Below are 61,623 nucleotides of genomic sequence, written 5' to 3'. Positions count from 1 at the left end.
CATGGTAAGAACCTCCAAGATGAGGCTGCTGGTAATCCATATCCTCTATGTTAATGTTACTGTCACTGGAATCACTCCAGGTAATGTCATCCATGTGAGTAACTGCCTCTTGTTCTGCTGCAGCTGCAAAATATTACAATGTGGTAAGCATGTAAAACTTCTAACCTGTTGTGATATTCAAAAGTACATACATATACTAATGGCTTTTTCCCCCTTACAAGGGAGGTAGCCAAAAAAAAAACAGGCATAAAACTACTCCCACCCATTCCATCCCTATCACACTCCACCCTCTTATCATGGCACCTCCTGGATGATGGGTCATCCCTGCATCTTGTCCACTGCCCTTGGTCAAAAGCAGTGTTGCAAGAAACAGCACATCCACAGCAAGGCCGCTCCATTAAATTGGTGACCCCCTCTCTCCGTCCCCTCATGCAGAAAAGAAGAAGACAGGGAGAAATCCCTTAGGGCTGCATCAAATTTTTCTCACACATACTACCTCACTCCCCATCCCCCCCACCCATTCCACCTCATGCATCACAACATCATCCATATACAACCATTTTCCATTCATCCCTGTCTTCTGTCCTCTCCCGTCCTTCCTCAACAGATATTCCCCTCTTACCCAAAGCCCCTTTCACCCCATCCATCCATTTCATCCTAGGTTGCCCCCTCATGTTCACTCCCCCCACATCTGCCTTCCATACCTCTTTTACTAGTCTTTCTTCACTCATTCTTTCCATGTGTCCAAACCATCCCAATACTCTTTCATCCACCCTATCCCCCAACTCCCTAACCACCCCCGTTCTCCTCCTCACCTCCTCATTTCTCACTCTATCTAGCCTAGTAACCCCCATCATACTTCTCAGACACTTCATCTCAAACACATTCAAACTCTTCTCTTCCTCTCTTATGTTCCATGTTTCTGCCCCATACAGTGCTGTTGGCACAATCACTCCTTCATACAATCTCCTCTTAGCATCCATTCCCAGATGTCTATTTCTCATTACACTTTTTAATCCACCAAGGCATTTACTCGCTTCTCTCAATCTACATTCTACCTCCACCACCACTCATCCCTTTCCTGCCACATTCACACCAAAGTATCTAAAACTATCCACTTCCTCCAGTCTCTCTCCCTTAATGCTCACTTCCAGCCTGCTGACACTCTCCCCTTGTACATCTCATCACCTTACTTTTACCCATATTTATCTTCAACTTTCTTCTTTCACACACTCTCCCAAACTCTGTCACCAACTTCCTCAATCCCTCCTCTGATCCTGCTACAAGCGCAGTGTCATCCACAAACAACAGCTGGCTCACCTCCCACTTTTCTTCATTTTCTTTAACCATCTCCAATCCCTGACCCACTTTCTTCTTGCCTCTGTAGCTGCCTCTCAGTCCAGCCTACTTGTTGCTGTGATCTTGTCTCAAAGATCTTGTCATGACCCAATATATGACATTTCCTCTCAGTCCTCTGGTCCTGGTAGAACCTGATGTCCTGATCTTTCTTCTCCCTGGATAAGTCTGTTGCTCTCTATACCCTGGACAGCATTTGGAACTCCTATGTCAAACAGGCTGTCCAATTCCAAGACAAATGTACTCCTCTTTCCTCCAGGGTCACTTGCTCTTCATCAGTGCTCTGTGTTTGTCATGAAGTTTCTTGAAGAGCTTCATACAGTCCTGTCTGGTCATTGTCTTGATCTGCTAGAACAGAATGATAGCTTCAACCTTTTCATAGGCGAGGCCTTGAACCATAAGTTTCCCTATATTTTCTGGTAAACTTTGGAGATAAAGGAAGTACTGGAATGATTGTCTGTTGGTGGGAAGCTGGGAACCACTGAAGGGTATCCAACCAGGAAGGTTTCAGTGAGAGATCTGGTGGACAGCCAACTTGATGCTTGCTTGTGGACTGCAGGATTTTCAACAACTTCGTATCTTTTAAATTCATGTGGAAAATTCATCAATTCTAATGGTTGCTATATGTACAGTAGATTCTGTTTTTTCATTTGGTACCTAAATTTGTTGTTCTATCTTGGATAGATGACAAATTATACAACAATGTATGTTTAGACGTACCTCAAAATTGGCCCTTTTGGTAAGATAAATAGCAGAAAACTTCAGCCTCCATGCAGCAATGCTTCCATACATCCTAGATAAAAATAGACGAGATTTTCAGCTTTTTCAGTAACATATGAAAATTGAAAAACTTCTTTTTTGAACAGGTCTAGTCCCACGATGATACAACACAGACTACTGTACAAAAAAATTTCAACATCCATCTTTGAGGACTTACCTTGATGTGGATCTACTGCATCTTGCTGCATTGCTTCTGAACCAGGAGACAGGGATGACCCTCCATCCACAAGGCGCCAAGAATGAGAGGGAAGAGAAGGTGGTGGTTGGGAGTGCAATGGGTGGGAATGGGTATATGCATTTTGACTTTGCTACCTCGCTTATAAAGGGGGAAAAACCCTAGGTATATACAGACCTTTGGGGACCATCATTTGCAGGTCCTTGTCACTGGTCCAAGCATCTTGTTAAAGGATATGAAACCATGCACAAAGGTACAATTTTTATAGATTTTATTATTACATGGAATAACCTCTCGTGATCTGACGTACAGGGTTGGATGACAATGGAGATGATGGTAGGACAACTGATGTATGAGTCAGCTTGCCCAAGTGTATGAAAAAAAAAAAAAATGAATTCAAGTACTTTTTTTTTCTTTACATGCTTTGGACAGGGATTCACTGGAATCCCTTGCTAACGTGTAATGAGGGTTCAGTATCTCAACTTTATAATGAATACTATGAATTATGTACAATAGTAATCATAGCTATTTTGTCACTTTATTCTAATCCTCCAAAAAACAAGACTAATCGCGGGTGGCTTCAGTATGTAACCCATGGTGTGGATGCCTTATATAATGACCACTTCCTTACCATTACACAAGATATAACAACAATTCTTTATATTGGTATAACTTTAATCACGTATCTATTCACTTGTAATTACTATTTTACACTTTTGACTTTATTTTCAAAAAAGAGAAAATAGAATACATTATGCAGTGAAATGAAAGATTCCCCTAATAAAAATGGTATAGGTCATACTGAAAATCTGGCAAAGCTTTTTACAGTATTAATTGATTGGTTGTCAATCACATTGCTCAACCTTAAGGCAAGTGTGTCCCTAAGAACACTTAATCTCTTTGGGAACACCTTCTCATCCTAATGATCAACTAACATCCTTATGGACGCAATGTGTCCCCTAAGAACAGTCTGTGTTCACATGAAAACTTTGTCTTCACTAACACCTGGTACTTTCATGAACAATGAATGTTCTCTGGGAACAAATATGGCCCTCCAGAACACTGTGTCCTGATGAACACCTTGTCCAGCACCAACATTTGACAAGGATCTCTATACCTTATGAAGAGGGAAGGTGAATGCATGCAGTCAGTCATGATGAGCCAACACACAGGGGCTAAAGTCTATGTCACCAAAAAAAGGGAGAGCAAAGGTAAAATGGTTGAAGTGGGGAGCAAAGATAGAGTTTGAAATGGAAAAAGCAAGAATGAGGTCAGAAAAGAAGTTTGGCAGTAGAGACAATGAAAGAATAAAATAAGTGAAATAAAAGAAATGAAAGAATAAAATAAGTGAAACAAAAGAAACTAGTACTGAAATGATAAACAGCAGTGTCAACAATTGTCAGAACAGGAGATGACGGAACAACAGAGGATACATGGTCAACTGAGAGGGTGGTACAGAGGTGAGGGAGGAGGAAGGTTACATACAAAGAATTTATCAGAATGCCAGGGTACAAGGAAGATGAAGAAAGGAAAAGAAGAGAGAAAAAAGAACAAAAGAGAAGTAGACAGGAAAAGAAGAAACCATGTGATAAGAATAGGAGAGGAAGTGTTAGTACATGGGGAAGAAAATAAAGAGGGGAAAGGGAAAAGGGATCAGTTGGTGGGGTCATATTGGAGGGCATGGCATACCAAACTTGTCATGATGTGGTTACTGATCATGGGGATTCACTTCATGACAAAATGCAGCTGACTATACACAACTGTTTCACTAAAAATCCCTGCTCTTCCTTTATCTGCCCAGCATATGAACTAAGATCACACACTACTTATGTCATACAAAATACAATATTTTTAACTATAAAACATACGGCAAGGCAAATATTTAATAGAAAGTCATGTAGACAGATAAAGATTCTACAATTTAGTACATATTTGCAACTTTCACCCTCATACACAACAACTATCATGCATTCATTTTCTCTCGGACAGACATGGGATTTGTGACATAAATTATGTAGACTAAGTACCTCAACTTGAGTCTTGAAGTCTGCCTTTGCAGCCACATTAACTTTCCTAGAAACACAGTGCTGTGTTCGCTTGGAAATTGAGAATGGTAAGTCATGCACATTTAGTTCCTGAATTATCATTTACATTCATATCACACTGTTGCTCGAAAAGTATTTTACACCTCTAAGAGAGAAAATTTACATTAGTAAATACTGTAGACCTAACAAACTACAACTCAAAAACACAATAAAATAAACATAAAAAATTATATTTTCTGAGCTAAAGTATATGCATGATTGATTAGTGATGCAACTTCACATGAAAGAAACATGAATATCAATATCCTCTATCAATGTGTTCTCGCTGACTCAACCCTCTATTCCAAAGTCTTCCGTGAATTTGCGTAATTTCTCAAGGTCTTCATCATTTACGCTTGGTTTTGAATCGGCCAGAGACCTCAGCATGTCATTCTGGGGGAAAGAGAAAATTCATAAGTTAAAATTCACATACTGTGTCAGTGCTGTGCATATCTACATTATATTACATCAAACTTTCATGATGCTCTTCTTTTCTACATTATAAATGCCTTAAACTATACATACATACATATACCAAGGCTCCTTCCCCCTTACAAGGCGGGTAGCGAAAAAGAAAAAGGCATAAAATCACTCCCACCCATTCCATCCCTGAATACACTCCACACCCCTCCACCCTCCCTCAAATCTTAGCACCTCCTGAATGACGGGTCATCCCTGCACCTTGTCCACTGCCCTGGGTCAGAAGCAGTGTCGCAAGACACAGCACATCCACAGCAAGGCCGCTTCATTAAATCGGCGACCCCTCCTCTCCGTCCCCCCATTGCATAAAATGAGAGGACGGGGAGAAATTTCGGGCTGCGTCAAATTTTGCTCACACATACTACCTCACCCACCATCCACCTGCCCATTCCACCTCATGCAATCACAACATCATCCATATACAACCATTCTCCATTCACCCCTGTCTTCTGTCCTCTCCCATCCTTCCTCAACAGACATTCCCCTCTTCCCCAAAGCCCCCTTCACCCCATCCATCCACCTCATCCTAGGACGTCCCCTCATGTTCACTCCCTCCACATCTGCCTTCCACACCTCTTACTAGTCTTTCTTCACTCCTTCTTTCCATGTGTCCAAACCATCCTAATATTCTTTCATCCACCCTATCTCCCAGCTCCTTTTCCACCCCTGTTCTCCTCCTCACCTCCTCATTTCTCACTCTATCTAGCCTAGTAACCCCCATCATACTTCTCAGACACCTCATCTCAAACACATTCAAACTCCTTCTCTCTTCTTCTCTTATGTTCCATGTTTCTGCCCCATACAGTGTTGTTGGCACAATCACTCCTTCGTACTGTCTCCTCTTAGCATCCATTCCCAAATGTCTATTCCTCATTACACTCTTTAATCCACCAAGGCATTTACTTGCTTCTCTCAATCTACATTCTACCTCCACTTTCACTCCACCTTTCCCTGCCACATTTGCACCAAAGTATCTAAAACTATCCACTTCCTCCAGTCACTCTCCCTTAATGCTCACTTCCAGTCTACTGCCACTTTCACCCCTTGTACATCTCATCACCTTACTCTAATGAAAAAATAAATAAATAAACAAGTGCAAAGTGAACGGATAGTGAGAAATGTGGAGGTGATGCAGAGTATGGGTGGTAAGAGAAATGGCAATTAGGGTTGATCACAAAGTCCTGGGAAGGTTTGAGTGTCTGCTTTACATGCATTTTTACATACAATGAGTGAGTAAAGACTGGCAAAAAAGTGTGGAATACAGAAAAGGATGGAGTAAACTTACAGGAAGACCAAGTATGATGTGGAAGGACAGTATGATGAGGGTATTGGATACAAAAGGAATGTGTCAAGCAGGGAAGAGAGGGCACAAAATTAGAGTAAATGAACAATGGTTTTACATGACATGGCCCAAACATATTTCTTCTTGTCTGCTCTGTATATTTCCAACTGGGTGAGGAGTGAATTTTAGTTTTTAATGGTATGCACTTCAATCCACATTTGCTTCCCATTAATTAGTTATCCTAGATGGTGCAGATGGAGAGATGATAATGGAAGAGAAGGCAGTGAGAGGAAGGTGGGCAGAGTATTTTAGGGAGTTGCTAAATGTGAAGGAGGATAGGGAGGGAAAGGTAGTTGCAGTGGGAAGCACTAAGAAAATGAGAGTGATGAATGAGGAAAATAGAGGAGAAATTGGGAAAGATGAAGTGATGGCAGCTGTTAAGATGATGAGAGCAGGTAAGGCACTGTTTGGATGGATGCCATGCAGAATGTCTGAAGAAAGAGGGTACAGTTTTGGTGGACTGGCTGGTGAGGTTATTTAATGTTTGTTTAAGAGAGGGTAGAGTGCCGGAGGACTGGAGGAGTGCCTGTATAGTTCCACTTTACAAGGGAAAGGGGGACAAATATGAGTGTAGTAGTTTCAGAGGGATCACCTTCTGAGTGTAGTTGGGAAGGCTTATGGGAGGGTCTTGATTGAGAGGATTAGGAGAGGAACAGAGGGAGTAATTGGTGAGGAACAGTGTGGTTTTAGGACAGGTAGGGGTTGTGTAGATCAGATTTTTGTGGTAAGACAGATGTGTGAGAAAGCTATAGGAAAAGATAAGGATTTTTTTGGCTTTTATGGATTTGGAAAAGGCTTATGACAGAAAGGCACTGTGGGAGGTATTGCAGATATATGGGATAGGAGGAAAGCTGTTAAGAGCAGTCAAGAGTTCTTACGAGAGTAGTAGAGCTTGTGTTAGGATTAGAAATGGAGAGTGTGAATGGTTTGAGGTAAAGGTGGGACTTTGTTAGGGATGTGTTATGTCACCCTGGCTGTTCAATCTATACATGGATGGGATGGTGCGAGAGGTGAATGCAAGGGTAGTGGGTCAGGGGTTGGAGATTGTTAAAAAAACAGAGAAAAGTGGGAAATAAGCCAGTTGTTGTTTGCTGACAACACTGTGCTTGTAGCAGGATCAGAGGAGGGATTGAGGAAGTTAGTGACAGAGTTTGAGAAGGTGTGTGAAAGAAGGAAGCTGAAGATAAATGTGGGCAAAAGTAAGGTGATGAGATGTACAAGGGGAGAGTGTGTCAGCAGGCTGGAAGTGAGCATTAACCTCTTCCCTCTGGGGCACATCGCACGTCTGGCAGCATTAGCTGCCCGACGTGCGATGTCTTGAAATAATAATCGCATTATTGTCCGTTCTCTTTCACCCGTGTATTTTGATAACCATAGAAAACTGATGAAGCCAGTTTAGAGAGAATGAAAATTACGTAGGTACAACTACAATAAATGTAATCAAGATGGCGACTTCGGCATCAGCAAGTACCTACTTGCTCCTCATGCCGCCTACGTAGGCGGCACCGTATGGAAGTGGTTAAGGGAGAGAGACTGGAGGAAGTGGATAGTTTTAGATATTTGGATGCAAATGTGACAGGAAAGGGATGAGTGGGGGTGGAGGTAGAATGTAGATTGAGAGAAGCGAGTAAATGTCTTGGTTTAAAAAAGTGTAATGAGAAATAGACATTTGGGAATGGATGCTAAGAGAAGATTATATGAAGAAGTGATGTGCTGACAGCACTGTACAGGACAGAAACATGGAACATAAGAGAGGAAGAGAGGAGTTTGAATGTGTTTGAGATAAAATGTCTGAGAAGTATGATAGGGGTTACTAGGCTGGATAGATTGAGAAATGAGGAGGTGAGGAGGAGAACAGGGTTGGAAAGGGAGTTGGGAGATAGGGTTGATGAAAGAGTATTAGGATGGTTTGGACACATGGAAAGAACGAGTGAAGAAAGATTAGTAAAAGAGGTGGAAGGCAGAGGTGGAAGGAGTGAATATGAGGAGGCACCCTACAATGAGATGGATGGATGGGGTAAAAGGGGCATTACAAAAAAGAGGAATTTCTGTTGAGGAAGGACAGGAGAGGATAGAAGACAGGGATGAATGGAGAAGGGTTGCGTATGGATGATGCTGTAATGCATGAGGGGGTGGGGGATGTGATGGGGGTGAGGGAGTATGTATGAGAAATAAATTGACGCAGCCTGAAGGGATTTCTCCCCGTCTTCTCCTTTTCTGCATGAGGGGACTGAGAGGAGGGGTCACTGAAATAATGAAGCGGCCTTGCTGTGGATGTGCTGTGTCTTGTGACATTGCTTCTGACCCAGGGCAGTGGACAGGATGCAGGGATGACCCATCATCCAGGAAGTGCCAAGATGTGCGGGATGGAAGAGAGTGGAGTGGAGGGGAGTGGAGTATGTAGGGGATAGAATGGGTGGGAGTGGTTTCTATGACTTTTTCTTTTTGGCTACCTCCCATGTAATGGGGAAAAAAAGCCTTTGGTATATGTATGTATCATTCTATAATATCAAGTATAATATCTACAAATACCCAAATTACATTAACTGTAGAAATAATAAAACATTTACTCAAAACTTTCATAAATACCATACCTAATACATATCTGAGGAATAGACATTTGGGAATGGATACTAAGAGGAGACTGTATGAAGGAGTGATTGTGCCAACAGCACTGTATGGGGCAGAAACATGGAACATAAGAGAGGAAGAGAGAAGGAGTTTGAATGTGTTTGAGATGAGGTGTCTGAGAAGTATGATGGGGGTTACTAGGCTAGAGTGAGAAATGAGGTGGTGAGGAGGAGAACAAGGGTGGAAAGGGAGTTGGGAGATAGGGTTGATGAAAGAGTATTAGGATGGTTTGGACACATGGAAAGAATGAGTGAAGAAAGACTAGTAAAAGAGGTATGGAAGGCAGATGTGGAGGGAGTGAACATTAGGGGACGTCCTAGAATGAGGTGGATGGATGGGGTGAAGGGGGCTTTGGGGAAGAGGGGAATGTCTGTTGAGGAAGGATGGGAGAGGACAGAAGACAGGGGTGAATGGAGAATGGTTGTATATGGATGATGTTGTGATGCATGAAGTGGAATGGGCAGGGGGGTGAGGGGGTGGGTGAGGTAGTATGTATGAGCAAAATTCGACACAACCCGAAGGGATTTCTCCCGTCTTCTCCTTTTATGCATGGGGGTCGCCGATTTAATGAAGCGGCCTTGCTGTGGATGTGCTGTGTCTTGCGACACTGCTTCTGACCCAGGGCAGTGGACAAGGTGCAGGGATGACCCGTCATCCAGGAGGTGCTAAGATAAGAGGGAGGGTGGAGGGGTGTGGAGTGTATTCAGGTATGGAATGGGTGGGAATTATTTTATGCATTTTCCTTTTTGGCTACCTCCCTTGTATGGGGGGAAAAAGCCTTGGTGTATGTAAAACATATTTGTAAAATAAAAACCTACTCATGCTCAACTTCATTGCATGACACCCAATAACAAAAGACAGCTTCTTACCATTGTGACAACAGGTTCATAAAGCTTGTCACCTTGAATTTTTTCCCAGGTCAATTCCATGGCTCCATACTCGCCCGGAGAACAAGGAGTAAGGAGATCTTCAATCCACACATTGGGGTTCTCCCTGGACGGCCCTCTAATGTACTTGAAGTGTGTTGCTGTCTGAACCTTTCTCACAGGTTGCATCAAGGCATCCCTTACAACAATACTGATGTCTGCACCAGAGTATCTGTTCAGAAAAAGATATATATATATATACATCAATATATTAGTTAATTTTGTCATACCATTAACCCATCCCACCAATTCAAAACTAACATGTATAGATATTTATATAAATATACGTACAAGGGTAGAGGATGGCAGTGAGTTGGAAGTAAATCTAAAAGGAGAGAGGCTGGAGAAAGTGGATAGCTTTAGGTATTTAGGGTCGCATGTGGCAGGAAAGGGAGGAGTGGAGGTGGAGGTAAATTGTAGATTGAGAGAAGCAAGTAAATTCTTTGGGGGATTAAAAAGTGTAATGAGAAATAGGCATCTGGGAATGGATGCAAAGAGGAGATTCTATGAAGGGGTGATTGTGCCAATGGCACTGTATAGGGAAGAGACTTGGAACTGTATAGGGCAGAGACTTGGAATTTAAGAGAGACAGAGAGAAAAAGTTTTAAATGTTTGAGCTGAAATGTCTGAGAAGTATGGTAGGGGTTACTAGGCTCGATCTTGAGAGGAATGAATACAAGATTTGGTGTTGGTTGGGATTCAAAGGTGGTGTTTGTGGATGGTTTGTAGGCCAATGACAGTGTTCTTGCTAGAGTTCCAACTACCTGAATTGGGGAGATGATTTGACCATTGATTTTGAGGATATGAAACTTGTTCATTTTCTTTTTTTCATATCTTGGAGACATGTTTGGGAAGTAACCGCCTTCTCTCAACCTATTTCATCCCAACTCACTCTTCATGTTCTTTCAAAGGATCTTCTTAACCATTTTCTTATTTCATTTCTCGCCTCCTCCCAAATTTCTCAGTCAAACACCTACCCCACTTTGCATCTGCTCTCTCATACCCTCCCTTATTTTGCTTCCATCCTTTCCCTCTCATACCTATCTATATACTAAGGGCTTTTTCCCCCTTATAAGGGAGGTAGCTAAGTCAAAAGGCATGTACCCACTACCATCCATTTCACTTTCATCCACCATCCTTTCCACCCCTTCCCATCTTAGCTCCTCATGGATAAAGGGGTCATCCCTGTCTCCCACCCACTGCCCTGGGTCAGAAGCAATGCAGCAAGACACAGTGCATCCACTGGAATGCAGAAAATAGAGAGGACAGAAATGAATCCCTTTGGAATGCATCAAAGTATCATCCATACACAGCCATTCTTCGCTCAACCCTACCCCCCTCTCTTCTGCCTTTCTTGTTCAGTAGTAATTCCCCCCCCCCTTTTGCTCAAAACCCCTTTCGCCCCATCTATCCATCTAATCCTTTCAATTAATTCCCCTTTGCAACTACTTTCTCACTCCACCATCCTTACTTCTTCACCCCACTTCTACTTTTGTTCCCTCCCATCCTCTTCTTCCCTGAAACATCCCTATTCTTCTTCTATTCATATTTCTCCTTTATCCTTCACTATACCCCATAACCATACATACATATACCAAAGGCTTTTTCCCCCTTACAAAGGAGGTAGCCCAAAAGAAAAAGGCATAAAAATCATTCCCACCCATTCCATCCCTAATACACTCCACCCTCCCTCTCATCTTGGCACCTCCTGGGTGATGGGTCATCCCTGCATCTTGTCCACTACCCCATAACCTGTATAATGATGTAATTCTACATTACCAAGAATCTTTTATATAAGGAAATGGTCAAAACAATCTTAAATTATCACATATTGTATGCTAAAGAAACACTGTAGTGATGTCAAAGAGCCCAACCTTCTACCAGTAACTTGCTTGTTTACAAACCATCCTGTAATATTTTGTGCTTATTCTGCCTATTACCAGGCAACTTTATTCAACTGAGGGAACCCCCTATAAACATCGAAATGTTAATACAGCTCACCCATCAGTACGATTGCCAAGGTCTCGGTAATCATTGTCATTCAAGCTGTTTGGTGTGTCTCCAATATTAAGCTGGAACAGGGCAGTTCTAGCATGGGCATCTGGCAGGGGAATATAAATTCTTTTCTCAAATCTCCTCCTGATAGCTGAGTCAAGGACCCACGGGATGTTGGTGGCTCCGAGTACCAAGATTCCATCATTGGTGTTACCAACACCTGTCAATTTGTAAGACAATTACAAACAATTTTACTTTTTAATTTGTGACACTATTTCATAAGCCAATAATCTTTATGTTGTAAATTTTGTTTCAAAAAGTGATATTGTAAAACCTTAATGCAAGAACATTCCTTGAACTCCCCCCTCACCTTGCATTTGTACTAAGAATTCTGTCTTGATTCGCCGGGCTGACTCAGATTCTTGCTCTGAGCGAGAGGCACATAGAGAATCCACTTCATCAATGAAGATGATGGAGGGTTTGTGTTCACGAGCCATCTCGAAGAGTGCTCGTACTTGCTGTTCAGATTCACCTAGCCATTTTGAAACCAAGTCGGATGATGAAACACTGAAGAAAGTTGAATTATTGGCTTCAGTTGCAACTGCTTTGGCTAGGTAGGTTTTACCTGTACCTGGGGGACCAAAGAGGAGAATGCCTTTCCATGCTTGTCTCTTGCCAGTAAACATGTGGGGGAACTTAATGGGCAGAATGACGGCTTCTTTAAGTGCTGCCTTGGCCCCCTCTAATCCCGCAACATCATCCCAGCTGACATTGGGCTTCTCTGCAACAATTGCACCCTCCATCTTCTGTGCCATCTTTTTGCGGGCTGGGTCGGGGTCATCATCACTGTCAGAGTCCTTGTTACCACCATTCTTTTTGCTACTAATAGAAAAAGGCAACTTAAATCTCACATAATTCTAGATCCTGACAACAAGAGATATATCTACACTATAAAAATGTAAACAAATGAATAAATGAAATGGGTATTATAGCTCTTAATTTTTCTGAAGAGTGTGCTCATCCAATGACTAATCTTATTTATCAAACTAAAACAAAGTCTACTGAAATATGACTTCCACATTATTACACTATTTAACTTTATTTTTTCATTCAAAAGTACTTTTACATACTAACATCAACATAAGAGCATGTACACATTTGGGTCTAGGTATGTTAGAAAATTAGAGAATAGGAGATAGGACCCAATGAGCATTGCTCCTTTCCTGTATACTACAATTAGGTAAATACATTATCAAACAATTTTGCAATGAGTGATCCCTTTATATATGAGGTGTCAATCTGTAGTACCAAGTTTCTCTTGAACAAGGCCTACAGCTCCAAAGAATCCAGCTATAGCCACCAGTTTGACCCACACGTCACTTACGGAAGAGACTTCAAAGTGTAGTACAGTAAGTCCTCGTTATACGGTACATATGCGCTCCTGAAAACCTTACCACAAATTTAAATTACCGTATACTGAACCCATTATAACATGTAATAATAGGATATGGCAGACGTACCTTCTCCCTGCTCTTTCCTCTTCAAAATATCTAGCGGATACTGTATCTGTGAATTTTTCTTACCGTAAATAGAATCGAGGGTAGTAATTACCAAATACCGTAACTGTGAATTTACCGGATAAAGAATTACCGTATAAGGAGGACTCACTGTATCTTCTGAGTGGTCAGTGCATCTGGGGCATACGGTGTCTGTTACTAGGATATTGTGGTAAAACAATACTTGTCTAGAAGATCTGGGGCTATGATTGATTGATTGATAATACTGGGTGATGATCTATGCTTGAGTGGGTGGTCTACTGTTATTCTGGTGTTATCCTGGGGGGTATTTGACTTGGCACTATATTAGAATTCATTTAATCCATAACAATTCACCAGCACTTTTTGCGCTACGGGATAATTTTGTGCTGATATTGAAGATCATAATAAGGAGTAAGATGATAAATACAAATTAATAGTGTAAGGTAAATACTGGAGAATGATATCTTTAATCTGCAGGAATATTGAGATGTTTTGTAGAGTGTGTGTAACATGAGGGAGAAAGGTTTGGAAAGGAGGCCTATCTCTGGCAGAAAAGTGTGAGGAGACAAAGATACTTGTGTTGACTATCCTAAAACAATATGTAATTGTTGTTTGAGGAGGATAGTGAAAGGAAGAGGTTGCTGCAAATAAAACGTGGGATACTGGGAAAGGAGCACCACAAGGGCAAGCCAAGAGGTTGTCTTTCAACACATGAAAACCACAGGTAAATCACGACATTTCACAAGCCAATTGTTTTTGTGGTGTAAATGAAGGGAAATGGGATGGAAGCCAATTACTATTTGAAGATAATAATGCACTTGTACCTGAACTGGAGGACAGACTGAAGCAGTTGATGGTAGAATTTTGTACGAGGAAGTTGAAAATAAATGTGTCAAAAGGTGATGAGATGTACAAGAAGCAAGGGTGGCAGCAAGTTGGAGGCGAGTTTAAAGAGAGAGGCAGAATATAGTTTCAGGTAATAAGGGCCACATTTAGCAGGAAATGGAGAAGTGGGGGTGGAGGTGAATTATAGAGAGAGGAAATGTCTGAGGGGAACCAAGTGTCATGAGAAACAGGAACCTGGGAATGAATACAAAGAAAAGGTTATAAGACACTTGCAGAGACTTGAAATTTGAAGGTGGAAGAGAGGAAAAGCCTAAGATAATTGAGATAAAGTGTCTAAAAAGACAGTGAAAGTAGAGGTGGGGAAGAGTGGAGATAGAAAGAACTGGCATACAGGGTTGATTAACGAATATTGTGATGGTCTGGAAATATGGAAAGAATGAGTGCAAAGACACTGGCAAAAAGAGTGTGGAAGGCTGAGGTGGATAGAGTGACCTTAAGAGGAAGATCACAAATGACATGGATGAATGGGGTGAAAGGGGCACTGGATGCTAGAGGAATATGTTTGAGCTGGAAAGGGAGAGAGTGAGAGATAGGTGTGAGTGAAGAGTGGTCGTGACAGGATAAGGCAATGAAACAGCCCAAGGGGATTTCTTCCTGTCTGATGAAGCTGTGGAACAAATCAGCTCTATTTCCCATGCTCTGCTGTAGAGAGCTGTGTCTTGTTGCATTGTCTCTGACCCAAACAGTGGACAGGGAACAGGGAACAAAGAACAGGGATAACCCTTCATCAATAAGGACCTAGGACAGAATGTAGATGTAGGTTACATGCAAGGTGGCTGCATGGATGCTTTGACTTGATAACCCCCTTATAAAAGGGAAATGGCCTTTTGTTATACATATGTACCCATTTACATGTCCACATGAATCCACTTTTTCTTACCTTGTTCTCTCCCCATCTTTGACGGGCTTCTTTTTGTCCTTATTCTTTTCAATATAATCCTTTAACTTCTCTGCTCGGTCCAAATATTGTTTGCATTTGGCTCTAATGCTATCTTTTGCTTTTTCATTAGGTACTTCATCTGCAATAAGCAAAATAAAATTGATTTTGAAGTTCCTAATGCATGATAAATCAAGATCACAAAAATAAAACAATTAAAAATGTCTTCATCTAGAAACTACTGAAATAATTACCTAAAGTTTGTCAAAAGGCAAAATATTTTCTCCTATATACTATAATCAAACTATTACAAAATAAAATCCAGTCTTTATACACTGTTATCTTGAGTATATATTTACAAAGAAGAAACACACTCACACTTCATAGCATGAAGAAAATACTCAACAGCTGATTCATACAGCCGCAAAGCTTCTTTGTAATTCTTGCTTTGATCTTCTTCTGTTGCTTTTGTTACTAGATCTATGGCTTTCTGGAAACAAAAAAGAAAAGCCTGTATTATGCTTACAAAAATATTTCTAGACTATTCTTTGATTTGAACTGATGACATATCCCCCTAATGAAATAGTATGGCATAATCTTACCTTCAACAATAGTTTGACAAATCTTGATTATAGCAGTTGATACCTTGCACACCAAAGTTTTACTTAACAAATTTTCATTGAATTCAGCAACCTATGAATAACCCAATTTGGATACAATTTTGATGATAATACTCTATACCATGCAAAAGCTACTGGTATGTGAATGTAATGAAACATTCATCATATTTCACTTTATCATCATGGATAATTTCACACTGATGAGACCAAGATTGGAGTACACTGTGACACTATGGATACCCAGCACAAAAAAAAAGGCACTAACACTTTCTAAATTGACATACGAACAAAGATTGTCCAAACTGGAACTACCAACCCTGGAATAAAGAAGAGAAAGAGAAGATCTATTGGCCATTTACAGAATTATGAAAGGTATAGAGGTGCTCGACAGAGAAGACTTATTAAAGTGGGATAAAAGAAAAACAAGAGGACATGTAAAGAAACTTAAAAAAGGATAGTTATAGAAGAGATCTGAAAAAGAATAGTTTCCTACACAGAGTGGTAGTTGTCTGGAACAAACTGGATGAGGCAACAGTGTGTGCAAAATCTATACAAGAATTTAAGAACAAACTAGATACTGAAAGATACAAAGTCGGGTCACTACGAGCATAACCCCTTCCTGTATAATACAACTACGTAAAATACACACACAGAAAGAGCAACTATGAAGATGGCCCCAACACTATCAAAAATGTCATATGAAGACAGATTATCAAAACTAGAACTACCAACTCTGGAACTACCATATAAGGGGGAGAAAAGCCTTGGTGTATATATATATATATATATATATATATATATATATATATATATATATATATATATATATATATATATATATATATATATATATGTATATGTACAAATAATAAAGTTTTTTTTTAGAAGTGCACACCTACACAACATAGCATTAGAAAACTAAATATTAATTTTATAAATTATAATACATCAATGTATCATACATTTTTTCCTGGCAGAAATCAATAACAGAAATAGTTACTAAAAGCAATACACTAAAGAATGGAGCCATGGCAACTACTTGAGATGCCATCTTTGTTTTGATAGATGTGGAGGTTGAAAAAGTGCACTTGACGATAACAACCCTGATGACCTCTAGAACTACAGGTTCCACATTATTGAATGCAGGTTAGGTTTGAATATATGAATTTATCATACTTTAATTTCTTCAACCTCCACATCTATCAAAAAGATGGCATCTCAAGCAATCACCGCAGATCTGTTTGTTAATGCATCACTTTTAACAACTTTTTCTGTTATTGATTTCTACCAAGAAAAATGTATACTATATTGATGTATTATGATTTACACAAAAAATATTTAATTTTCTAATGCTATACCACATAGATGTGCACTTCTAAGAAATTACCAGAATAAACATTCCTTAACAGGCTACCAAATTCTATATTCCTTCCAACTCCCCTAGAAATAAATACAACAGAAAAAAAATAAAGAAATGAATACAACAGAAAAAAATCATATCCTAGATTAACAAGAGTTTCACTGGTGCACTTGTGTACAGATCACCACCCAACACTAAAACAAAACTACCATGGCAACAGTTACCAACTGCCCCAGATGCAACCACCACACAAACGAGATAGCGCCTTATAATATACTGTCCTTCACTCACTCTCCCCAGACAGCAACACAAAATCTTTTCAATGAGTGATTTATGGGCTGAACCAGTGGCTGTGCCCCATTTTCTAGGGGCCACAGGTCTCATGCACGAGAGAACAAGGGCAACAGATTGATTGACCAGGCACAACAAACTTCAACCTGCAACACTTGCTTCAGTCCAATTTAATACTAAACTGCTCTACCAAGGTAAAGTTCACATGATGCTACATAAAGCCTCCTATGTAATGACAACAATATTCATATCTGCCACCCTTTTCCAGTTATAACTAAGTATGTGATCTCAAGTTACTGTTCAAGGTCACTCAAGGTCAAGGTCTCTGTGCCAAGTAAAAACATAAATACTTACATAATTGGAGTACAGATGCTCCTCAACTTACGTTTTAGTTACGTTCCGAACAGCCGAACGTAAGTTGAAAATGAACGTAAGTTGTTACTGTACCATACATCCATAAATTCTATTACCGTATCTTATAAAACACCCCTAAATAATTAATTATACACATAACATTGTAAAATGATAACATTAATTTCAAATAAATTCAAGCAACATAAATTGAGATGGTGGAGGAGGAGGAGGATGAGGATGAGGCAAGGCACGTTCAGTCTATCGTTTGTGCCATGTAAACAATGGACGCAGCATCATGCGTAAGTATCGTTTGAACTACGGAGAGTGCGCTAAACTAAAAAATTCACTCAAAATTTTTGTTTTTACAATTTTCTTTTTACAGTCAGTTCAAACATAAAATCGAAAAAACGTAAAACGAATGAACGTAAGTAGAGGAGCGTCTGTATACTGTATAGGGTAAGAGCCATGATCAAGGAGTCTCTACACCTCCACAGGTCAAATTTAACTTTAAATTTGTTTATGTTATTCAGCTAAACTATTTCTTCTATTATGTTGTTCCACAGATCAATACACTAATAGAAAGAAATGTATGTTCATAAGGGTGAAGTAATTTCTGCAACATATTCAAGGTTGAGGGGCTTTAAAAAAAACAATGCTAATAAAATTGTGGGACTCATAAGAAGGACTTTTATACATCTAGATCCAGACACATTTAAGATACTTTTTACATCTTTGGTGAGACTACATCTTGAGTATGCTAACCAGGTGTGGTGTCCACACCTGGTGAAGGATATTGAGGCAGTGGAGAATGTTCAGCGCAGAGCCACAAAGCTGGTGCCTCGCCTAAAAAGGATGTCTTATCAAGAAAGATTGAGAACACTAGACTTACCAACTCTGGCATATAGGAGATCCCGAGGTGACCTCATCGAAACGTATAAGATACTGAGTGGGAAATACGACAGCGAATGCACCGAGGGATTGTTCAAGATGAGGGAAGACACCATCACTCAAGGGAACTACAAAAAAATATTCAAAACCAGAGCTCGGATAAACACCAGGAAGTACTCTTTTTCCCAATGAGTGGTTGATGCTTGGAATGATCTGCCAGTCAGTTGTAAGTATTGGTTCAATAGCACATTTTGAATCCAGATTAGACAAATATTGGGAAAGTCAAGAGCTAAGATATAACTATCGAGCCCAAATAACCACCACACGCACTAACACTTTCTAAATTGACATGTGAACAAAGATTGTCCAAACTGGAACTACCAACCCTGGAATAAAGATGAGAAAGAGAAGATCTATTGGCCATTTACAGAATTATGACAGGGATGGAAGTCCTAGAGAGAGAATATATGAATTTATCATACTTAAATTTCTTCCACCTCCACATCTATCAAAAAGATGGCATCTCAAGCAATCACCGCAGATCTGTTTGTTAGTGTATCACTTTTAACAACTTTTTCTGTTATTGATTTCTACCAAGAAAAATGTATACTATGTTGATGTATTATGATTTACATGAATAATATTTAATTTTCTAATGCTACATCACATAGATGTGCCACAAGCCCATTAGGGCCTCTTCCAGAAATTCGCCCATGTAATGAAGTTCTACCCTTTTCAGTCACTCAGTGTACGTATCCACTCCTCACCCTTGTGATGTATAGGATTATAACCAAGTAGTAGTTTAATAATAATTTTGATCATGGTTTGACATAAGTCAATCTTTGAGGAAGTTACAGCCATTTTTTTTTTCACATTTTTGGTGACCTTGAGCTGATTATATTGATAATTCAATTGGATTGCAAAGGAAGTATTGCCCATCCTCCCTGAAAGTTATAAATGAACTGGTTGAGCTATTTTGCCATAATGTTATTAACAAATGTAACAAAAAAATAGTACCTTACCCCAAGTGAGGAGAGGAAATACTAAATACATAGTACATTAGTCAGAGTTTTATGCAATAGCCCTCAAACAAACCTCCCATCATATCACATCATCTACACAAATCCAACTATACATATTACATAAATGACCCCAGCAGTATTCTATATATTCATCTATGGTAACTGTCCCCATCATCCCCATAGTACATCCATACAAGAGTATGTACATTTAGCTAACAAAACAAACTCTCTGCTATAGACTGCCAAATTCTATGCTTCAGCAACTCCTTTATATATTAACCCAAAATATATACAGTATTTGACAAGCAAGAATTACACTGGTACACCCATATTCAAGTCCCCAACATATATTAAAACAGTATAGTACTGTACCAAAACAGAACCAGCCTGACATCAGACATAAACTGCCCTAGATGGCCCCCACTTCCTAACCTACTTGGTGGGCCCTAGCCAGGGTCTTTGACCTCAAGCACTCTCCCTAACCTAACCAAAAGTTTTAAGTTTTTAAGCTTGGGGTTGTGTTCCCCTGCCCCAACCCTACCTATTCTAACCATACGACTTCAGCTAGGGGTTGAGCTCTCTAAGCCCACCTACCAGACCTTAGCCAAGGGCTATACACCTCCAACCCCACCCCTAACTAGCCTAATTACAATGGATTACAAAGATGGAGCATGCCAACAGGAGACCTTCTAGTCCATATCTAAGTCGGATGCAAAAAAAAAAAATCATAATATTAAATGAATAAATACATACATACATACCTATACCAAAGGCTTTTTCCCCCTTACACGGGGGGTAGCCAAAAAGAAAAAGGCATAGAAATCACTCCCACCCATTTCATTTCCCATATATTCCACTCCCCTCCACCCTCCTATCTTGGCACCTCCTGGATGATGGGTCATCCCTGCATCCTGTCCACTGCCCTGGGTCAGAAGCAGTGTCGCAAGACACAGCACATCCACAGCAAGGCCGTTTCATAAATTCGGCGACCCCCCCCCCCTTTCTGTCCCCTCATGCAGGAAAGGAGAAGACGGGGAGAAATCCCTTCAGACTGCGTCAAATTTTTTCTCATACATACTTCCTCACCCCCCATCCCCCACCCACTCCCCCTCATGCATCACAGCCTCATCTATACACAACCCTTCTCCATTCACCCCTATCTTCTGTCCTCTCCCATCCTTCCTCTACAGACATTCCTCTCTTTTGTAAAGCTCCTTTCACCCCATCCATCTCATCCTAGGACGCCCCCTCATATTCACTCCTTCCATCTCCGCCTTCCACACATCTTTCTTCACTCATTCTTTCCATGTGTCCAAACCATCCTAATACTCTTTCATCAACCCTATCTCCCAACTCCCTTTCCACCCCTGTTCTCCTCCTCACCTCCTCATTTCTCACTCTATGTAGCCTAGTAACCCCTATCATACTTCTCAGACATTTCATCTCAAAAACATTCAAACTCCTTCTCTCTTCCTCTCTCATGTTCCATGTTTCTACCCAATACATTGCTGTTGGCACAATCATTCCTTCTATAACCTCCTCTTAGCATCCATTCCCAATGTCTATTTCTCATTACATCTTTTAATCCACCAAGGCATCTACTCTCTTCTCTCAATCTACATTCTACCTCCACCCCCACTCATCCCTTTCCTGTCACATTCGCACCCAAGTACCTGAAACTATCCACTTCCTCCAGTTTCTCTCCCTTAATGCTCACTTCCAGCCTACTGTCACTCTCTCCCCTTGTACATCTCATCACCCTACCTTCGCCCACATTTATCCTCAGCTTCCTTCTTTCACACACCTTCTCAAACTCTGTCACTAACTTCCTCATTCCCTCCTCTGATCCTGCCACAAGCGCAGTGTTATCAGCAAACAACAGCTGGCTCACCTCCCACTTTACTCCATTTTCTTTAACCATCTCCAACCCCTGACCCACTACCCTTGCATTCACCTCTCACACCACCCCATCCATGTAAAGATTGAACAGTCAGGGTGACATAACACCCCAGACAAAGTCCCACCTTTACCTCAAACCATTCACTCTCTCTATTTCTAATCCTAACGCAAGCTCTACTACTCTCATAAAAACTCTTGACTGCTCTTAACAGCTTTCCTCCTATCCCATATATCTGCAGTACCTCCCACAGTGCCTTCCTGTCTACCCTGTTGTAAGCCTTTTCCAGATCCATAAAAGCCTAAAAAACATCCTTACCTTTTCCTATAGCTTTCTCACATATCTGTCTTACCACAAAAATCTGATCTAAACATCCCCTACCTGTCCTAAAACCACACTGTTCCTCACCAATTATTCTCTCTGTTCCTCTCCTAATCCTCTCAATGAAGACCCTCCCATAAGCCTTCCCAAATACACTTAACAAGCTGGTCCTTCTGTAACTACTACACTCACACTTGTCCCCCTTTCCTTTGTAAAGCAGAACTATACAGGCACTCCTCCAGTCCTCTGGCACTCTACCCTCTCTTAAACAAACATTAAATAACCTCACCAGCCAGTCCACCATAACTGTACCTCCTTTCTTCAGACATTCTGCATGGCATCCATCCAAACCAGGTGCCTCACCTGCTCTCATCATCTTAACAGCTGCCTTCACTTCATCTTTCCCTATTTCTCCTCCATTTTCCTCATTCATCACTCTCATTTTCTTAGCGCTTCCCACTGCAACTACCTTTCCCTCCCTATCCTCCTTCACATTTAGCAACTCCCTAAAATACTCTGCCCACCTTCCTCTCACTGCCTTCTCTTCCATTATCATCTCTCCATCTGCACCTTTTACCTTTTCTTCTCTACTTGATTCGCCTCCTCTTCCTCTTTTAACTTCCTTCCAAAACATCTTTTTATTACTTTCAAAATTTTCTGTCATACTCTTTCCCCATTTCACATCTGCTCTCCTCTTTGCTTCCTTTGTCTTATGCTTAACTTCCTTTCTCTTTACTTTGTACTTCTCATACGATTCCCTCATCCTAATTTGTAGCCAATCTATGAATGCCTGCTTCTTCTCTTCTACACCCTTCTTTGCTTCCTCATCCCACCACTCACTACCCTTCCTTCTATTTCCTCCTGCTCTCCTTGTTCCACAAACCATCTTTGCACACCTTATGACTCCTTCCTTGAACCCTCCCCATTCCTAGTTCTACTCTATCCTTTACTCTCTCCCACTCCTCTCTCAACTTCTTCTTATACTCATTCTCCTTTTTTTCCTCATTTAAGCAGTTCACTCTAAGTACCTCACTACCTTCTGCCCTTTTCCTCTTTCTCCACCTATTCTCCACTCTCAATTTACCTTCCACCAGGAAATGAGCTGATATCCCCCCACTCTCTCCCATTAGAACATGTACTCTTCCTACCATACTCCTGGTCACCACTATATAGCCCATTAATGCTCTATCTGCCACCCTTCCATCCACCACCCTCTCCCATGTGTACTTATGCTTGACTTCCTTCTTGAACACTGTATTTGCTATCATCAACTCTCTTTCAAGACACATCTCCACCGTCAATGCTCCACTACGATTTTTGCCTCGAACTCCATACTTCTCAATCACTCCATCAATTGGTTTGTTTCCTACCCTAGCATTTAGGTCTCCCAATGAATAAATAAAAACTATAATAATGTAAATAACAAATAGAATACATAGGTATAGTTAAATTATAAACAAACATAAATAATAATAATAAATTGATATATAACTAATAATAAATGAGAATCAAACAGACAAATGATAACAAAACAAAAACAAATAATATAAGATAAATTATAATCATTTCAGCATCTTGCTTAGGTGTTTATCTAAATGATTCTTAAAGCTTCAAACTGAACTACATTGCACTACCTCTGCAGGAAGTTTATTCCATTCATTAACTACACGGTTGGCAAAGTTGTTTCTACCCACTTCCAAACTGAATCTATTTTTGGACAGTTTGAGACCATTGTTTCTTGTCTGATTCTCATTCAGTGTGAAAATTTTGTCACTTTTGATGTTCCCTTTAGAATTTTAAAGACCTGCATGAAGTCACCTCTGAGTCTACGCTTTTTTAGGAAAAACAGATTCATATGTTTTAGTTGATTTTAGTATGATTTATTTATTTATTCTATTATTTTTTTCTTCATTTAATAGTTGTCCCGTCCTGCTGAGGCACCTGCTGATCACCTCAAGACCCTCTAAACATATATAAGGCACAAGGAAGACTTCTGAAAGACAACTTTATGAAATGATGGAAGATCTTTTACCACCTATTAGCCATTTCTCCATCTAACTTTCACTTTTCTGGAGTTACTACCACAGATACTGGTCATAGATACAAAATAGCCAAACTATACATTTCCCTAGGATGTAAATTAAATAATTTTAGTATTAGATCTCTTGACCATTGCAAATTTCTCCTGGATAGTATTGTCAACACTAACATCACTGCAGCTTTTAGCCACTTCTGCACAATGACACCTACGTAGGTGTTATGAGGTGTGAGTGAGTACACGAAGATGCCAGCGCTGGTGTCTTGATAATACAGATGCTCCTCTACTTACGTTCATTCGTTTTACATTTTTTCGATTTTACGTTTGAACTGGCTGTAAAAAAAAAATTTGAGTGATTTTTTTAGTTTAGCGCATTCTCCGTAGTTCAAACGATACTTACGCATGATGCTGCGTCCATTGTTTACATGGGACAAACGACAGACTGAACGTGCCTTGCCTCCTCCTCCTTCTCCCCCTCCTCCTCCACCATCTCAATTTATGTTGCTTGAATCTAATTTATTTGAAATCAATGTTATTATTTTACAATGTTATTTGTATAATTAATGATTTAGGGGTGTTTTATAAGATATGGTAATAGAATTTACGGATGTATAGTATAGTAACAACTTACGTTCATTTTCAACTTAAGTTCGGCCATTTGGAACGTAACTAAAACGTAAGTTGAGGAGCGTTTGTAAACGTATATTTTTGTAGTTGTACATGAGTTACCCCCAGATTCTGTGAACTGGTTTGATCATGTTTTCCGTGTTTATTATTACTCAGAGTAGTATGATACAAATTACATATGGCAGCTGGTGCTGTACACGAGAATTTGAGTCATACTAAAGTGATTAAATGTGATCCTCACCAATCTTTTGAAAAAATGTTATCCTACACTGATTACTGACATACACACCATTAATTGATAACTGACCCATGCCACTTAGTTGTTTACTGACATGAACATCATCCAGTTATTTCTATATTGTTGTCAACATGCTCTGTCTCATTGCAGTGACAATCAGTACACCCAGGTTTCTTAATCCAGCACTTGCCAACCGCCACTTGGGCCCAGGATATAAACCCAATTCGGGAATTGGCCCAGAACACGAAACACCACCAATTCCTGAAGTGTGTTTATGTTCTGGACCCAAATATCTCCACAAGTGGCAGTTGGTGAATATTGGATTAAGAGACCTGGGTGTATATCTTCACTTACAACTAGCAACAGATAGCACTAAATTCCATCCACTATAATAAGCAATTCTTCTCGGGTTACATTTGGTGGGCTGTCATGCCAGTTGTTGTAGGCTGTCTGTCGGTTCATGTGGTATTATTGATCAAACTTTGATATAACTTGGGGCAACCAACTATCCGGGTTAAATTCATGAGAAACCTGCCCAAGGCAGACAAGTTTTCATAGCTTTGGACACAAATTAATTCACTGGCCTGAATCTCTGCTATCACTGGGCATGCCAGCACTTCTTAAGAGGACTACAGATAGTAGTCAAAATATACAGTTTTCCTATACTTGTGATATTATTTCTCCAATAGTGGGTTTAAAGTCTATATTCTCAACTTAACATTTATTGATTCATGATCACCTATATGAACAATACATTTTTCTCAGACTAAGCAAAACTTCAAAATATAATTACCGAACCGCCAAAAATATCTATGATCAATATTATCCTTCTTGGCCCATACAGTGTTAATTTACTTCATTAATGCTATGTACATTCAAGGACCAACGCCATCTCAAAATAATAAATTGTACCCAAATGAATGTATTGAAAATTGTCCAAAGTTAGAATTTGTATTACCCCATCCCCTACATGTCCCACTAACCCAGAAATCTTACAAGTACAATGACCAAATATAAACAAATAGGTCCTCAGGTGCTACAATAATCAATACATAAAAAGATACTTCACCAAATATACTGCATGTTCTTAAACCAACCTATCCCTCCTCAACATTAACATTATGATTATAACGTCTCTTGCAACCTAATAATAATATTCATGACCTTGATTAGTTGAAATTCCATTGATTTCCATGAATATATTTAATTTCATTTAACAGATGTTGCATTGCTCTCATTTAAACTTGAAATTCTTCAGCATACACTGTAGCTAATATTCAGTTATTCTATTTGCCAAAGAAAACTTATATTAACAAAAACAATTGGTCCACTACACTACAGTAACAGGGGCAGGAAAATAATTGTGTACTTCATACATCACCCAACATGAACCAACTTCCTGGTGAATATTGGGCCAAAATTATGTTGGTTAGTGATAAAATATCTCAAAGCAACATGATATAAATTACCAGTAATCATCAAATTATGGTTCCAAGAGAAATTCCAGTCTCTTCCAAAGAACAATTAAGTCATTTCTTTAGGAGCAAAATCACATCATGTAGAATGCCAACTGAATTAAACAGTATCCAAACGGTGTCATAAACACATCTCGTTTAATACCTGTAACGCTGATCCTGAGGCCATTCTGATAAATTAACCTTTACAAATCCTCTCTACTCCTCTATCAGTCTTGCCTGAATCACTACAGCAGGAACCAAATTCAACACCAAAAGGACTTGTACAATTGCACAACTTTATATGAGTTTGGAATTTATTATAGAAGATCTGTAAACACTATACGACTGTCTTATGTTTACGCAATCCTTACCGAAAACACTACTATTTTCTTGGTCTATCGTCTATACTTTTGGTAAACATCACTTGTGACATATGACGTCAGTTCGTACACACGTCTCGTATTGAGGAAAATAAATTCTTGGGTGTAATCAGCAAGGATATATATTGTCCTACACGATGTAATTGTATGCAACCATTTAAAGATTCGTATGGATTACATAAAAGAATTATCAGCCATTTAGGTAAACTACAAAAGGCTAAAATCATATTAATGTAATATCATAGGATTTTAAGTTTTCTATTGTTGTTTTAGTTAATGTCAGTACTATATTATTAGTTCATTCCCATTGGTGATTGGTATAAAGTGTACCCTTAATATAAAGAGAACGGTGACGAAATATGACCGACGTCACAATGATGTCATTGTGTATTGGTGCGCTGTATTATAGATATTAGAATAAACATAACAACAACAACAAATAAATATTAGGTGCAATACTAATTTGCTGCGGTTACTAGCCACCAAAATACCTAAGCATGTGGCATGATGTGCTGTTATTCGTGGAATGTGCCTATAACCACCTTAGGCTTGTTTCTGCAGACGAAACACGCGTTCAAGTGTCCTGATTTCAATATTCATATAGACAATAGCATCTCCCAAGGTATGCAGATATTTAATGTAATATAATATCAGTGGTAGAGAGTACTGTATTTGGTGGTAAATAAAATAGTGATGCCTAGGCCTATGGACTAACCTCGGAATAGTTTTTTATGGGATGGGAAGAGAAGTCTGGAGGATAATGAAAAGACAGTTGTGTATATAAGGGGATTATTGCCACTGACGACCTTTAAGGCATATTTAATAGAGCTTGTATCGCGGCTCAGGAGGCATGTGGCAGGAGACTTGGACATCGAGGATTCCAGATTATAATCTATATCAACCAAACGAAAGCTGAAAAATGACAGTTGTAGAGATAGGCAGAAACACAGATTTTTTGAGAGGTAAACTGAAATGATATTATGTAATATGAAAGAAAGTTAGAAATAACGCTAAACCCCTTATAAGTGAGATTACATATGTCAACAGTAGGTACTGAAAATAACAGTGAATATGAAGATGGGATTCCATTAATGAAGCTCTCAGAGCAGGGGTTAACTGCGGATCATTACCTCCAAAAGGATTATGAACCTTTTTCTAGGAATCATGTACAGTCAGCCACACACAGACTCGCGTATTGATTTACTTGTATAAAAAAAACATCCTTTTCATTGAAACATTATTAAACAAACCCCTGTTTAAACATTAATAGATAAGAAAATTTTATTTCTCTCTGTTGTGATTAATTTTTTAATTTTCAAAACAATGTATCTGCGATATTAGAAATTAGTACGTTTTCAGAAGTTTGATGAAGGTTGGGGTTATGGTAGGTTTGGTACTACTGAAAGGGGTCAAGTATTGGAATAAAAATTGGGAAACATTGCTTTAGAGGGACTGGCTCTGTATGAGGGATTTGAGAGAAATCACAGCACAATAAGGGACATCAGAGCCAAAGCCATACTGAGTCACAGAGTAAATCAAAAGCAGAAGAATATTCGTGGCTTTTTGAAGTCAGTCTCTGCGCATAAAATCTTCCACCAGCACTAGTCGTAGATCTGTTTTCTCACCAAGCCCTCTTCTGAGCTGCCAAGAAGTATATCTGACAATGGCCGTGATATCTAACGATGTGTCGAGTAGTGGTGGGCAGCTACCGGTAAAGTTACCGGTTTTATCGGTAACAGCCTTGACGGTAGCTTACCGGCAATAATTCTGCTACCGTTAAGGTTCCGTTAACCGATAAGCTATACCAAACACTCGTGGAGCGGTAAGCACGTCTCGGCTTGGTGGTACTGAGTGACGGTAGTGGTGGGCAGCTACCGGTAGTTACGGGTTTTATCGGTAACAACCTTGACGGTAGCTTACCAGCAAAAAATCTGCTACCGTTTAGGCTCCGTTAACCGATAAGCTATCCCATAATACTCAGAGAGCGGTAAGCACGTTTCGGCTTGGTGGTACTGAGTGACAGTACTGACGGCCCTACGTAGGATGAAAATTAACAGGAACGTATTCAACGTGCTAGATCGTCCTGCTCCCTTCTCGGCCCACTGATGCACAGTACGAAATGTACGTATTCGAATATGAAAATTAACAGACGTGCTAGATCGTTTTGTTCGCATCTCGGCCCGCAGAGGTTCAGTGCAAAATGTACGTATTCGATTAGTCAGCCTATGTGATCTAGAAATGAAGAGGTGGTCAAACTACTCGAAAACTTTTCAGTCTGCCTGGTTAAAGGATCCCCTGTTTAAAAAATGGTTAGCGGAAGTGAAAGAGGATGGAAATAAGGCACGTTGTAAAGTTTGTAGAACGGACATGAAAGCTCACAGAACGGGGAGATTGGAGAGACACTGTTTCCACACTTACCAGATCTTCATATTCAACTTTATATTTAATGTTTATTAATATATGCATATTTACATAAATGTACGCAGTTGCTCATGAAAGACACCATCTGCATGTTACAATCTATTTGTACTGTACTTGTATTGGAGTTAATCACAAACAAGTTCACAAATACACTTATCAGACTCGCACGAGTGATGACTGACAAGGATATATATATATAAGCTATGGGTTGGGGCAGGGAATACAGTATACCACAACAGACTCACGGAAAGCAGAGACAAGAATAAGCGGGCAGAGACGATCAAAGATTCTGGTGGATTAACACTGTGCCCATTGAAGTGGCCTCTACGACGCAAGGTAACGTGTTATTCAAAAATCATATTTTGTTAGTGATACGCATGTAATTATTATTCGCGTAGTCTTAAGTAACTGATATTTGCGAGCCTTACCCTAGATTGGTGGAGGTGGCGCGCGCTGGCGATTCCGGTGGGCATGTATCCAAATGGATACACAAAATAAAAAAAATTAAATAAAATATATGAGTGTGTTTTTTGTCCATTTAAAGGTACTATAATATAAATATAGGGATCGTAGAGTCCTGCTAATACAAAATTAACGTAATTCCAATATAAAAAATGACAACTATGAACAATTGAAAAAACTTTGACAGAAATTCAAAGGGTTGAGATTATGTGTTCCTGAGCCTAATATAAGAGGAACTTGGTAAAAAAAAAAAACATTATGACAATGACCTACATATGTCAATTCATCTCACACAAAACCTTTAAAACCTCAATTGTACAAAAAAACTTTGTCCTGACTAAATGAAAAATGGGTGATTTTGGAAATGAATTTTTATGTGTAATGTGTAAAAATGATGCATGTAATTATTTTTCTTTTATGAAATTGTGTTTCTATGTGAAAAATATATTCTTTGTATGAAATTGCACTTACATAGAGACGGAAGTGGAGTGTGAGAGGGGGAGGGGGGGATTGGTGCGTAGGCCTATGCACTGAGGGAGAGGCGGTAATGCTGTGACCTTACACGCACCCCCTCCCTACTCCCCGCCCACGAGAGTTGGAGTAACGACTCGGAGCGCAGGATTTTTATAGTGACGACGTTACAAAACTTGAGTTGTGACTACACACCATAGTAGGATGACATTTGTTCAGATTTAAGTCATAAAGGCGACTCGAACTAGGGACGTCACTACAACCTCACGAGTATTATACCGGTAAATTACCGGTAATTTCGGTAACGGCATTGTTGTTTACCGGTAATTCCGGTATTGAAATTAGCGGTATTTGCCCAGCACTAGTGTCGAGTGACAGTGACGCCATTCTCTGTTCTTAGATTTACGTAAGTGTTCAAAAAGTTGTAGTAGTGCAAAATAAATAAGTAACCATGTCGTCTCCCTCAAAAACCTATCACGCGAGATCGTATGTTCTACGTCACAACCATGTACCAATTTAAGCGCTACATCACGCATGAAATTGGGAACTTCCGTTGTTATTTTTTTTTTAATCTCCAAGTATAAATTTATCTTTCCGTAAATCTACACGAATTGCAGACATACTGTTGAAATGTTCTCAGAGAAGGCTAGATTTCTACAAGCGAAGTGGTATTCAAGCTATTCAAATGGAGTTTGGTGGTAGCATGTGATAAGGAAAAATACCCTAGTGTGTTCTCATAAAAGGGTTGTTTTCTCGTCAAATCATAAAGTTATCTTCACTGCAATGCCTTTTTGCGTTGGAATGAATTGTCTCAGTCGGCTCGAAAATGTAGAAAAGCACTTGACAAAGAAATGACATAATTTGTGATAATGGTTATAACAGGTAATGTTAAAAGAAAATAGAAAACCAATTGCGTTAAGCCGTCTTTGGACACGGCAGTGAAAAGTAGGCTGCCAAGACTAGTTTTAATCTCTTTTTCTCTCCAGGATGTTGTTCAAGGAAGGCGCCCAAAATACCTCCGGCCAAAATCCCACACCCAAAATACCTCCACTCAGAATACCTCCAAAAATGCCTAAAATACCTCCATGCATATTATGCTGTTTGTACTGGTTAGAAGGTTATAATCTTAAATTGTCAAGTTTATTGGAATAATCATAATTTGCGGAATGAAGATTTAGATGAATTACAACAATGGTCTGAAAAGTGGCTAATGAAATTTAACACAAGTAAATGCACGGTAATGCACATAGGTAAAAATAAGGGTAAGTACGATTACAAGTTATTTGGAAATTTCTTAACAAAAGTGAGTAGTGAAAAAGATCTCGGCGTAATTATCAGTAACGATCTCAAATCATCCATACAAATGATAAGTGTTATGATAAGGACATTTGGGAATGATATTATAAACAATATGTAGAGTATAGAATCCTATAGAAAGTATCATTAGAGGACTTTTTCATTCAGGATTATGGTAGATCAAAGGAAGAATCAATTCTATATAGAAATTGTTAATCAAAGGAATCAGACAAAACAATTGACCAAAGGAATAATTAACTCTCTGTAGATTTTATTTTTTATCAAAGGAATCAGACAAAACCATACAACGACTTCAGTTCACATGATCACCCATGGGTAATTGTTTAATAAATTGGATACAATGGTCCTTAAAATCAGAAGTTAAATCAAATAATGTATTTTACCTTATATCAGTACCTGATCGCCATTTAGTATACTAATGGCATATAGTAATTGGAGTCAGAGGTATCTTATCCTATTCTATTTATTTATATACTTATTCTATTTTATTTTTTAAATCGGCTTAATTACTATATGCCATTACATATGGCGACCAGGTACTGATATAGGATTCTATATTCTACGTATTGTTTACAACATAATTCCAAAATGTCCTTATCATATCACTTATCAAATGCATGGGGATATTTTGGTGGCTGAGGAGGTATTTTGGGTGTGGGATTTTGGGCGGAGGTATTATGTCACGGATCCGTTGTTCAAGGGCCATGTTTCCCGCCGGGTAAAATTTGAAGACATTTGAAAACTAAAAACTTGGTTTCAAAACCACAATGGAAAGGCAAATTAATACAGGTAATGGAGAGGAACTTTAAACTCCAAACTCAATTTAGAACGCTTTAAAGCACTTATGGCCAAAGTATGTTACGTTGAAATCGACTGACTGATATCTTATCAATCCTAATCTAGTCAATTATTTTCTACGAATTAGAAATGGAAGCTGATAAAGACATTATGTACAAAATGAAACTGAAAGGTAAATATAGTCTCAAAACCAGGACAATGAACACAACGATATTATTTTCCTTTTGTGGGGGTCACGTGTATGCGATTGGAGGACGTTTCGACCACGGACCAGAACGTTTCTGTGTCATATACTCAGTATCTATTTTAATGAACAACAAAATTGTCTTTAGAAATTAATTGGCCGAAACGTCCACCCTTGCCAAAATATTTTGCCGAAACATCCTGGTCCTAAAGATCCTGGCCGAAACGTTCGTTCACCATATATATATGCAAGAGTAACCACTAGGAAAGAGAAACTAAACGAAGCAGAGCGTTTCGTATATTACATCCAGTGCATAAGTACTTTTGCATTGGATGTAATATACTAAAGCACCCTCGTTCTTTTAGTTTCTATTTCCCAGTGGTTACTCGTGCATAAGTGAACACAAGTTACCAGTGTTTCTTATTAGCATGTATATATGTGTGTGTGTGTGCATATACATAGGGATAGAGAGAGAAATATATACAGAGGAAGGGAGAAAGAAATGGAAAATCGAAAATAGGGAAAAATAGATATGAATCAGTTGCACTGAGAAGTCTTGGTCTCATTTCCCAACGTTTTGATTCTCGTCCAGGCTTTTCTTCTTATTCTTATTATTTTTTATATAACATAACAGGAATGATTACGTCAACTTTGCAGATAATGCAAGGAGTGCAGTTCAATCCATTCGCTTGAGGAAACGTCGAGGGAACATTTTTACAATGTTGGTCAACTGGTTAGGGTTGGCTTCCTTATCTATTTTTATGATTTGTTAGATGTCAAAAGTACAACTATGTTACTTTGTTTGTCCGTCTATAACTTTCTCATGCACGTTTTGGCCTCTTAACTTGCTTTGATCATAACCATACTATGGGACCTTATAAGGCCAGATTTTTTTTTTCTTTTCTTTTTTATTCATTGGGTACCATGGATCCTTCCTCTTAGGTCGGAGGGCGAAATAGAAAGAAATGCCCCCAACACATTTATAAAGCTTTTAGATGGTTATGTTGTCAGGTCAGAGGATTTTTTTATACCTCACTGGCCAGGCTAATGATCACACAAACTATTATATGTACCAAGCTTTGCATGTTTTATATAAACAGTAGGCACTTTTTTCTTAACTTTGATCGTTATACCAGCGCTAGTCATCAGTTCGACAGAGGAATTTCGCCTGCTTTTGTTTTATTTTGATATCGGGTTTTCCAGCGTCGGCTGGCCTAACGAATAAAAAAAATTCTGACCTAAATATGGTTCCTAGGATGATGCCTATCAGTTCTCTTAGATCTAGATTATAAGTCAAGGCCACAAGGACGTAAAATGTTACTTTGATTCAAGGGTCCAACACGCCAAAAGTTATCCCAGTTACATCAGTTCAACCAAAGTTTATGTTCGTCTCTCCGGATTGATAAAGTGTATCTTCTTTTGTGGTTCCTGCGGCTTCTATCTATTTTTCATGAAACAGACTATGTTATTCTATTTATTTTTCAATCTTATATATTCATTTGATTTTATCTATTTTTATTTAATTTCTATCTTGTTTGATTTAATTAGATAGTTATTTATCAATTTATTTATTCTCTGCGTTTCCGTCATTCAATGTCCGAATATTTGAGACAATGCTATTGCTGAAATATTTTACTTTTCCTCACCCTCTTTTTCTATAGCTCTTTGACTAAGTCGGGATGACTCCACCAGGCTAAACTAGTAGAAGCTAAGTGAGTTTAAACTACATTAGCAGCGATTTATAAAATACCGCCATACTACGGCGGTAGAGTGCGAACGACATGACGTGTTTTGTTGACATAGCGACACAGAGGCGGGAGTGGCATTATCGACGTCCCAAATCTACATGCCCCGTGCTCAGCACACCATGCCAAACCCGCCCGCTAAAAGAAATGTCCCCCTTCCCCCTTTTCTTCTTATTTATTTATTTGTGTGTTTATTTATATATTTAATTTATTTATTTGTATATTTATTCATTTAGTTATTTGTTTATTTGGTTTACTTATATATTATCATTATTGTTGTTGTTGTTGTTGTTATTTTAACTTTATGACATTGTGGTCTGGTCCCCGTTGTGAAAAAATTGTCTCGCCGCTCGTGATGCTCCGTGGGGCGTGGAAGCTTCTCATAACCATTCTCCAGGGCGGTAACAGTGTCCACAGAATACGAGTATATAGCGAAGGTCCTTCTCAGCCTGCACCTCATAAAAAATATATATGTATATACCTACGGGTCCTTCCGGGTATAAGACAGAACACCCTCGGATGAAACATCATCATCACCTAAATAAAAGTATCTGAGCACCTATGCGAGTCATCATCTCATCATGGTGCCGCTTTAGTGTGTGTCCTACCTTTTTGAAACTGGTATAGTATGTGGCCTACCTTTTTGAAACTGGTATAGTATGTGGCCTACCTTTTTGAAACTGGTATAGTATGTGGCCTACCTTTTTGAAACTGGTATTGTATGTGGCCTACCTTTTTGAAACTGGTTTAGTATGTGGCCTACCCTATTTGAATGTGTCCTACCTCAGAAAATTTTTAAAACAAATAACAATACTTTAAAAATGTTCTCATCTAAACCTAACCTGACGTTGCAGCAATTGTCAAATGAAATTCTCTGAGCAACATCTTTGAATGGGTAAGGTTAACTGAAAAGAAATATGAAAAAATATGAGAAATATAAACAAATTATTAGAATATAGCAACAAGTTTAAACTAGTAAGTTAAACTTTAAAAAATATCAAGACGTAATGGTAAAATTTGAAAAACGTACCTCTGTTGAACAGTGATGACAAAGGAAACAAACGGAGAACTGTTGTTAGATAGATAGACAATTTGGCAATGAATCAATGTACATGATGTGCAAATAATGACAAGAACACATAGTTCGGAATAATAATCGCAAATTGCCGAGGATAACACAAAAAGCATGTTATTATTATTATCATTTTTTTTTCATACTTAGTCCCGGCGGAGGGATCCGATTTAGGGACTGTCATTTAATTTATCAATTTTTGTTGTGTGTGATGTGTTGCTAGACAGTTGTAGGCACTAGTGTGTACACCTAGTCCGTCTCCGGGAAGATGGTGAGCGTCAGGGGGCTGCCAGTGGCGCTATAATAAGTGTCCAACTGGTGAGGTGGAGATTAGGTGGGCTGCCATGATGATGCTGTGGTGGTCGGTGATTGAATATAACTTAGACATTCTTGGGGGGTTCTCTCCTGGGAAGTTCAGCAGCTGCTGGATGTGGTTACGAAGGACGGGGCATAGGAATATGCAGTGGAGGAAAGAGACCAGCTCCGTCCCGCATGCACAGACGGTCTTCAGGTAGCGGGTTCGCCAATGGTTGACACGGATTCTTGAGATGAGGTGAAGAATGTGGGTTGGAAGTGGAGGAAGGTGGGTCCAGAAGGTTCCCGTATTGCAGGTATTGATGGGCCAGCCTCGGGTAACGGCAGTCCCGTCGTATTCGTCTGACCAGAGATCCCATGTGGCTTGGTATTTATTTATTTATTTGCATCACTTGTTGAGAAGCAGAGCAAGATGCAATCCTCTTCAGAGGTTAGGGCCTCTCGTTTGGCGGCTCGGTCGGCCATCTCGTTTCCATGGATGCCTACATGGGAGGGCACCCACTGGAAACGAAGACGGAGGCCGCATCGTGCGAATTCTTCTGAAAGGATTAAGATTTCCTTGAGGATTTCCGGTCTTTGTTTTGCAGTACCCACTCTGTATTACAGCTAGTCTGGACTGGGAGTCCGATGGGATGACTATTTGCGTTGGGGAACGGGGGAGAGCTTTGACTTTATTCAAAGCTTCTCTGATGGCGACGAGTTCGGCAGTTAGGATGGTGGTGGGTGGGAGCTTCACTTCGAAGTGCTCTCGCGTGGTCTCGAAGAACAGTCCTACTCCTGTTCTGCCGTCACTGAGCACTGATCCGTCTGTGAAGATCTTGAAGTCGTCCGCGTACTCCTTAGCCAGCAGTTCTCGAGTACAGGTGGCGATTTGGTGTGGGGGATCTTCTTTGGCTACTCCAGGGACGCTGGTTCGTACCTCCGGCGGCTTCATGATCCAGGGTGGGTATGGATCAACTTGGGCTTGGGGGACACTGAGTCGGTCGGCTGGTTCTATTCCCGCTTTCGAACAAAGATCGGAGACACAGGAGACCAGACCATGTCCTGATACAGTAGGTGGGGCTGGGTCCCAGCCTTCGCCTAATTCAGTATCCGTGGAGTTAGGTACCCTCGCTGAGCTGAAGAGGTATCTGCAGGTGTCTCTCTTCAGGCGATGCCAAAGTGGGAGGATTCCGGCTTCGCAGTATACTTGTCGGCCATGTGACGGATGGTCGACATTGGCAGGTCGTGCAAAGCCGGGGGCGGACTAGACTCTGGGTGAGGTGGATGAGTATTTCTCTGCGCTGGCCCTATGGTTCGTGTCGGACGGCCTTAATGAGGTTGGGGGCACGTCTGGCGTTGTTTATGGCTTGTTGGACCTGACTGGTCCAGCGACCATCTTTTTGAAAGATGACGCCCATGTACCTGACAGAGGGTGAGGGGGGCACTTCTGTGCCGCAGATGCTGAGGACGTTCCAGGTTAGGTAATGGCCTCTGTTGTAGCCAGGAAGGTGCACAGGTATGTACACTGTCTTGTTTGGAGAGAGTAGGAAGCCAATGCTTTCGAGGTGGCGGACAACACTGTCTACTTGACTTTGGAAGAGGCTGAGTTCTGCCTTGTTTTGGGCAGAGTCCTTCTTCGGGCATCTATGCCTTGTTCGGCGCCATACGGCTATATCGTCGGCATAGGCGGTGATGGTGGTGTCCTTCCTCAGCCCTTTCCCGATGTCGGATAGCATTGGGGCGAAGAGAGTGGGTGCCAGCACTGAGCCTTGTGGGACTCCCATGTCAACGGGCATTCGCCCGCTCAGGACTTCCTCCCAGCGCACTATTATTGAGCGGCCGGAGAGAAAGGAGCGAACGAAGGAATACAGCGCTGGGGAGACTCCGATAGATTTAAGCTTCAGCAGAAGTTTGGCGTGCCATACGGTGCCGAAGGCTCGGGCGATGTCCAGGAAGCAGGTGTGCAGAATTGTTCCGAAGAATACAAACTCTTCGGTACTCCTTACCCAAGGATACTTTCGCGTAAGCCAAAGTTTCTACCGCTAACACTGTGTGTTGTTTGAAAAACACCTCACTCCGTGGGTCTGGTCAACCATTATCCTCAGTAAGGGGCCCTCCTAGGGCAAGGGGGACCCCCCTCCCCCACAAACATAGCACGCTAAACGCACCATTGTCTTCGCGTTACTGAACGAGTCAACATCTTTCACATACGGCTAACGAATTCTTAAGTTTGGTTGGGGAACTGTATTCCCCGCTACATTCTCTAGTGCAGTGCTTTGCTTTCTTATTCCACGGGCACGATTGGCGCCATTCCTGGCCTCTTTAGATTGTGACGAAAATAGGGCAACCTGCTTCGGCCATCTCCAACCTCCCAACGGCTTCCTTTGTTTTGAGCGTCCTGCATCGAACCCATCCGGTCGCCTGGAATTTCTTGAGCGCCCTCTTCCTATCCCGCGTCATTTCCTTAACCTCCCCTTCATCCCTGTGTGCCACTTGCGCTCAATGGGATGATGAGCAGTGGTCCGCGTATTTTCATGCTCACAGGAGAGTGCATACAAAGAACAATGTACGCAAGCAGGGAAGACGGCTTCCCCCTCACCCGAAACAAAGATAAGGCATACTACGCCTGCGGAGGACACGGGCAGTTCTCTTCCTCCTCCAAAGCGTAGTAGACGAAAAGGTTGTACAACATCCGCCTCGAGTCAGTCTCAGGCCCAGTTGCCTCCTATTCCTTCACCCAAGGCGGTTAGCTTCGACGGGCATGCACCTCTGGTCCCCGCGAACTATCCCCCGGGTACGAGATTTTTCCCGGATGCGTCAACAGGCGACCCTCCCGCTGCGTTTTCCGGCAGCTCAAACCCTACACGGACAAGGGACCCGACTTCGGAGACAAAGAGCGCTTCGGCCTCTTCTTCTAATCGGGTGTCCCGCAGTCCACCTTCAACCCATCGTAAGACGGAACCCTTTCTATGCCCGGTGGGCAGGAGGCTCGTGGTGTTCCCACGCGCGTTAGTCGCAGGTAACTCCTCCTCGTCCAGAGGTGGCAGTCTCCCCTTTGAGTCTCCCGGAACATCCGCACCCAGGCGGGACTCGCCAAGCGGGCATTCCCAGGACCTCCTCCCCACTCTCTGTTCACTCGTTACTACACTGAAGGAACAACGGGAATTTTTCCGCGCTTCTCAAGCTCAGTTCATGCACCACCCGGAAGCTCGTCAGGAGTCACCACCCCTAAGGGTCCCCCTCGACCATCTTCCACTTGATCAGAACCCCCCTGAACCCATCAGTGACGATGAGGGAAGCGCGAGGTTCCTCTCTGACCGTGCAGACCCCTCCTACGACGACGACGATGTCCACAGCGCCGTAGGGGAGTGGGGACACGCTCCCTTTCCCCTCCCGATGCCCATTCGGAACCCCCGATGGTGGTCAAACCTTCCTTCTCAGACATCTTCGCGAGAGTTCGGAGGGCGAATCGACTGGGCCCCCCGAAAGAAGAGGAAGCCACATTCGAGTCCGAGATCTTCATGACGGACAACTCTCAGAAAGCGCAGCCTCCTCCAATCCACCTTCCATGGAGTACGCAGACAGCGAGAGCCATGACGCAAGCCTCCGACGCTCTCGCAAAACGGACAACTGAGAAGGGGCGTTGGCTTCCGGTTCCAGTGGAACACCAGAGGCGCTTCTACACCCCATCGGGGACAACCCTTAGAGCAGCCTCGATCCCGGCGAGGTTACCAGAGCTGGTTAAGGCGGACGCGGAATCGCTCCGCAGAAGAAGCGTCCTCCTCTCCGGCAGGGAAGTCAGCGACCAAATTCAATCACTGGCTCTGTCCCTGGCGGTGAACTCCTGGCTAGAACGCCTCCTTGCCTCGGTAAGGGAGTTCTTACCCGAACTACAACCCCAGGATGAATGCGACCTCCAGGCTCTATTGGAAAGCGCGAGCAGAGCCCTGAAGTATCAGGCTTCCTGTCTCTCAACATCCTGGGCCAACATCGAGTCCCGCAGGAGGGACACCATCCTCGGGGACCCCAGTGACCCCCTCATCAGAGAGATTTATGCTCCTTTGAAGAGGGCCCCCCTTTTCACCCACACGCTGATTCCCCCGGGAATGGTGGACTCGGCAATCAATAGCGCAAACCAGTTGATGCACAACAGAGCCATCGAGAGAACAGCCGTCCCTAGCTCGAGGCCAAGGACCAACCCCCAATCGACCCCTCGGTCCTCTCAGACGCAGAGGCAGCCTTTTCATCTCCCTAAGAGGGAAGACAGGCCACCCCCCCCCCTATTCGAAGTCGAAAGCACAGACAGGAAAGCCCCGCCCCTTTCCCAATAGAGACCAGGGGCTCAAACATCAGAGAGGCTCCGTACCCCACCGCAGAAAATTCTAGGAACTCGCCTGCCCTCCCGCACAGGATAGGAGGTTGTCTCTCTCTTTGCTGGAGGGCATGGGAGGCGGCCGGGGCGGAGGACTGGACCATCCAGGTCATCAAGGCAGGCTATCGCCTTCATTTTCACACCATCCCCAGCCTCTCCCCCTATCCCATCCAAGTCAGCAACTACCATCCGGACTCGGATCGCGGGCGGGCCCTAGCGGAGGAAATCTCCGCTCTGCTTCAGAAAGGAGATCTAGAGGAAGTCTCGACTCCGGACCCGGGGTTCTACTCAAGGCTATTCCTCGTAGCAAAGGCAACAGGGGGGTGGAGACCAGTCATCGACCTGTCTCCTCTCAACAAGTTCCTTTCCCTGACGAAGTTCCGATTGGACACCCCAGAGGCCGTAAGGGCGTCTATCAGGGAAGGGGACTTCATGATGTCGCTGGACCTCCAAGATGCCTATTTCCAAATACCTGTGCACCCCTCATCCAGAAAATTCCTCCGCTTCGTCCACAAGGGCACCACCTTCCAGTTCACCTGCCTATGCTTCGGCCTCTCCACAGCACCCCAGGTCTTCACCAGAGTGTTCAAACTCGTCTCAGCGTGGTCCCACTCCAGAGGAATTCGCCTACTCCGTTACCTGGACGATTGGCTGATCCTGGCACAGTCCGCCCAGCTATGCCACGACCACCTGGGAACGGTCCTAGCCTTCATCCGCAAATTGGGCTCCATTGTCAACCAGACGAAGTCGGATTTCATTCCACGACAGAGAGTCACGTACCTGGGTATGGTTCTGGACTCCTCCCTCATGAAGGCCTTCCCAGTAGAGATGGGAATCCAGAATCTCACTTCTCTCGTCGTACAAGCACTATCGACCGGGTTCCTGACGGCGAAACAGTGCCAAGTCATCCTGGGCCATATGGCCTCCGTCGAGAGGTTAATTCCCAGGAGCAGACTGCGAATGCAACCGCTACAGTGGCTCCTCAAATCCCAGTGGTCCCCGCTAAGGGGAAAAACCCGTCAACACATCACCCTTACCAGAGGAGTCAAGGATTCTCTTCTCTGGTGGAAGGACCCGTGCAACCTGCTCGTGGGGATGCCCCTCGGCCCATCTCCCCCCGAAGTCCTCCTCTTCTCCGACGCCTCCAAGGAGGGCTGGGGGGCCCACCTCAACGACGATCACGTCAGCGGTTCCAGGTCCACAGTCGAGCGGACAGCCCATATCAACTGGCTAGAGTTGAAAGCGGTACTGATGGCTCTCCGTCACTTCTCGGATCAAATCTCGGGGAAAGTCGTGGGCATCATGTCGGACAATTCCTCGGTAGTAGCCTATCTGAACAAGCAGGGTGGCACAGTCTCCCAGGACCTATGCCATCTCACTATGGACATCCTCCATTTAGCCGATAATCTCCAAGTGGCACTCAGAGCTCGCTCCATCCCAGTGAAGACGAATGTCTTGGAGGACCACCTCAGCAGAAGGAGTCAGGTAATCAGCACGGAGTGGTCCCTCCATCCGGAAGTGGCGACCTTCCTCATCAACAAATGGGGATCCCCCCCTGGTAGACCTTTTCACCACCAGATGGAATCACCAGCTCCCAGTATATTTCAGCCCTCTCCCGAATCCGCTGGCAGCAGGAGAGGATGCTCTTCTGCAAAACTGGGACAACCTCGACACCTACGCTTTCCCACCGTTTCCCTTGCTCCAGAAGGTGCTCCAGAGAGTAAGAAACGCATCCAACCTTCGGATGACTTTGATCGCTCCCTGGTGGCCGGAAGCCCCATGGTTTCCAGACGCCCTCGAGCTAGCAGTGGAGGAGCCCCTGGCCCTTCAGGGAAGACCCGACCTTCTACATCAACCAGTCAACGGGGCCTGGCACAAGAACCCGTCAGCTCTGGCGCTTCACGCGTTCAGACTATGGTCCGGATACTCCTAGAGAAGGGTTTCCCCAAGGAAGTGGCGGAAGACATGTCCTCCCCTATTCGCTCTTACAAAGGATTACAAAGGCGGAGCATGCCGACAGGAGACCTTTGCAGAATGGTGCCACTCCCGGGCAATAATCCCAGATCAAGCCACCATTCCTCAGATTGCCTCCTTCCACTTCCTCCGGAAGTCCAAGAAGATCTCCCTCTCGGCAGTGCAGGGCTATAGGGCAGCTCTTAATCAGGTGTTTTCTCTGAAGGGCATGGATCTAGCCCTGTCACCAGAGATTTCCATGCTCTTCAGACATTTCAGAAAATCATACCCCCCCAGGGAGATCACTTCTCCTCCGTGGGATGCGGCATTAGTCCTGAACTCTCTGCGGGGCCCCCTTACGAGCCCCTCCGAGATGCTCATTTGAAGGACCTCACCTTGAATACAGTTTTTCTCTTGGCCCTTGCGTCTTCCAAGAGGGTCGGGGAGTTACATGCCATCTCTTATCGAGTCGCCCACTCAAAAGGATGGCAAGAGGTCTCCTTCACTTTTCTGCCCCAATTCATTGCCAAAAACCAGGATCCGGCCAAAGCCGACCCTAGATTCTGGTCCTTTAGCATTCCTTCCTTGGACGACTTTGTAGGGGGCGAACATGCAGAAATGGTACTATGCCCGGTACGTGCTATCCGGACCTACCTCAAGAGGAGTAAGCATCTTAGACCAGACTAGCTAAGATTGTTCGTCTCTACCAGGGGCAAGCCCAAGCCCGTCACGAAGACTTCCATATCTTACTGTATCAAGGAAGTCATCCGCAGGGCCTACACCATGAGCTCCTCGGATTGCCCAAGAGCAAAAGCTCATGACCTCAGGGCAATAGGGACCTCCCTAGCCTTCCGAAAGTATCTGTCGGTCAACCAGGTCCTTCAAGCAGGTATATGGAAGTCCCAGACTACGTTCACTTCCTTTTACCTCAAAGAAGTCATGTGGGAATCCTTAGGGACCTTCTCTCTGGGCCCCATAGTGGCCGCCCAGGAAGTCCTGAGATGACATACCCCTTACCAATGGCACACAGCCAACCCTGTAACCTCATCTAGGTTCTGGTTCGGCAACGACGGTGATACCTATCCAAAGTCCTTCTCATACTCCTACATTCCCTTACCTCACCGAGGGCTCTCAAGCATTTCAAGGGAATCAATTCAAGCCCTGCAAGTGGTACAAAGTGAGTATACCCTGTCTGTCTCCACTCCTGGGAACAGAACTAGGTGCCCTTCACAGTTTAGGGGAATGTAGAAGGGTCTGGTCAACGTAGGTCTTAGCACACTATTTTTTTTTTCTCCTTACGGAGGTTTCCCAGGCTAGATAACTACTTCCTTCCCTCCTAATCAAACAACACACAGTGTTAGCGGTAGAAACTTTGGCTTACGCGAAAGTATCCTTGGGTAAGGAGTACCTCAGGTTTGTATCAGGGAAAAATAAATTTTCCTGCAAAAATTACATTTCTTTTCTGCCACTGGGCCTTGCGGACATGTTCTGCGGGTCGCACGATGTGGTCACTGATGATTCTTCCTATTCGGAACCCTGCTTGAAGCTTCGGGAGTGCACCCTTAATCTCGATGGTGTGAGTGAGGCGATTTAAGACGATCCTCTCGTAGACTTTCTCAACGTGTAAGGTGAGGGATATGGGTCTGTGGCTGGCCACCATGTGACGTGGCTTGTTCGTTTTGGGGATTTGGGTGACCGTGGCTACCTTCCAGACACCCGGGACTATTCTCTCTGCCCAATATATGTTAAAATAGACAGGAGGGTGTCCTGGAGTGGAAGAGGGAGATGTCTCAGTAGGGGGTAGGTGATTTCATCAGCTCCTGGGGATGCCGTGGAACCCTGGGTGACCCTCAAGGCTCTGCGAAGTTCAAACAGTGTAAGGTGGCTGTCCGAGCCCTTTGGTGAAGAGAGGTCCATGTGGCTTTCCTCTTCTCGGCGCCTGCTCCGTTGCGCTTCTGGTAGGTGATCCGTGCTACTGGCGTTCTCGAAGTGGTGAAGGAATCTTTCGGATTTTTCTTCAGGTGTGCAAAGGATTCTCCCGTCTATGGTGGTCAGGTTCCTGTCGGGGGGCGGGGGGTGTAACGCCTCTTGAATACCTTAAGTTTCCTCTAGGCTACACCGAGGTCTTCGTCCTTCCCTTTGGTGTCTTTCCAGTATTGTAGTTTGGCTTGTGCAATGATCTTTTTGCATTGTGCCTTAGTTTGTTTCATTGCCGTGTGACTGGCGTCGGAGCCTTCCTCCATGAAGCGTTGATAGGCTCGTCGTTTCCGTTGAACCGCTTCTTTGCACGAGATAGTCCACCAGGGGTGTCCACGTCTACCCTTGAGGTCCCTCGTCAGTGTGATGGTTTGGCGTGCTGCGGTGAGCAGAAGTTCAGTGAATTCTGCATTGATTTCATCCGCTGTTCTTGTGAGGTCCGGACAGTCCTGGGAGTTGGCGAGGTATGCTTCGTATTTCTTCCAATCTGCTTTATTTAGATTAAGCTGCTGTCTTGCTGGAGGTAGGTAGATTGTGGGAGCCAGGTGGATCGTTACCTGCATGGGGAGATGGTCTGAAGAAAGGGGGTCATCCAGGGGGGACCAGTCCGTCGCTCCAGCTAGGTTTGGAGACACAAAGGAGAGATCAATGGCTGACTTACTGTGGGATGAGACATCAGGGATCCTGGTGTGACTACCGTTGTTGAGAAGGACAAGGTCAACCAGATCCAGCTGTGAGGCTATGGTTGGTGAGGAGTTAGGGTAGCCATCTTCCCACAGGGCGTCTCGGCAATTAAAGTAACCAAGGACGACCCACTGTCCGGTTAGCTTTGCCAGCTAGTCGAAGTGCCGAGTTGTGGCGGGGTTGTAATAGTTGAGTATGGATATGTCCTGGTTGCTTTCCACACTTACAGTGGTGACAACCGCATATTCTTCCTCAGTCGTGTCAGGAAGGATCCCGCGCTGGGACGAGAGTCCGTTTGTGACGTACGTGGCGACACGGACTTCCCCGTCTGCGTCCGTCTTGTAGAATGGTGGGTAGTGGAAGCCCGGGAGGGAGGGGTTGCATAGGCTTACGAACTAGTGATTGAAGAGCAATCACATCGTAGGTGTGTTCGGCGAGGCGTTGGACTAGTAAGTCGTGGGCAGTGTTGATTGCCCGACAATTCCACTGTAGCATCTTTAGCGCAGCCATGGTTGGCGAGGTCTAGTACTGTGTTTAGGATCATGAAGATTCCATCGAGGAGGCGGGCTGCTTGTGGACTGGTCTGGGCAATCTGGTTCTGCCACGCACGCATAGCGTCATGCATGGGGTTGATGAAACTATTGAGGGTGGTGTGCATTCCGCTGGAGGGCTGGGAGCTGCTGGGGCAAGTTTGATTTCAACTAACGGGGAGTCGTTGGGTGCTGGGGGCTCCGTTTGGGTTGGGGGTCCAAGGGGCGCGGCATCAGAGTGTTCAGACTGGGGTGTCTTAGTTCTCGTCCTCCGCTTGCGCAGCTTCTTCAGCTTACTCCTCGTTTGTGGGGTGATAGATATCGGAGGAGTCACTGTCCCCACCTACATGTTTTCAGGACCCGCAGACTCCTTCCCCCCCGAAGGTGCCTCTGGGGAGGGTGGGGAGGTCGCTGGTGTTTTCCTGTGTAGGTGGGTTTTGGACACGTTGCGGGAGGAGGCTTGTGGGACTGCAGTGAAGTCTCTTCCCATGGCCTTCTCTTCCTTGAGCTGCGTATTCCATTTTTCTCTGGCAGCTAGGAGAGCTTCTGAGAAGGTAGAGTAGCGCTGGTTTTTAAGCTCATGCGCTATCTTCCTGATGGAGATTTCTGGCTGCAGAGTGATTGCCACAGCAGTTGATACAGCAGACATGTTTCTCCTGGTAAAATTGTGTGATGTGCCCTTTTCCGCAGCGAGCGCACCGGGGAGACTTGCGTCGGCACTCCTTTTTTTGGGTGGCCGAGCAGCTGGCAGTTTGTGCATCGCTTTACTGGATAACGCAGGGCACCACCTGGTGCTAGGTGTACCCCAGCTTTACGGAGGTGGGAAGTTCAGCCGCTAAGAAGGCGACTCGCACAGATCCCGTCTCTACATCGTCTCTGGTTTTTAGACGTTGAAGAGAATCGATTGAGAGGTCCTGTGCTTCTAGGTCAGCTCGTAGAAGGTGTTCTGCATAGCTGTCTATGGGGACCACTTGATTACCCCAATCACTATTGTATTGGGGATACGGGTCGATATCTTGAGCTTCTGCTTGGAGTCCATCGTCAGCGTTGGAGAGCGCAGCAGAATTTCCTGCTGTTTCTCCGAGGTGCAGCTGATCAACCACTCCCCACTAGGGATCTGCCGTATACGTTAAACAGGCCCAACTGTGTTTTTGATCATTTGGGCCGGTCTCCAGGAGCTTATCTTGACAAAATTAGTGGGCCCCTCCTCAGGGCGGATGATGACTGGGAATTTAGAAGATGGTGGTGCAGTAGGGAGTTGCTTGGCTCGATGGCGGTGGTTAGTAACCACCTGCCATTCACCTCCTTGTGGTCCTTTGGCCTCCTTGGTGACGGCTGCGTATGTCATACGCTCGGGATTACCTCCCTCCTTCGCTCCAGTCCCCAAAGGGAGAGGGGTTGGGAGGTGGAAGCAGCGTGGTGGCTAGCTGAGAGGACGGGTGAGAGCAACCGTCCTCAGCGGAGGTGGTTGCGATGATACCCAGTTCACTGGACTCCATCTCAGGGAGGGTTCTCTCCTTATCCGGAGTGGATCGTCGTCTCTTTTGTGTTAGAGTCGACTCATCTTCTTCCTCGCTGGAGAAGATGGAGAAGGTGCTACTAGTTGGATCCTGACCAGCCATGCGTTCAGCCCAGGAGTGTTGCATGGTGTCGGGTGAGTGCTTCCTGATGGCGGAATGTGTGCTATTACTTCAAAATTACAAGCTATATATACTGCAGAGCTGGGCGCGTTCCTCGGTGCGTTGAATAGGTAGGCCACATACTATACCAGAGAAAAAAAATCGTAGGACACATCCAAAAGGTAGGCCACATACAAAAGCGGCACCCTCATCATCCCTACCACCATCACATCACCATCACCACTACATCACATAACCATTGTCACCATAATAATAATCACCACCACATCGTCACCATCATCACATTACCTCATCACATCACCACCACTGGTAACTAGACTAGATAATCAATTCATCATTATTATTTATAGTTTTTTTTTATCTATATATCTTAATTCCGAGGGTATTTTGTCCGTGGCCCAAACGTCCTAGATTAGTTTCGTCCGACGGTCTTTTGTCTCGATACCGCCCCTTCCTCCCCCGCGACATTCTGCTCCAGTGGTGGTTGTCTGTGTATTCCATGTGCCATGCAAATCTTTTTGACAGTAGTTCAAAGAGAGTTAAGTCAGGTCAGGTTAGGTCATGTTAATCAGAATAAGTCAGGACAGTAGTTACGAAAAAATACATTCTTGCCTTCAAAAGTTACGGAATAAACTCTCGAAAGATCCTAAAAAAAAAATTCTCGTGACACTAAGGCCCCTTTCACACTAGGCAACTAGTGACCGTCACTATATATAAAACACCTTTATGAACCGGAGTCGCCCGGCATTATTTTATGAACGAGGACTAATTTCCACCTAAAAAAGAAAAATGGTCGCTTAACTTTTACTATATATCCGTTCTGGTCCGCTCTGCTCAAATCTCTCCTTTACTAACTTCACCTGCCCGTTGCGATATCTTCCCCCAAGGATAGAAACACTATCTTCTTTTTTATTTATTATAAGCCGCGGGCTTCGCCCTCCCCGGCTTTGCCGGAGGCTTGGCTGCGCAAACAGCGGCCTACGGCCGCAGCGCCCCGCGCTCTAATCCCACGATAGGGATCCCGTGTTAGGGTTCCGCCCCGAGGCCGAGAGGAACGCGAAAAGAAGAACGTAAAGAAGAAGAGGAAGAACCCGAAGAAGAACGTAAAGAAGAAGAAGAAGAAGAACGCGAAGAAGAAGAATAACGGGCATTTCAATGGTTAACTTCTCCCGTATGCTTACAGGGGTGTGTCCGCAAATGGTAATGAGGCTACCCAAATTACGGAAAGTTTATTTTTAATTGTATTAATTATTATCTTTTATTACGGATCTCTGCAATTAACTCACCTTTTCTATTGTACGTGAGCCATGATCATGGAATCACGAGCGATGGAAGAAGTTCGCCTACTATTGTCCGGGTCAGGGAAAGGCAGGAGTGTCACTTTCTTCACTTTATTCTGACTAACGAACATGAGGATTAACACTTGTGTTCAACACCGGGTCTAGGCTTAGTCTGCTGCTATCCAGGGTATGGCGGGCGACGTTGGGACCCCCTCTGGCGTCCCCCCACGCATACCCTCGCTACATTCTCCTTGCTTCCTCTCCGAATCACGCATAAATCACACGTCACGTCCATACTAACCATCCAGGTACACTATGCAACATTCATTCATGCTCTTTCGCCACAATTTTTAATACTGATAAACGGCTAATCCTTCGTCTCCATTTTCGTCGTCGTTTTGAGTCGCTTGCCAGGCCGGAGACGACGCAGACAGTTGATACCAGCCACCACCATCTGCCTCTTCTATCGTTCCCCTTCTTCTCCACCATATGACCGGGGCGGAAAAAAACACACGGAGGTACTCCACATGGGGAAAAATAGTTCGACTGTTATAGGACTAACCACTCTTGGTTGGGCTTAGATCTAGACTTAGGATTAGAATATAACAAAGGTTAGGCCAAGTAATGTTAGGATAGGTTTAGGGTTAGGCTTAGACTAGCGTTAGGTCAGGCTTGGTCACAAATGCTGATAACATTGAGAACAGCGTTTACAAAAATACAATGACAGTTTTCACTCCGTCCTTTTTTCATCAGTACAATTCACACGAAAGTCAAAATATTGAATCTTAGGCAACTCACACACCAACGCAGCCAGTTGCTTACAACACTGCAACCAGTTGCTTACGACGCCGCAACCAGTTACATCGCGACTAACATATTTATTTCTTTAGAACCCCTCACATTGAAACAACTGTAGTTTCGGTCGTCTCCATGTGTGAAGTTCAAAAGAAGACAATGTATCAGTCGCAATGCAACTTGTTGTGGCGTCGTAAGCAACCGAATTCATGCAACTGGTTGCGTAGGTGTGCGAGCTGCCTTACGGTTTGCTAAGTGACCTCGGATGTGTCACAGTCGTCGAAAGGGTTATTCCCCGACATATTGAGGAGTTTCCCGCATTTGGCGACAATATTAAGTACTATCCGGTAAGGAAGGAAAGGAAGAGTGAAGATCAATGGTAAACAGTTGTATCTCCGTATCTCATTCCTGTATACCTCGATTTGGTGAAACCAGACACAAAACACCACTGCAACATCTATTCAGCAAGGATCCCCCCACTCTGCCATCACTACCAAGCACGGAGGGGATATATATATATATATATATATATATGTGTATATATATATATATATGTATATACATATATGTATGTATATATATACATACATATATATACATATATATATATACATATATATATATTGGGGGGTGGGGCAAAGTTTGATATATAATTGTTTGACTGTAGTAGCCGAGGACTTCAACTACCATTAACCAGGGATGGATATATATATATATATATATATATATATATATATATATATGGATATATATATATATATATATAAAATATGTATATTGTAACGTAATATTAGATATTACGTCATATGTGTAATTATGTTATAGAATTGTGTTCCTTTGTATTACATAACTATGTTCATATTTCTTGTCTATGTATGTATTGTAACAATGTTAAGCAGTAACGCCCGTCCACTATATGTAATCTTGTCTACGTGCTGAGAGAGGTGCGCACTCTTGTAGAACAAACAGACAAGCGAAATCCTGAATAGTTCGGAGCGCACAGATTTGACAGTTACTAAATAAATAGATTGTTCAAGCGAGTCGAGGGTCCTAAAACTACCCATGTTGACGTGTTAACTTACCCTCCTCCCCCCCCTTTCACTCACCCGCACCCTTAACCGGAAGTATCCGGCTTCCGGTCCAATGGTATATAAGCGGTGGAAACCGCTCATTCCTTGTCATTTCTAGCTCTATTGATCTCTTGATAAAAATACAAGTTTGGACTCATGAGACGATTGGTGTGAAGTGATCACCCTTTTTGCCTACATTACGTGTCTGATATACATTGCATTACTTTACTTATATTTGTACTTATTACTTATTCTGATGCATGTTCCTGATCTCTTTGTACTTAGATAGTACCATATTGTATACTTATCTTGTGTTTCTTATTTGAACGATAATTTCCATAATCATGTAACGGTCCCATTGACCCTACTGCCCATTCTCTTTTGTGTTGATTGCCTGTAAATATTTTCCATTAATAATTTCGTTTACTAGTTTTATCGCTAGTTTAATATTCCTTTCCTGGAATCTTCTTTGTTACCTTTACTTCTAGTCTTACGAATTATCTAGGCCCTGACCAGATAGTTCAGTCCTACAGTGGCTTCTAGAAGTGCGCTGGTTCTTAAGCACTTGGCCGTTATACGTAACGTATCTTCACATACCAGCAGCCCGTAACAAAGTGGCGACCCTTGCCAAGGATATTGGATCAGGTATTTAACACATTCTTATAGAGATGGATGATATAGTTCAAGAATTCGTTCAAAATCCCAAGGTAAGTTTCTTAAAGAAACAAACTAAAGACACTTTGATAGAAATAGGCAAGCACTTTGGAGTAGACATTGATACAAGTTTACGAAAGAAAAAAATACTTCAGGAACTTGTTGAAAATCTGATCGAAGATGAGATATTATCTCCAGAAGAGATTACAGCTATACAAATTCCTTCAAATAGGTTAGAAATGGAGGCACGACTAACCGAACTTAAGATTAAGGAGATTGAATTAAAGGTCAGGAGAGTAGATTTTGAGGAGGAAGCTAAATTGAAACAAATGCAAATTGAGGCAGAATTTAAAGCTAAAGAGGAGGAAACTAAACTGAAACAAATGCAAATTGAGGCAGAATTTAAAGCTAGAGAAGAGGAAACTAAAATCAAATTGGCAGAATTTAGAGCTAGAGAAGAGGAAGCTAAGGTGAAACAAGTAGCTAAAGAGGAGGAAACTAAACTGAAACAAATGCAAATTGAGGCGGAATTTAGAGCTAGAGAAGAGGAAGCTAAAGCGAAACAAGTAGCTAAAGAGGAGGAAACTAAACTGAAACAAATGCAAATTGAGGCAGAATTTAAAGCTAGAGAAGACGAAACTAAAGTCAAATTGGCAGAGTTAGAATTAAAGAAGGCAGAAGTAGAAGCTAGGATTGTTGATAGACAACCCGTAGTTCAGGAAGGTCGTATAGATATTTCCAAGTATGTAAAACTTTTACCCATATTTTCAGAAGGAGAGCCAGAAATTTTCTTTCTTCAGTGGGAAAAATTGGCGCAACAGTTACAAATCCCTAAAGAAAATTGGCCATTAATCATTCAAACACAATTTAAGGGTAAGGCTCAGCAAATTTATACTTCTCTTTCAGAAGCAGAAAGCGAGTATGATAATATGAAAGCTTGTATTTTAAAAGCTTATGAACTAATACCAGAGGCCTATAGACAGAAATTCCGTAATTATAGGAAGACACCTCAGTTAACATACGTAGAATATGCGGCTCAACAAGAGAGGTTATTCAATAGGTGGTGTTTGGCTAGTGAAACGGACACCTTAGATAGACTTAAACAGTTGATTTTATTGGAGCAGTTTAAGAATACCTTAGAGACAGATCTTAGGATTTTTATAGATGATCATGTTCCCGAAACTTTAACTAAAGCTGCTGTATTGGCTGATGAGTTCACACTAAATCATAAACCTAAGTCAAAACAAATGGAATCCCAAAAGTCAAAGTCATATATTCCAGATTCAACAAAATACTCTGATCCTTGGGCCCCAAAGAAACGCTTTGAAAATCAGTCTAGCCCATCACATTTCAGTTACAGGTCTGATTTCAATCAATATCCTCCAAACCAACCTTGGCAAAGAATGGAAAGGTTTAAGACTAATCCCCCTGTAACTTGTTCATATTGTAAACAGGTTGGCCATCACATTTCTAATTGCAGAAAGAGACTGACACCCTCATTCTCCAATAAGACACCAACTCTTGTAAGTAATATAAAATCAGACGATTCAAAATCCTCTATTCAGGATACACTACCAAAGAAGCCGGTATTGTCAAGTAATGTAGAACCCCCCTCATCAGATCATGATCCTTGTTTCAAACCATTTGTATCTTCAGGAACTATATCTCATAGTAGTAGTTCACAACAATATCCTATTTCCATACTCCGAGACACAGGAGCAAAGCAAAGTCTGATTTTAAATTCTGTCTTGCAGAATCTGGGTGAGTCATATACAGGTTATGATATATTGATAGAAGGAGTTGGAGGAATTGTAAAATGTCCATTACATAATGTTTTCTTGCGGTCTGATTTAACAACCGGAATGGTTAAAGTAGCAGTAGTAGACTCTCTTCCCATAGTAGGAATATCCTTATTGTTGGCCAATGACATCGCTGGAAGCAAAGTCATTTCTCCCTTAATAACAAATAACCCTAAGACCTCAGTAGAACCTTCAGATAACTTACAGTTGTTTCCCGCTTGTGCTGTAACCAGATCTCAGTACAAGAAATCTGAAGAGGAGACCTATAATTTAGAATCCCTATTCTCCCAAACTGACCCATCTTCTTCTTCACCAGTTTCTCTATCTAGAGCAGAATTAATCAAAGAACAGAAGTCAGATCCTTCTCTTAAAAATTTGTACGAGATTGTTTCATCTCCAGAAGAAGTTGAAAATATGTCACGAGGTTTCTATATAGAAAACGGAGTCCTAATGCGAAAATGGAGAGCATCCACCGCAACCGCTGACCAGCCATGGCAAGTAAGGAATCAAATAGTCCTCCCTCTTGGTTTCAGGAATAATGTTCTAAGATTGGCTCATGATACTCCCTTAGCAGGTCACTTAGGTGTAAGAAAGACCTTGTTCAACATAACCCAACATTTCCATTGGCCCACGGTTGTCAAAGATGTTGCCCAATATTGTAAAACATGTCATACATGTCAACTTGTAGGTAAGCCCAACCAGAAAATTGTAGAAGCTCCACTCCATCCCATTCCTGTAATGGAAGAGCCATTTAAAAAAGTTCTTATTGACTGTGTAGGACCTTTACCTCCTTCAAGTAAAGGAAATCAGTACATTCTCACAATCATGTGTATGAGCACTCGTTTTCCAGAAGCAATTCCTTTGAAAAATATTAAAGCTCAAAACATAATCAGAGAAATGTTGAAATATTTCACTATGGTAGGATTTCCTAAGAACATTCAAAGTGATCAAGGAAGTAATTTTCTTTCCAACAAGTTTAGAGAAACTCTTGTAACACTAGGTATAAATCATGTAACTTCCTCCGCCTATCATCCTCAATCACAAGGTGCTCTAGAGCGCTTTCACCAAACGCTCAAGACAATGTTAAGAATCTTCTGTGCTGAGAACACTCGAAATTGGGAAGACGGACTCCCCTTTTTGTTGTTCGCCACCCGAACAACAATTCAAGAAAGCCTTGGATTCAGCCCGTCAGAATTAGTCTTCGGTCATGAGGTCCGTGGTCCCCTAAAGATACTTCATGAACAATGGATGAAAGAAGAACCACCTGTTTCTTCTTTGAAATACGTGTCCCAGGTCACCGAGAAGTTGTTAGAAGCTTGGAAGTTGGCAAGAGAGAACTTGACGAATGCTCAACGAGTAATGAAAGGTCGGTATGATAAAAATTCTAAACTTAGAACTTTCTCTCCAGGAGATCAAGTGTTACTTTATCTTCCCATACCAGGAGATCCATTGCAGGCTAAATACAAAGGACCCTATGAAGTCTTGTCCAGAGCCAGTGATCTCAACTACATAATCAAAACTCCAGACAGAAGAAAGAGTTCCCGTCTCTGTCACATAAATACCTTAAGGTTCATTCCCGAGATCCAATTTCAGCTTGCAGCTCTACCACAATAGAATCGGAAGAGCCTCCTGATAACCTGCCTAATCCTCCTGAGATTCCCTTGGAAAACTCTCAGATACTACAAAATCTTCAGATAAAAGTAGGACACTTATCTGAGAAACAAGGTAAAGACATTCTTTTCCTCTTAAGAAGTTTTCCAAAATTATTTCTAGATTCCCCAAGATTCACTTATTTGATAGAACACGAAATAATTCTAGACTCGCCAAGAGCTATCAAACAAGCCCCTTATAGAGTCAATCCAAAAAAGAAGGAGTTCATAAAAGCAGAAATAAACACTCTGCTTCAACAGGGAATAATTGAACCCTCCAGTAGTCCTTGGGCATCTCCTTGCATTCTTGTCCCTAAATCTGACAATTCTTATCGCCTGTGCATTGACTACAGGAAAATCAATGCCCACACTAAGGCCGATGCTTTTCCTATCCCTAGGATAGATGATATCATAGACAGTCTAGGAACTGCCAAGTATGTATCCAAGTTGGATATGTTAAGGGGATACTATCAAATCCCTGTACACCCTCGCTCAAGAGAAATTACAGCTTTCATTACGGAAGAGGGATTGTTCCAATTCAGAGCAATGCCATTTGGGCTTAAAAATGCCCCTGCCACTTACCAAAGAATGATAAGTAATCTTGTTGCAGGATTGCCAGGAGTAAAAACTTATCTAGATGATGTGATAATATTTAGTCAGTCTTGGACAGAACACATTGAACACCTAAATAATTTCTTTTATAGAGCAGACCAAGCAAACCTTACCATCAATTTGTCCAAATGTGATTTCGGACATACACAGGTCCCCTATTTGGGATTTAAAGTTGGAAATTCCCAAGTGTTTCCAATAGACGCCAAGATAAAAGCCATCAATGATGTACCAACACCCACTAATCGTAGAGAGGTACGTCGATTCCTCGGAATGAGTGGCTATTATCGCCGTTTTTGTCCAAATTTTTCAGATGTAGCAGAACCATTGACTGACCTGTTGAGAAAAGACCACGACTTCGTGTGGACACCTACCTGTGAGACGGCCTTCAAAAACCTGAAGTCCCTTCTCACTAACGCACCAGTTCTAAGGGCACCCGATTTCCAACGACCCTTTCTTCTGCAAGTCGACGCCAGCGACACCGGTATCGGTGCCGCCCTCCTGCAAGAACACAATGAAGTTCTTCACGCTATCGCCTACTACAGCAAGAAGCTGTCCCCTGCGCAGAAGAACTACTCAACAATTGAGAAGGAGACGCTCGCTTTGGTCCAGGCCCTTATCCACTTCGAAGTCTACTTGGGTTCCTCAACTACCATTCAAGTATATTCGGATCACAACCCCTTAAAGTTCCTACAGACTATGAAAAACAAGAATCCGAGACTTACACGTTGGAGTTTATTTCTCCAACCCTTTAATCTCACAATTCATCATATAAAAGGCGTCTTTAATGTTTTAGCCGACGTCCTTTCTAGAACATAGCTTTTCAACAGAAAGTGAAAAGCTTTCCCAAACGGTGGAGGTGTAACGTAATATTAGATATTACGTCATATGTGTAATTAGGTTATAGAATTGTGTTCCTTTGTATTACATAACTATGTTCATATTTCTTGTCTATGTATGTATTGTAACAATGTTAAGCAGTAACGCCCGTCCACTATATGTAATCTTGTCTACGTGCTGAGAGAGGTGCGCACTCTTGTAGAACAAACAGACAAGCGAAATCCTGAATAGTTCGGAGCGCACAGATTTGACAGTTACTAAATAAATAGATTGTTCAAGCGAGTCGAGGGTCCTAAAACTACCCATGTTGACGTGTTAACTTACCCTCCTCCCCCCCCCTTCACTCACCCGCACCCTTAACCGGAAGTATCCGGCTTCCGGTCCAATGGTATATAAGCGGTGGAAACCGCACAATACATGTCATTTTTCGCTCTATTGATCTCTTGATAAAAATACAAGTTTGGACTCATGAGACGATTGGTGTGAAGTGATCACCCTTTTTGCCTACATTACGTGTCTGATATACATTGCATTACTTTACTCATATTTGTACTTATTACTTATTCTGATGCATGTTCCTGATCTCTTTGTACTTAGATAGTACCATATTGTATACTTATCTTGTGTTTCTTATTTGAACGATAATTTCCATAATCATGTAACGGTCCCATTGACCCTACTGCCCATTCTCTTTTGTGTTGATTGCCTGTAAATATTTTCCATTAATAATTTCGTTTACTAGTTTTATCGCTAGTTTAATATTCCTTTCCTGGAATCTTCTTTGTTACCTTTACTTCTAGTCTTACGAATTATCTAGGCCCTGACCAGATAGTTCAGTCCTACAGTGGCTTCTAGAAGTGCGCTGGTTCTTAAGCACTTATCCGTTATACGTAACGTCTCTTCACATACCAGCAGCCCGTAACAATATCTATATATATATTGTATATACACACATATATATATAAATATACATACATACATATGTATATATATATATATGTATATACATATATATATATACATATATATAGACATACATATTTTGCAGTAATTCCTTGATAATGTCTTAAATAGACGAAAACGTTCGGACTAAGCTTCTTATTTCCCAGTGGGTTTTTTCTGCATATATCTATATATATATCTATATATATATATATATATAATATATGTATATATATATATATATATATATATATATGCGTGTGTGTGTGAGTGTGTGAATAGAATCACCAGAGACGGTGTCGGAATTATTTTATATATATGTATATGTGTATATATATATAAAACTAATGCCTCGTCCATACTGTAGCCCATGACCATGGTGGTGTTAGTGGTGCTGTTGAAAATCGAGTTTTTCAACATCGTCAGCGCACTGTCGGGGGGTGGGGGGGGGCATAGCGCTCGCAGAGGTCAGACGTCGCTCTCCGCTCCAGCACACTCAAAAAGCGTCCAGCAATCTTCGCCGGCCGGTGCCGGCGAGGAGACTTCTCTCCTTTGCTGCTGCCGGTCTGGCACGAGGCTGACCTCTTCGTTGGCGTTGGCAGGCGGGTTTACACCAAAGACAAATTCACACATTTCCCAAGTCACGTAATTCTCTGCTTTCAGAGTTGTGCTTGGAAGAAAATAGATAAACGCACACTTGCTCGCTGGCTTAGCAGAGGCCCAATCCAACTCTGATTCAGAATCCTTAACTCTTCGCCGGCTGGTCGTGGGAGAGGAACTGGAGGACCTCTCTTGTCGACCGGCCCGCACCCACGCCCTGGCCTCTTCGCTGACGCTGGCGAGCGGGTTTACACCTCTGACATTGACACACAATTCACAAGTCACGCAATTCTCTGCTTTCAGAGTTGTGTTTGGAAGGAGAAAGATAAAACAACACCATCCCGCCTGCCCGCCTGCCCACCCTCGCACCGCCATTGGATCCACTCTCCTGACTAGGCTTCGGATATCGCTCGTTCGTCGCTCAAGCTCAACCTGGGGCTAAACAGGAACGCTCATGGCCAAGCTGGGGCTAATCAGGAACGTGCTACCTAGCTGGGGTTAATCAGCATCTCTACACGCGGGAAGTGAACTCTACTCACTTCCCGTAAGATACATACACACACCTCTCACGAACATAGCCACGCCCCACGCACAAACATCTACACGTACTTTTTCTTCGACTAAAATTCGCTTCCTTTCTAACTTTCTCTTATACTACATCTCATTTCAGTTTACCTCCCACTAAAGATTTTTCCGTTTTTCCACCTTTCTCTACGACTACGCCTCCTACCATTTTGTTAACCTTTGATGATTCTATTCCCAGGCGTCGGCGCCGCTGCCCAAGTTCCCTGCCCATCTCTCCCGAGCCACGACCACCAACCGCCCCTAATCGCTCACGTAAAAGCGCAGTGGCAATAGCCCTCTTTCATACACTACTATCTTTTAATTTTCTTACAGACATTCTTCCCCTCCCACAAAAACCGATCCCGCGCGAGCGGGTGGTCTTACATAGCAAGTCACAAGTGTCATCTCAATCTTTGTTGAGGGAGGAAGTATGCGTCAAGCTCACCGTCATTGCCCTTTCTGCTATATACTTTTTTACAATAATAATGCAAGTCCTAACCCTATCAAAATAAACAATGAAATTATTGAAAAAGCGTCTGTCAGTAAATTCTTAGGTGTGTATCTGGACGATCAACTTAACTGGAAATATTATATTAATCATGTGATAGCAAAGCTATCGAAAACGTTAGGAATAATGCATAAAATGAGAAATCTCCCAAATGAAAATGCCCTGCGGACAATTCATTGTAGTCTCTTCCTCCCGTACTTGCTCAGAAGTATGGGGTAACACATATCAAACTAATTTACATCGTCCAAATACTTTACAAAAGAAAGCACTGCGTATAATATGCAATGTAGGACGACTAGACCATACAAATAATTTATTCAAAATATTAAATCTACTAAAGTTCATGGATTTAAAGTACAAAACCGTCAGTGTTATGCACCAAATTTTTAATAAGCAAATGGTTCCAAATATAATGAAATTTTACATTACTCATGAAACCAGCTATGCGTCCAGGCACACAAATAACTTTTTTAAACCCCACTATAGAACAAACAAAAAAGGACAGTGTCTATCACTCGTAGGTGTCAACATATGGAACACATTTGATAAAGAATTAAAAAAAAATCTTATCAAATTTAAAATTCCGTCTTAAAAATTCACTTATAAAACCATACAAATATTAATTAAACTGTCCCGAAATACAAGTATCGCTGCAATAATTAGAACAACAATCTATTATTCACAACTGAAATGAGCTATTTCTTGGCGCATAGATTAAATAAGATCATACTTATTTTCAGGTGTCAATGAATCCCGTATTACCTTTTCAACTTTGTTATTGTGCATTGGATGAGTGTAGGACAGTTGCTCACCAGACAAGTGACAAATAGGACATTTGCTCACCAATTTTTAACTGTTCTTTTTTCATTTATCTTTATGACCTGTTCTGGTTTAGCACCATACAGGCACCTGTTAATAGGCCTATCATGGCTTATTCTAACCTTTGGGGGTTTTCTTGGAGAGGGTTCAGCACATGGTTTCTTCTCACCTGATGGCTTCATTGTGAGGTATATAAAGCAATACAATTCATGGTTAGCATATTTAGTCATCATGGAACTTATTACATCCACCAGAGGTGGGGCTAAGTTGTGTTTAGAGGGTCACATGTATGTAAAAAAGATTGCCAAGAAAGACTGGAATAGATGACAGTGTTTGAAGCAGCGATCTATTGGATGTAAAGGAGCTGTGACAACAGATCAAGATGTACTCATTTAACTTTTATATTTCAACTTTGTTATTGGTCATCATTTCCATTTATGAAAATAAAATATTTGAATATTTTATAATTATTTTAATATTTATAACATACAGTACCAGTCATAATAAAGTAACATTAGCAAAAAATTGCCATAATTCTGGGGAATTTCAGCAAATTTTGGGTGAACTTTTTAGGTGAAAATTAGCAAAATTCGCCAGGTTTTTAAGTTATTTCATAGGAAACTTACTGTATAATTTTGATGAAGAAATGTGACAAATTTTGGGTATTTTTCTGATTTTTTTTTTATTCTTTATTTCGGGAATAGAAATATGGAGAAATTTGATGTAACTTTATTTTGACTAGTCCAGTATACAAGTAGTATATACCAAAATGTGCAGAAAAGTCTGGCCTATGATAAATGGGTATCTAAAATGTTGGAGTTATTATTGTTAAGGTTGTATCACTGTTTTATCAAGGTTTAACATTTTAGTTTTAAAAAATTCTGTATTTCCAGATGGAAATCCGTTCACTGACTATTCACTCCCATCCAGCTGACAAAGTTGCGATTGAAGTGGCTACAGTTCGGTCAACCTTGCGTGACACAGCCAAAGTTTCCAAGGCCAGACCCATGCAGATCCTGTCTCAACCCCTTCTGGATGCCAGCAATGAGGTTCGTGCTAACATCGGAGACCTCAATACCATTAAGCGGGACCTCAGGAGACAGAAACGGGGGGCACTTCCTAAGGATCCTGCTGCCCTCTCTGACTTCAATCTTGGTGGGGAGTGGATGACTACTGGTGATGATCCTAGACCCTTCCTGATCCATGACAGTAGATCAGGTGCCCGTAACCGTGTGACTGTATTTGCAATCAAGGAAGTAATGCAACTTCTGTGTCAATCCCATACATGGATGGTACCTTCAGTGTTGCCCACCATAATTACAGCCAGGTGTATGTTATCCGTGGACCACTGTGATCTAGTGCTGTTTCATGTGTGTATGCTCTTCTTTCGGCTAAGCATCAGTCTGTCTATGAGGAGTTGCTCCAGGGTGTGTTGACTAAGTGTGAGGAGTATGAACTGTACCCTGACCCTACCACTGTCATCACAGACTTTGAAAAAACAGCAATTGGAGCTGTCACTGCAGTCTTAGGGGAGCATGTCTCTACCCAAGGCTGCTTCTATCGCTTGACACAGAGCACTTGGCGTAAGGTACAGGAACTTGGACGTACCAACTTGTACAAGCACTCTTCAGAGATTCGGCTATTCACTGGGATGGTGGATTGCTTAGCCTTCCTGCTACTTGATGACGTGAAGAACGGTATGACTTACCTTCATGACAACACCCCAGATGAGCCTGGTATGGATTCTCTACGCTCTTACTTTGCCAATACATGTGTGTCTGACACTTTCCGGCGAATTCAGAGTGCCCCTGGAGCTCCTATACGTCTGAGACGACTTCCTCCTCAGTTTCCACCTGCAGTGTGGAATGTCCAAGAGGCAACAGTCCAAGACCGTGCCAGAACCAACAACATCTGTGAGGCATGGAACATTGGTTTCCAGCAACTTGTAGGTCACAGTCATCCCTCTGTGTGGACACTGACAATTTGCGAAAAGACCAGGCTGTAGTGGCTACACAAATTCTACAAAAACAACGAGGGCAACCACCAAAGAAGCGTGTGAAGAGGGTGACTCATCAGATGCAGAACCGCCTTCGGAATCTTTGCCAGGGGTATGCTGCAGGAAGTCAGTGTCTTCCTGATTTTCTAAATGCAGTTGGCCACACCATTAGACTGGACTTGTAAACCACAAAGGACAATGAACCGACTTCAGTACTGAAGAAATTTGTATTGAATTTTATAATGAATTAAAAACTAAAACATGAAAGTTTGTATATTGTTTGTGTATTATCGCTGTAATAAACTTCAATATAGCTAAAAAAAAATCATGTATATTGTTTGTTATTAAGTTCAAGAAAAATAGAAAATAGTCCTTTGGCGAGCAAATGTCCTATTTGTCACTTGTCTGGTGAGCAACTGTCCGGTGAGCAACAGTCCGTACCCGGCATTGTATATGCATACATTTCATATTTTGATCAATTCTGAGCGATTTCTACATATTTTGATCAATTCTGAGCGATTTCTACATATTTTGAAGTCCTAGATCTTCCTTTCAACTTCATTACTACTGTGTATAATGTGTATGGTTAATTCCTGTGAGCTGCTGTTTCCTTTCGTTTCGTTCCAGGTGTATGGGCCATGGAAGATGTGGATTCTGATTATGCCCAACATGACACCGTCGCACCCTGCACATTACCGCTCTGGTGACCTCACCTGAACCTTCACCGGCCTGCCCTGCACAACACCCTTATGATAACCTAACCTGAATCAACTCAACGACCGACCTAAAAAAACAAATACAGACTAGCACTACATTTGCTCACAGGACGGTTGCTCACACCGTCCTGCCCTGCACAGCACCCTTCTGATTACCCCACCTGAATCAACTCAACGACCGACCTTACAAACCAAATACAGACGTGCCGCGACATTTGCTCACACCAAGGCAACAAATACTCACAAATGGGGAAAGGAATAATATGATGTAGATGT

The 61,623-nt window shown here is 42.2% G+C and overlaps 2 protein-coding genes across 3 annotated transcripts; both read right to left on the bottom strand.

Moving 5' to 3' along the window:
- Positions 1-2,565: 2,565 nt before the first annotated feature.
- Positions 2,566-26,503, bottom strand: Vps4 (vacuolar protein sorting 4). Of its 2 annotated transcripts, none has more exons than XM_076191573.1 (7): positions 26,367-26,503; positions 15,469-15,580; positions 15,094-15,232; positions 12,140-12,651; positions 11,776-11,989; positions 9,718-9,946; positions 2,566-4,788 (listed from the first exon to the last, which is right to left on the bottom strand). In XM_076191573.1, the coding sequence occupies exons 1-7, from the start codon at positions 26,388-26,390 to the stop codon at positions 4,687-4,689; spliced, it is 1,332 nt and encodes a 443-aa protein (XP_076047688.1). In that variant the 5' UTR covers positions 26,391-26,503; the 3' UTR covers positions 2,566-4,686. The 2 variants fall into 2 exon arrangements, with proteins under 2 accessions (XP_076047688.1, XP_076047689.1); XM_076191574.1 differs by having other exon boundaries at positions 12,140-12,648.
- A 10,154-nt stretch (positions 26,504-36,657) lies between these two features.
- On the bottom strand, positions 36,658-37,134 carry LOC143028737 (uncharacterized). The gene has a single exon (XM_076191107.1). The coding sequence runs from the start codon at positions 37,132-37,134 to the stop codon at positions 36,658-36,660; it is 477 nt and encodes a 158-aa protein (XP_076047222.1).
- Between the last annotated feature and the right edge of the window lie 24,489 nt (positions 37,135-61,623).

This window comes from Oratosquilla oratoria, chromosome 10 (genome assembly GCF_046742065.1).
Source record: "Oratosquilla oratoria isolate Oo_2021 chromosome 10, ASM4674206v1, whole genome shotgun sequence".
In the NCBI taxonomy this organism is placed as follows: Eukaryota; Metazoa; Arthropoda; class Malacostraca; order Stomatopoda; family Squillidae; genus Oratosquilla; species Oratosquilla oratoria.
Note: the sequence above shows the minus strand (reverse complement) of the source record. Positions and strands in the feature narration are given on the sequence as shown.

Excerpts from the sequence above, each read along its gene's own strand:
- Vps4 (XM_076191573.1), bottom strand. The coding sequence starts at position 26,390 with ATGGCCTCAGGATCAGCGTTACAG. Across the intron at positions 15,233-15,468 it reads TTTTCTTCATGCTATGAAGT|ATGAAGTACCTAATGAAAAA; the intron begins GTGAGTGTGTTT and ends TGCTTATTGCAG. Across the intron at positions 12,652-15,093 it reads AAAGATGGGGAGAGAACAAG|TAGCAAAAAGAATGGTGGTA; the intron begins GTAAGAAAAAGT and ends TTTTTCTATTAG.
- LOC143028737 (XM_076191107.1), bottom strand. The coding sequence starts at position 37,134 with ATGGGAGTCCCACAAGGCTCAGTGCTGGCACCCACTCTCTTCGCCCCA.